The sequence below is a fragment of the Lygodium microphyllum genome, chromosome 5 (genome assembly GCF_053477565.2).
Source record: "Lygodium microphyllum isolate KBCC chromosome 5, Lygodium_microphyllum_v1.1.10, whole genome shotgun sequence".
NCBI lineage: Eukaryota > Viridiplantae > Streptophyta > Polypodiopsida > Schizaeales > Lygodiaceae > Lygodium > Lygodium microphyllum.
Window position 1 is genome coordinate 166,671,822 of NC_141139.1, and position 72,089 is coordinate 166,743,910.

At 39.0% G+C, this 72,089-nt stretch overlaps 2 protein-coding genes across 2 annotated transcripts; one reads left to right on the top strand and one right to left on the bottom strand.

Annotated features, from left to right (window-relative positions):
• Positions 1–17,939: 17,939 nt before the first annotated feature.
• On the bottom strand, positions 17,940–22,157 carry LOC148036656 (glucan endo-1,3-beta-D-glucosidase-like). The gene is made up of 2 exons (XM_087678696.1): positions 21,917–22,157; positions 17,940–20,103 (listed from the first exon to the last, which is right to left on the bottom strand). Exons 1-2 carry the CDS (start codon positions 21,961–21,963, stop codon positions 18,057–18,059), a joined length of 2,094 nt encoding a protein of 697 aa, XP_087534822.1. The 5' UTR covers positions 21,964–22,157; the 3' UTR covers positions 17,940–18,056.
• Positions 22,158–67,840: 45,683 nt separating this feature from the next.
• On the top strand, positions 67,841–68,932 carry LOC148036657 (uncharacterized). Its single transcript, XM_087679182.1, has one exon. The coding sequence runs from the start codon at positions 67,924–67,926 to the stop codon at positions 68,539–68,541; it is 618 nt and encodes a 205-aa protein (XP_087535308.1). The 5' UTR covers positions 67,841–67,923; the 3' UTR covers positions 68,542–68,932.
• Positions 68,933–72,089: the final 3,157 nt, after the last annotated feature.

Below are 72,089 nucleotides of genomic sequence, written 5' to 3' on the forward strand. Positions count from 1 at the left end.
TCCAAAATCTAATATAATATCATTTGCAATCACAGTGGTCAACAAACACTACTCAAATAGTTTTAATCCCAAGCCAATCATATATCTACACTTTGATAATAACTTATTTTATCAAATGATAAAATTAAACTTTAATAATTCATAAAAGTTTTGCTAACCTTCCAACTTGACTTTCTATTGAACAATACAGCCCTCTGACTTATGAAACGTGACCTGGGACTTCTAGGTAAGGGAGACATATGCTTTTTTGCATTTTATATGTCACCTTTTTTTGGTGAAAATTTTGGTCAAATTCGAAACAATTTGAAAAATAAGTCTGTAAGCAAGTAGAATATGATTTTGCTATTGGACTTGTCAAGATCTTTTAAATTTGTTGTTTCTTGAACACATAAGCATAGTATTCAATACATTTAGTTACTCAAACCAATCTTAGCATAAGATTAAGCTATTTTAATCAGTTGTAGAGCCCTTCCCGATGTATGAAACGCGAGATGGTAAGTCTGTATGGGGAGAGCTATGCCTTATCACATTTTAGTCGTCAAGTTTTTTTGAAGAAATTTTTTTGACAGGTTCAAAGAAGATTTCGAAGATAATTTTGATCAAATGAACATTTCTATTGAGCTTACCAATAATTTTTAAGAAAATTACATTTTTGGGACTTTAGCACATTTTGTGCAAGGTGATGAAATCTTACCTTGTCCTAGAGGGTGCTGAAGAGTTTTTGGCTATGACAAAGTCGCATCGTGCTGGTGTTTTGGAGGAGGGAAAGGGCTTGGTCTCTTCGAAAAAACACTTTTGTGGTTCGAAAATTGGTTTTAGAAGGACCTTTGTTCACACGTGTAGCTGCTATAATACGCAATAAACTTGGCACATGCGCCACATAGACCGTTGTTGCCTCGAAACTTGTGCTACATGTCACTGTCATTTTTGGACATGATGATGCTTTTATGGCACCGCTTTTCGGTGTAAAAGAGAACTTTTAGTCTTTTCATTTTAATTATAAATACAACTCTTCTGAATGAGTGCACGGTTTTTTTCTGAACAAATGCATGGTAACCGTTATACAAGAACTCATGCTCGTGTTTATGCAAATTTTTCTTCCAAGCAATTTGATTTCTCTTTTACATCCTCAACAAAGCACTGCAAACCCAAAGTACATATATTCTCAACAAGGCCCATTTATATTGAGGAAGCAATTTAATTTTCGTGTAACAAACTTATATTATCACTATTTTTTTGCAATCTTTGAAAAATAGTTCAATGAGTATTTGGAGGAATCAAAGATCATTAAAATTGTTATTTTTCATATGAAACGATTGATTGCCATATGAAACATGAAAATGTCAACCTGTAGAGGGTTTCGAAAATCTGTTATCACGTTTCATAAATCCTCTAATGATTCTTTAAAAATGACTCCAAGCATTGTTTCTTTGCCTTTTTAAATTTATTCTTCTCCAAAATATCTTTTGAAACTACTGAAGGAAGGAGATGATAATAAAATTGAGATACTTTAGAATCTCTTTCACTTGCATTCGGTTGAAGAAGAGACCTAAACAAAATCAACATCACAAATCAATACAATTAATTATAAACAAAGCCATATTTAATATTTTTAAAGTGATAAAAATATATCTTACTACTTAGATTCTTTTACTGCAACCACCTCCTCCTCGTTTGAGACTCTCAATATTTTTAAGAGCCTTTTGTCAATTTCGAAGGCCTAAAATAGTTTTCTTTCGTTGATAAGATTTGATGTGTTTCTCCAATGAATGAATCCTCTGTTGACAACCCTCTAGCTTCTGCAACGACACGTTGTTATGTTTTGATAAAAGATGGTACTTCAATTTGAGAACATCTTTTTCTACAACCAAGTTAAGTGTATAACCCAGAAACCATCACCACAATGAACCTCAACAATGAAGAGCTATTATAGAAAGGCGGAGTGCTATTTTTGCTAGGATCTTTGGGATATAGCCTACCATCCAACCAAAGATCAAGATTCTTCTTTCCTTCAAACCTGAGTATATGTTTCATAGACTCTATAATAGTAACGGGTTTTGTTCTCTTCCTTATTAGTTCATACTCACTATCCAACTCAATATGAAGATGATAGAGAGGTCTTTTACTAGAGCTATAGAGATCATTGGATGACCCATCCATAGCTAAGGATGTGATTAGAAGATTGGATTGAAAAACTATGCAAATTAGAAATAAGAAGGAAAATAAAGAAGAAACTAGTAAGGATGGGAAAGAAAGAAGGGAGTGAGAATGGAGGGAAGTAATCAAACGGCGAACAAAATTCAAATTGAATATTAGTTTTCACTTTAATGAGGATGAGTAAGATCTTCATTATGACAATCTTTGCTACCTTTATGGTGGCCTAGATTTCTAGGTTTGATGGGACCACGAGAATATCACGACAATGACTTATTAACAAAATTTTATATATTTACTTATCAAAATATAAATGTTTTAAACAATCTAAAAAATAATTTTATTTTCTAAAATATTTTCTCTCTCTAGAATCTCTTAGAGGGCATTTTCGAGACCTCAATGAGTAGCCAATGATTATGCTTTGGGCCATGCTCAAATGCGATGTGTGCTTTCTGCAAGGGTGATTTTCTCTTCCAACAAGCGAGGTTTCCGTCATGGCTCTTTATTCTCGGTATTTCTATTGCTTTCTCCATAATGGCTCTTTGTGGGGTTGGTGGTCTTGTGGTGACTTGGACATTGAACACTTTCGTACAGAGACCTCTATCATCCTGCATTCACTTGGCAACTCGTGAGAGTACATACAAGTCATATGCTTCAACCATAATGAACATGTGCAGCTCAAAAATGCATTATTGATCTAAATCCCATAGCATTGACTTCAATGCATATCACCTGCACTTGATTATCATTGCTTGTGTGTGTGCTGGGTTTGCTTCTTTTGGTATTATTTATACATAGTCACAAAACACATTGTTTATTTATGTACACGTTTATGAATCCCTATCACTTCGTGAGGATAAAAACCAATTCTAGAACTTAGGATTGTACTGGAGTGGGGCATACATATCTAGTAATCCTGGCTGCCCACTCAGCAACAATAGATATTTTGCAACATCGAGTAGGATGGTGCCTTTGTCCGAGTCAACTAGCAACACACAGCTTCTCCTTAGTGAGAATTTTATCAATCAGAGAGTTTCCTTGGCTAGTTCTAGCTAAGTCCATACCTTGAACGGTAGTCAGTACTCAAAAGGAAGTTAGTGCCACATAGGTTGGGTCTCTTTGAGACCACCATTGGGCCAGTCGCTCCTCTAAGACTGCCGGCTCCAAGTTCGACCGTTGTAGCATGGTTTTCAAACCAAAGTTTTTCAAATTGACTTCGACCCTATGATTGTTGCTTTAGTTGCTCTATCTCAAAGAAATTTGGTTGGCAAAGCGCTTTGTTGAATGTCATAGTTAAGCATAGTTCATCGACTTCCTCGTTAGAGATGACTTGTATGCCTTCATGTGGGAGCTTGTCATAGTGCTCGTTAAGATATTCTTGCTCTTCCCAGGATAGCAGATATGACAAATATTCCTCAAGCTACTCCCTAGGGAATGTGCCCATGTCCACAAGGACGTAGGCATGTGCAAATAATTTGAGTTTTGCATCCAACTCGGTCAAGCACTTTGTGACCCTTCTATGTTCGATGAGTCCTTGCTCGGTTGCTATCTCATGCAAGGTTGTGGGAGTTTCCCTAGGATTTAGCATAGCTGGGGGACTCAAGCCTAGATGATCAAGATTGGTCAATGCTAGGATTGCTCATGTCCTCGTGGTTTTCATGTTTCTCCTGAGGCTTTGTTGCTATTGTGTCATGGTTCTCCTCGGATGTGACTGGTATAGTTTCGTCAACCTATTGTGACAGTGTTGTATCCACACTTGATTGGTCAATGTAAGTTCTGTTGTTGGTGGATTGAGCTTTGCAAAGAAATCATTGATGGTAATGGTTGCTTTGATTTTTTAGAATACATGGATGTGTTAGAGGTTTCATCGTCATTAGGAGAGATGGCAATGGGTTCATTCATGGGTGGACTCGATGCTTTATTCCTCATCTCTTCAATACTCTTGGTCTCAATCTTCTTGGCATCTAAAACCACTTGCAACACTCGGTCTCAATCTTCTTGGCATCTCTTCAACACTCTTGGTCTCAATCTTCTTGGCATCTCTTCAACACTCTTGGTCTCAATCTTCTTGGCATCTAAAACCACTTGCAAGTGCAATTGTTTTTGTTGTTTTCTCCTCTTTTTCTTGAGCAATTGAGGTGTATCCTTTAAAGACTCAGGACCTTGAACTAGGTCAACCATTGATGTGCTTGGTTGGCCTCAGCCTTCTCTTTCTTTGGCGTCCTTATGGGACATAGCCGTAGCCTGTTGAACAACCTCGCGAGGTTATGAGGGTACAACTGCCTCTCTTCTTGGAGAGTCTAGCTCTTCAACTAATTCCTCTCCGTTTAGCCCCTCATCCAATTCCATTGGTAGTTGCTCCTGGTCGGGTGTTTGCTCTAGACTCTTGTCCTTATCCATTGGAACATGTCTCCATTGCTTCTTATCAAAGTGGGTGTTGTGTTTAGAGTTGTTTTTCTCTTGCTCTAGAGGTTTGGGTGACTCTAGTGCAGAGCCAAGACATAGTTTAGGGTTCCTATCATGTAGGCTTGGACAAAACTAGTTGAAAAAGTTAGGATTGTAGGGTCTTGAGTGAGGCAGAAGACATATGCACTAACATCAAGCTCCATGCTCCCTACTCCTAGCGCTAGCCACGTGTACATCTTTTTCTAGAAGTAGTTTATCGTACAAGAGATATTTTTGGACAATGGCAAAAATTTGAACCTCATGGACCATTGCCAACACTCTTAATGAGGTTAGGGCAACGTACATGGGATCATTTCTTGATGTCCAAAGGGCTTTCCTTTGCTTAGCGAGTGTCATTAGTCGATGGCCAATTTTGGCTGCCAAACTTTGGTTGGAGTACCATTTCTGCACAAAGTTACCTTGTCCTTTCCCTTTTTGTTTAATTACTTCGAGCTTTTCCTTGTTTGTCTCACGTTGAGTAGTATAGAGTGAGAGTATCAACAAGCACAATTCTCTTGCAGTGGCTTTTGGGATGTCCTTTATGACTTCATCCGCGATAGCTACATAGCGGGAGCAAACATGTTGTTGCTAGTCCCAAGTCAAGGGTTCGACTATGAGCTTTGAGTGCTCTGGTGTCAGTCTTCCAATGCCCGCATGGATGTATGCAAGTGTGACGGTTGTCAGCTTGTGATCAAGCTTCATCATGCACTTCATCTCTGGTTCATTGGTTAGATGCACCATCTCCTTGGCCAAATCTTTGAGAGATTTCTCCTCAAGCCTAGGCTTTAGGTGCTTTGAAAGTGCTGGAGGTGTAAAGGATGTTGGTTGCAACACCTCTTCCACAGGTGAATTTCTAAGGACATGTTCCGTAAGGGGCGTCATCTCGGCCAAAGGCTATGACAACTGTGAATCCTGATTGGAAGTAGTAGCAGCTAGATCAGTGGACTGGCTACTGTTGGTAGACTATGGTGTCAAGCCCTCAAGCAGATCAGAAGTGGTCATGTATTTTGTTGCCCTTTGTGCATTCACTTGTGCAGATTGATTGAGCTAGTCGCAGTTGATTGCACATGCATATCCTTAGGCTGAGAGCTAAGGGTGGTGTCATATCCTGCATCTTGGATGTTTGGAAGCTCAGATGGAGATAGAGATTGGGATTGAGCAGTTGCACTTAATGACTGCTATTGTGCTTCTTGTGTCAGTTTAGAGAAAGAAGGTGTGGGAGATTTGGGACTCCTAGGTGGACTTGGCACTGACTGGAAGATCTGCTCGTGGCTATTAGATGATTCTACCATTTGCTTTGTTGAGAAATCAACCTTATCATGAGTAACATTGTGCTTGTGGTGCGCATTATCCTCTTGTGAAGTCAAAGGCTCCTTGGGCACTAGTGGTCTTTGTGCACACTCGACAGTTACATATGATATCCTCTTGTTAAGCACTTTAGGCTAAGGATCTACCTTTCGAATAGTCATGCTTGGTTTCTTGGTTTCAATCGTGAGGGACTCAGTGACTCCAATGTTTTTGACTCGAGACTTGAAATTTCGTTTAGATTTCCTCCTACACTTCTTCACTTTTGATAGGATCTTGCCTTCAACTAACCGAGATGGTTTAGCAAAGGGTTTTGGTACCCAAATCCATCGGTTACCTATGTAATATACCCTTGAGTATGTAGCAACACTTTGGATATCCATTGTGGCGTTTTGTTGGCTCTCCATCGATATCTTCGTTTATAAGGCTTGGGATTCTTTTGTGGTCTTCTACGATATTTGTAAGTCCAAAGCCTATCCTTGGCATTGTCTCCTAACCTTCTTATTTCAAGCATGGCCTCGCTCATTGGTTCTCTCTGTTCAACATGCGCTTGTATCAACTCTTTCAACAAGTCCTTGCTCTCATTATTACTAGGTGTGCATGGTATGTCAGAATGTTCCTTGTCTTTCTCTCGAGGTTTGATGAGGTCACCCTTACTAAAGGTTGTGATTATCCTCACAATCGATAGTGTCAAGTGTATCCTCTGTGCTACATAATCAGCCTCACACTTCGTCACCCGTTTGAAGGGTCTTCCTAGGAGGGTTTCCTTTCCACAATTAGCACTATTTGGAGGAGCATGAAATAGGATATGCAAGATTTTAGTTTGAATAGTTACAAGGATTTTGCACTTCCCTATAAGTGCTTGTGGGTGTCCCCTATAAGGATTAAGAGTTGCATTAGTTGGTGTGAGCTCTGGCTGTCCAGCAAGTCCATGGTTCATAGGTCAAGATATTAAAAGCTGCTCCTTCATCGATGAGAGCATCAACACTATGCTCTGTTTTTGCGATGAGTTTAACCCTAAGATAAGCAGGCGGTACTATGTCTTCATCTTCTAGATCTTGGCTTATAAATTCAAGCATTCTAATACATAACTTTGAGTCCCCAACTGCACAACCAGATGTGGATTCTCCATTGATGTCTTGGGTCATCTATGTAGTGCCGTTCAAGGTGCATCTATCGTTAAGATTGTCATGTTTAGTCATCCTCCTAGTTGTAGTTTGATGTTATTGCATTCCGCTTTGACTATGTGCAGTCCGAATGCAAGATATACATGTTTTTGTGGTGTGGCCTTTTTGATCTTGTTAGCTAGATTGGTCCTTTGAGGTTCTAGGGTCTCTACTAAACACCATGTGCAATTTGAAGGACTGTTCGTAGCCAAGTTTTGAACTACTTGCTCTAGATTTCAGCCTAGTGATAGATCTATGAAGTGCTTTCGGCTCTATATGGTCTCTAGGTCGGTTTTAGGGCTTCGATGTGTCAAATCTGTATTCTGTTCACCTGTTCGATTTTGACAATTTTCTGTCCCATTCTTAGAGGTCCGATTCTCTGGAGTTTGATTATCAAAATCAGACGTCCGATTTTGAGTGGTCCTCGATTTTGGTTGGTTCGATTAGGGTGGTCTGATTTTTATGCGTTCGGTTTTGGGAATTGAACGTCCAATTTGACAAGTGTCCAATTTTGGAGTGTTCGATTCAGGAAGGGTTCGATTTTTTGGTGTTTGATTTTTATGCAGCTGATTCCCAGGTAGTCTGATTTTGAGTGCTCGATTTTGTCCGAGCATCCAAATCGGACGAGTCTCGTGTGTCTGATCGGACGGGTTTTTAGGGTAAGTCTGAAAATCGGACTGTCCGATTCTGGGAGTCTAATTTTGGAAATCAAACGGTCCAAGTCCGATTCTGGGAATCAGACTTTGGTAACAATGTTTGATTCATGCAGACTAGTTTCCAACAACGCGATGACAAAAATCAACTCGATTCTAATGATTTTGATTATGAGGGGCCACACAAACTTCCAAAATGTAAGAATATACTCTAATAAAGGATTGTATATACCTGGAATAGAAAATAAACTCCAAAATACAAATCGGCAAACAAATCAAACCCTCTTGCCCTGTTATGATAGTAGAAACCCTAATGCCTGCTTTTCTTTGTTTTTTTTTTCTTTTTTTCTTTCATGGCCTAATGTATCCAAATCACAAAGCAAAATACCTACACTACCCTAACCTACTTTTCCAAATCCAAAAAACCAGAAACTTACTTGCTAAGGAGATCGAATATCTCTTCAAACTCCCTCGCTTCTTACCTATCTACCTCAAGCAGCGGTTCAGGGAAAACCCTACTTCAATGCTTGATTCGGAGCGCACAAGCACTCAAGACTCAAATCTGTTGGTCTTGGAAAATCAAACCAAAATGTAGAGGAAAGCTTAAGCTCAACTACCAAGACCCACGGACCGCTTATTCTTTCAAGCGTTTCAAGCCGAGCACTAATGGCTGCCTCTCACATAGTTGACACGCAATCTCTCTTTATGAGTGTAGTGAGCTTGCCTCCATACCTGATTGAGTTGCTTCCTCTCTTGAGCACTCTGGTAGCTCCATGGTCCAAGTGCAATCTTCAAGCGAGCACACTCACCCTCACACACTCAATCCCTCACACTCTCACACTTCCTCTCTCAAGCACAAGCTTAAGCAAGCAAGCAAGCAAGCAAGAAGAAAAAGAAGAAGAAGAAGAAGAAGAGAGCTAATTTTGGCCACATACAAGAATGAGCTTCTCATTCACTTTTCAACTTTATATACAAAACCCTAAATCCCTTTTGGGTGGTCATCCCCTTATCCCCTTTTTTACATGGCCCATAGGCCCTTTTTCCCATTTTCCTCCTATCTTCTTAGCTTCCTTCCTACCGCCCGTCTACCTTTACAATTTGCACGAGTGAGAGCCCAACACTCTTAAAATAAATCATGGTGCGCCTTGCGCTCTTTTACAAAAGTATTGACTTGCACTTTTTCTTGTGTGCCTCTCTCCTTGATTTAGGACTTTTTTGCACTTCTTGTGTTTCCAGATTTTTCTTGGCGTGCCTTCGTCTTCCGTTTCACTTTTGCCTTGGCCTTGTCTTTTGCTTTAGATTTTTTGGATTTTCCACCTTGTTCGTTTGAGGGTTAACATCTCTAGATCAGGAATTAAGATTACAATTACATCATCATATAATCTAGAGGGGAATGGGAAGAGTGAAAGAGAGCACCCTCCAATTGTCATAGCTTTAGTAAATGCATATAGGGGAAATTTTGAAGAGGGGAACATGAAGAGTGAAAGAGGGCATTCTCCAATTGTCATGGCCTTAGCAAAGGCATGCAGGGAAGATTTTCAAGAATGGCCATGATTGCTCCCATATACATTATGGGTTGGATCATACTACTCACAATGCTACGATAAGGTATATGCCAATAGAATTGGTGCATCGGCAGAAACTGATCATGCCAACAAAAGATGCAGCCACCACATGAAATGTCTTGCCATGGGAAGAAGGGATGAGTAAGGAAGAGTTGCTAGCTCCTAGGATTTGTCAATGGGATGAAGGTCAAAAGACAAAGAGCTTATAGTGAAAAGATTGAAAGAAGCCAGATTGCAGAACAAGGATAGGTTTGAAAAAGGCACAAACTTAGACCAAGAGCTATAGAAGAAGAAGATTGCATACTTGTGTATAACAAAATTTTGGATAATCAACACAATACTATTAGGAAAGTCTCCAAGAGATGGTTTCATCTGCATATTGTGATACATGCATATGATAATTCCACATACTCTCTTTCTAAGTTGGATGGAATATAGCTAAATATACCCATTACAAGAAAACAAATTAAACTATTTAAGATAAGAGAGTTTGAAATTTATAAAGAGGAAGAGCATGAGATTGGAACTACACATGACATCATTGAAGAATATGAAGAGGATGATATTGTGGATGAAGAATAAGACCAACCTACTCAAGAGCAAGAATAGACCTTATGAAGAGGATGTGTAGGTTTGGAGGGGGTCGATGTTATGTGGTTCTATGTCTACAAGTATAAACTTTTGGGATGTCTATTAGTGTTAGGATTTCATTTGCGATTATTTAAAATGAATTGACATTGTTTGTGGTTTATTTGTCCATGAAGCTTGAAGCCAATTCACACCGTAATTGAATGTCAAGTAACAAAGACCCTTTCATATATAGTAAGTGGCCAAATTTAATAACCCTAGACAAGTAGATGAAGAGTTTGAGCAATGTGAAGCGCCCAAGTATTGTCATGCAAATTTTGGTGCAAATTTTGACTTGTTTTCTAGTGACTATAAATCAAGGTTGGATAACAAGTAAAGCAAGCTTTTTGGCTGATACGGACTCAAGGGAAAAGCTATGGTAATACAATGTAAAAACTGAAGAAAATTTGTTAGCGTGTGTGGATACATGAAAAGAGGTAGAACCGTGTACGTTTGGACTGCTATGGAGATTGAACTAACTAGAGTAAACAAGCTATTCATAGCTATCATAGCTTGCTCATGGAGTTCTACCTTGAATTGAGTGTAATCTATTGCTCTTAGTTGTCCCAATTAGATGATTATCGTGGACAAATTTGAGATTTACCTATTGTGCTGATATAATGAATCAAAACATGGATTTTAGGTTGAGAAAATGGACTTTGAAGCTCTAGAACATGTTATTTTGATGTATGTGAGCTATTTTTATAGGGCTATTCTATGCATGTTCGGCTTGAATTTTGACCGCAAACAAATTGTTTTGTGCTTGAATTCTTATATAGCAGTCACTAAAACTTTTGGGTTGAATTAAATCTAGATTTCTCTTAGCCATGGCCTCAAAACTATTGTCTATAAGTAGATATATATGTTGTATTAGATCTGAGCCAAAGCTCTTACTCGACAAATACAATCTATAGTTGGTTTTCCTCTATTTCTTATGTTCCTATTGATTCTTGCCCTTGTCTTTTGTAGAATTTATTGTCTCTCTACTATAATCTCTTCTTGCTAGAATCGGCTTCCTCTATTTCTTATGTTCTTATTTATTCTTGCCTTTGTCTTTTGTTGAATTTATTGCCTCTCTACTATAATCTATTCTTGCCGGAACCCTAGCGGTTTTAGGGTAGATACAGTAGACCTTTGATAGTGGAAACATAATAGAAATTATTCAGCACTACAACTATCACAATACGATACTACATGTGCCATTTCCCAAACAAATTCTCTAAGCTTTAGATGGGAAATGGACCAAGGAGATTAACAAAGAAATGAGAAAGATAGTGATTGTTGGTGTGAAGCACTACAACTATTGCTACTACTTGGAATGACAACCAACATGGATGTAAAGGGACCAAGAGAGGTGCACAATGTTGCACACTAATGAGAAGGTGGCCTCCATGGATTGCAATGAGCGAGAAGCGCCTTGTTGTGGTTGGGGACACATTGCTTCTCCACATGGTTTGGCTACTAGTGCTCTTTGATTTGGCATTGTTGGCAAGGAGGCAATTGATACTTCTTAACCTCCTATAATTAGGGAATTAATACTTGTGCACAACATAAAAGTTGTGGGGTCTCTCATAGTTGCTTTCTCTATGACTTAACTACCCACGAACACTCTTGCCACATGAAATGTGCATTAAGATGTGAATTTTCCTAGTTGTTATTGATATTGATGCTTTGAAAATCATGCAAAGCACTAAAAGAATCTAGGCACAAAGAACCTAATAGTGTTTATCTAATAGGGTTCTCATATCTAATGATACATGTGGGTGAAAATTAATAAATTAATGTCCACTCTATTCTTCCATTTGTGACCCTTTTTCTTGCAATATGCTCTCCATCACTCTTGCATGCAATGCACATGTATGCACACATACACACACTCTCCCTCCCTCTCTTGTCCCTCTATATGTTAGCTTAGTGTTGCAAAACTTGGTTGATTCTCATAAATTTTAAGTTAATGTATCTCAAAGCAATGCACCTTAAATGAATACAATGAACTCCTAAGTTTGTTGAGCATATAAATGTAGGTCTAAACTCAACTTGATTTCATATTAATATTCCTAACACTTGCTATTGGGTCTCAGAGGGCTTCTTAGCATATATCAATCAACCTCTCACATGGCTTTATTTCATCCCATGGATTGATTATAAATATCTACCATTCTATTTGAATCCTAGCCCCGAGCTCCCTTCTTGGCAAATTTATTTTGTATCACCACACAATGACACTTGTTGATAGCTTTTAGAGCCTAGACTAGTTTGATGTTGAAGGACATACACTTAATACATGCAATTTAACATGCATAAGGGCCAATAGGTCTTAGCAATTTGTAAGTGAGATTTTCTCTTGGTGGGAAATTTTTACCTCTTCTTAATTATCTAAAGTGGATTGAGTGAGTAGTGGTGGTCCTGATCAATAACTTCTTGATTACTCATCATCTCAACCATTCCTTGACTCATGACTTTATTGACATGTTACCTTGCACTATTGATTGACTATGCATGTGTGTGTGTGTGTGTGGAGACATGCAGCTCATGCAAGATTCAATGTATTTTAAAATGTGATTGTGCTTTTGTGCTAATGATGTTGTTTTTGTGTGTGTGAGTGCTATAATTAGTGTTTCGTGGGTGGTTGATATTTGTTTACATTAGTGTTTCATGGCCTGATTAAGGGTCTTCACATAGGTTATAGGTGGCCCATTACTCAGGAATATTGAAATTAGGTTCCCATTTTGTAACTTTTTCTTTGAAGAAAAAGTTCAATAAATAAGAGCATAGTTTACCTATGCATATGTGCAAAAGAAAGGGCATTAAATAATTTGCACATGGAGGTCTCAAACTAATACTTGAGCTGAGAGAGAGAGAGAGAGAGAGAGAGAGAGAGAGAGAGAGAGAGAGAGAGAGAGAGAGAGAGAGAGAGAGAGAGAGAGAGAGAGAGAGAGAGAGAGAGAGAGAATGCACCGCCGCACTTCCTTTGGAAAGGAGCATGCAAAATATGTATAATATTTTTAAAAATATTTTTAGAAAATTTGTGTGGTTGCCATGTAGGCAATGTCATGTTTAGGTATTCATATGCAAAATCTCAAAATAACTAGCATAGATGTCTGAGTGGATATGGACTTTTAGTAGACAATGTAGGTAAAGAGAATGAATTATGAACCCCATGCTCTTATTAAAGCTTTGGCTAGTGATATGCATTGCATCTTTGGCTAATGACATGCATCACATCAATAGCAATAGCCATAAAGTCGTGGAGGCTTTCAACTTGCATAAAGTTTCTACAAAAGATTTACAAGAATAAATATAGTCCCTACTTTGTGGTCCCTATGTAAAACTTCTACGCATGATCCAACTATGTGTTGCCCCCTACTTCCCTAAGAGTGCTCGCAAATTGTCTAGGCTATCTTGCTAGACCTACCAAAAATATCATGTGTGACAAACTCCTTTCAGAGGAAGAGTTATATATTGCTAGTAGATTGTGATAGGAAAACACGGTATTCCTATAGAGATGCAAAAAAGTGCCCTAACAGTCCTAAGGATATTCACACATTTCAAAATATGTCAACAATGGTTATGCTTAGATAACTTCACAATATACTTAAATCATAGCTAAATATAATAATTATGGTATGATATTTTTCTATCATGTTAATTAAGTTAAGTTTTCTTACTTATTAACCCTTAACTTGTGCAATTGATTCAAACAAAATTATGACATAATAAAAGAGAAATTAATTGAGCCCTAGGGAACCATTATTTCTACAAGGTAAGTGATTCAAACAAAATTATCACAAAAAGAAAGAGAAATTAACAAAATTTCCCGAAGTGGTGATATATAATTGAGCTCATAGAGTAGTCATTCACCAAACCTTTAGTTTTCTTTTTTGTGTGCTTTTTCATGAATACTTAAAAATCTAAAGTTGTGTGTTATTTAATCCCATATGAGACAAACCACCATTCGTATCAATGGGGTGAATGTTCCTATGGAACAATTTAAAGCCATAATAACCTAACTTGGCATAGATAATAGTGATTCCACCCCTTGATTTCTCCCACCTAATTTAAAGCCATAATAACCTAACTTGGCATAGATAATAGTGATTCCACCCCTTGACTTCTCCCACCTAATTTGATACAAAACCCATCTCAATCCAATCACTCTCAAGAAATAGAATTAGACTACTTCTCATTAGCTAATTTTGTGAATTGACCTAAATTTGCCATGGTCAAAGTGAAATATGTAGATGGTGCAAAGATTCGGTGGAAGAATCTTTGTAGAGCTAAATAAATCAATGAAGCTACAATTTCATGTGATACTATAAAAGAGAAGATTTCTAGTCAATAATGTCCCATTTGATACAAGGTAACAAAGATGAATGAATTCTTCAGCTTAGCCAATAGGGGATCAATGTTACAAGAGGCCATAATAAGTTTCTTAGTCTTGTATGTGCCTGTGAAGCAACATGATCAAGTGGCTAGCTGCTTCGTGCAAGGATTAGACTATCCCATTAATTGCCAAATTTGCACAAGGGAGCCTAAGACAGTTCAAGAAGCTTATCTTGTAGCCAACATATTTGAAGACATAGGTAAAGCAAACATGTGGAATTATAAGTTAAGTATCCATTCTAACATACCAATGCTTCTAGGCCAAAAATGGGAAATGACTTGTATCAAAAAACAAGGGCTAAAGGCTTTTGTCTTAAATGCTTTTAGAAAGCAGATAAGGCATTCAATTGTCCTCATGGTACAAAGATTCCACAAATCCCTCTCCCTGAAGCTAAACTTGCTACTACCTTAATTAATCAGTCTCTAGTTTGACCTAAAGAAGTTGCATCTACAAATGCCATCATATTGCAAGATAAAGTAGAAAACTACTGTATAATATATGCTATAGTAGAACATTCTGATGAGAACCCATATGCTTTAATGATACAAGTACTAATAGAATCCTTAGGTACACATATTCTTAGGAAGTACAAATAGATACTCAAACTTCCATATTAGGGTAAGATGGGCTAATAAATTTACCTATATGCCTCCAAGTCAGATGAACTTTGTCAAAAGGGGCTAACGCTAACACTCTCATAGATGAAGGGCCTAACTTCAACACAGTACCATGCTACCTTTGTATAACGTTAGCCAACCACCACTAGTGTCCAACACAAAGCTCAAACCTCATGAAGATGGCATTTCATATACTCTGCTAGGAAAATGGAAGTTGATTGTAATCATGAAATTCAAGAGCATTCGCTTACTCTTCTATGTCTACTTGAATTGAGAAGATGTACGAAAAGAGACCTTCTTGGGTCACTCACTTGAGTATTAAGTAAAGTGCAATGCAACTACACCAAAAAGCACATTCACTTGACGACTTCATGCACCAAAGCGATCTCTACCTTTAGTTCAAGGGAATTGACTAAATGAAAAAAATGAATATAATGACCTTACCCCACCATCTCTTATTTTGAGTAGCACAAGAGTAGAAACTTCCTTAAATAGTCACTTGATATGCTAATGAAACAAGCACAATCAATTAGTGAGTCAAAACCCACCAAGCAAAACAAATAGACTATCAATTACTAATGGAGACCAAAAGGCAAATCCAAGGTGGAATTACTCGATTCTCAAACTCAAAGGCTACTAAATAAAAGTACAAAAGTGAGACCCAATAAAGAAGGATCCATAGGTGGTTGCATACTTTGCCTAGATGTGTGTCAAAAGCCCTAGTCAAGGTGTAGGGGTACTATCAAGTAAATCATCATTTGCGGCTTTCCAAATGCATCCATCATGTCAATCCACAAAGGGCTTCACAACCAAAGACAAAGCATTTTGTGAAGGAATAGTCACTTGAGTTGATGGCGAAGACTATACTCCTCAAAGTCACTATAGTTCCTCAAAAATCAATGATTGTGAAGCCTATAATGGTATATAAGCAAAAGAATTTGTCAAATGTGCCTTTTAAATAACAATATCCACAACCTATTTCTCAAGAAATCCAACCTCGAGCAAATGACCAACCCAATGCTTTTGCCAAAACCAAGCATGACCAAAAGAAGTAATGCACAAAAAGACTATGGACCTAGAACCAAAGTAGCAAGAATTTTCCACCACACCTATAGCCCAAGCTATACTACATTCACAAGAAGAAAAACTAGCTAAGGTCAATTGCAAACTTGATTAAGTAATTGAAGAAAAAGGACAAGAGCCATTAAGTCAACACAATCAAGCCATAACCACCAACAACTAGCTTTAAATTGAGAAATAACAATAAATCCAAGTTTCTATCCTACTCTCTTATTTAGCGTATGATCCAATTAACTTTATCAAAAAAACCAAAAAAGCTTTCTAAAAATGAACAACATAAAAAAAAAGCAAAGCATTCCATAAAGAAAGCTTATTTTAATAAAAGTATATTTTAAATGTGTTGTTCTAATGTTTATGTATTAAAAATATTAGATCAAATAATTTAATAATACAAACCAATGATTCATTTAAAATTTATCATTAAAAAATGTAACTCACAAATAAATAATGCTTTTCATAATACATAATATCATGTGAATACATATTATTATACATTGTACTTATCATATAAATTCACCTAAAAATTATTTATATTATAATATACTCACCACATCACAAAGCACATTAATATCCTTACATCTACCATGCATAATGCAACCTCTGTCATTATGGATTGTTTATCATTACCAACAAATGCTTAAGTAATGGTAATTGAGCATTTAGAAATTTCAACAACTATTGCAACAATATATTGATTAGCTTGTTTCAATTAATATTATGCAACACATATAAGGAAAGGTGGTGTAATTAGAAAGTGGTTGAGGGGTATCTTGCCATTTTTCAATGTAAGGCTTAATATCATGCAATAGATATTAGCAGAGATATAAGAGTTGAGAAATATCTAAGCATTTTTCAATGTAAGAGTTGATACTAAAACACACCATGTAAAAATCTAAATGAAAGGCTAAAATATTCTGGCCATGCCATTCTGCAAGCTGATACTCCAAATAGAGGAGCAAAAGAACCCCAAAGCATTCCATAAGAAATTTTGTTGTCTGTGATGCCTTTTGCTATGTTATGCTTTATACTGATTCATTTTGTCTTTGTGAACAACTTTTCTATGATAACTGAAACCCCAGTTGGAAGTTGCTTAGACTTTTCTTTTGCTATTCCTGGTATTTTGGGCATTCTAGAAATGCCAGCTGTTTCTTCATCTTTCGCTTTGGTTGATGACAACAGGGATATGGATTTTGGTTCTCTGGGCAAAACTTGCATTTGCCCACATATAGTCTAAGGTTAGCAGATGTGCCTGTAAGATTAGTTTGTCTTTTCTTCTACCCATGATGGCATGTATGGTTGGTTCTTGACTTTCAGTATCATTTTATCTCCTGTATAGGGTTTAACCAAAATTCCATATTGCCTTCTCAATGCCAGCTTTCTCATCTCAACTCTTGCATGGATGAAAGAACCACCTATCATCCATTTGCGGGACCTCTATGCAATTTACTATCACATAGAGGATGCCATGAAATTTTGCATGGATGAGAGAACCATCTACCATCCATTTATGGGATCTCTACACATTTTGCTTTCACACAGAAAATGACACGAAGAAGGATTAAACCATCAGCCTTGGAAGACTTCGCCTGGGTGATAAAGTCATTGACTGTTGGTATTGCATGCACCATAAGCTAAACAGGTGAGCACAGCTTGCATTCACAGCTCACTGAACCCATTTTTTCATGTATATACAACACATCACATGCTTTGAAGTTTCCCCAGGAATAGTGAATTTGAGATGCTAGTGGAACTCAGGTCAAATGTGAATAAAGGCAGGTATGAATCGATGTACAATTACAAGACGATCAGTACAGAAGTTCCAACTGGCAAGCTTGATTACTATTCATAGAAAGCAAAAAACCTTCAATACATCTGATGATTATCTCTACTCTGCCATAGGTATCCTTACGAAGAATGAGGACCAGGATCTGAGTCACAGCCTTGCACTCCTAGAAACTCAAAGTTTATTCCAACTATACACTCAATTAATACCAAGTATCCAGTAGAAATGGGTCGTGAATTTTTTCAATAAACCAACATGTGGCTTACACTACTAGCCTTTAAGATCTCGACCACCTTGAAAAGATCCACCATAGCAAATTTGACAAAGAATTGCCATCATCATGTTCAGACAGAGCCAGAACATTCTGCAAAGCCTCTTCCGGTGCATACATTGCTTGCAATGCATAAACAAAGCCTTTCCACCCATCTGTTACACCGGGCCTTGCTAAAGCAGGAAGTGTCCACTCCACCAGCTCCTGGGCATACTCGACATCTTGAAACAGCACTTCTGTAATAGGAAGAATGGGAAGAAGCTGGATCCCAAGGCAACATTCTCTCCATGCTGCCGGTGCAAACCAAAGATTTGTATCCCTTTTATTGGCCCACAGAACCCCTACTACTCGGTTTCCAGACACAAATTCAGGCTCGTATATTGTAGAGTTGGAAGGAATGTGCCATAACACACCAGCTGCTCTTATTTCTAAAGCCGCAAGTGTAAGGCCTGCATTGATAAGGTGGCTGTCACCAAATGACAGTCCTAGAAGAGCAGCAGAATAATAGGCATTCACAGCTTCACTAGTGCTTTCCTGATTTCTTCCATCTGCAAACTCTGTTATCCCGCCTGCCCATGAGTGTAAAACCCAGAGATCGAAATTCCGTAACCTAGGAAACAGCGACTCACAACGGCTCACAACAGTATGATGATGATGAACATGGTGGCGATGAGAATGAAAGCTAGCTTGTCTAGGATGTTCTACGTGATGATGATGAAAAGTCATGTAATCTTCCACCATTGTGTAAAGATGAGGCTTATAGGTATTTCCCCAGATTGGATCTAATTTTGCAAGAACTGCCCCAGCATAGCAAAAGTAACCCAAATGATAATGGTGGTCATTATATACTCCAAACCCAAAATCTGCTCCGGAATTTGTTGATCCGTTGCGACTTGTCAATCCTCCCCATCTTTGATCAAAAAGAAAAGCATTTCCAGCGAAAGTTCCATCCATCCAAGGTGTCAATGACTGCACCAAGAAATCCCTAATTGGATTCAGCAGATCGAGACGCCCAGCCTCCTCTGCTATCAGTGCCAGCCTGGCAGCACGGGCCAAAGCTTTTCCATAGAAATATGAAGAATCAGTAGTGATTGGTTTAAGCTCACTCACATCACGGTCCAATGCCTCAGCAATCAATCTTTGAGACCCAGGATCTATGATGCCCTTTGAAGAATACCAACCCACAGAAATGGGAACTTCATTTAGAATCCAGCAATCACCCACCACTCCTATCATCTCACCATCCATGCCATTATAAAACAGAGCAGGACATACACGCTGTAGTTGAGCAGAGGACATCATATCTCTGTGCATTGGGAGACTCAGCATCAGCAGTTCCCCCCAACCATATTTCTTCCAGTCATACTTTACTTGGAAAGGAACAGACAGATCAGCATGCCCTTGCATAGGATAGGCTGTACTGAACCTATCCAAAATGTCTTCAGCACTATCATCCCCTGTAAGCAATGCAACTCTTAAAACTCCCTTAAAATTTTGACTTGCAGTGAGGTTTGCAGACAAGTACAGACCATCAGAGCTGTATATTAGCCAGGTTTGGCCATTGTTCATTGTAACCTTGTGCTTGGTGCAACTTTCATCTGATGTAACCTTCAAAACCGCATGAATGGAGGAAATTTTCAACATGGAATACTCATCAAAGATCAATGTGACATAAGGAGACCCTCTCACAAGAGGCACTGTGAGTCGACCTGGAAGCTCAAGAGATACACTCAGATCATCATAGTATGACACAACATGCTTGCCAAGAGCTGAAGCACTACTGGCAATGGTGAGGTTAGGGACAAAAGCTTGATAGACAAAGCCAGGCTGCACAACACGAGAAGGATAACAAATAGAAATGCCGCCATCCTTGGATTGGATTAGGTATGGATGAATATATTCAGGAACAGATCCATTGTTGAGAACAAAGTTGAGCCAGGCCGTGTTTGTGGGTAGGGGAGGATTTCGCAATGCAGGTGCCCATAGATTGGATGGATCAGAGGCAACTGGATTATTGGTGATTGGAAAGGGCTGTGGAAGCTTCATAATTGTTCTGCAACAGAAATTGACAGAACAATTCAGAGGTAAAGCTTCTTGCTCTATCATAACTTATACAGATGCAAGAAACAACATATAAAAAGTAGCAGTTCACAGTACATGTCAAAGATATTTGATGCAAACAATAAATTCAATGAATAAATCTTAAAATGGATAAGCTTTGTGGAACACTTCAAATCAGGATTGAACTAGTTTAGTTTCAACTATCAATCCTGATTTAAGAAAGCTACTTCACATATATAAGCCAGTGCCAGCATTGCTACAGCAGATTAGCAGACACCCTCCCTAAAGCTACTTCGCTAATCCGAGGCAGTACTCCAATAGCTGCTCCTTCCCTCCACACATGCAGGTCCATAGGTAGATATGTATGTCAGTGTGAGCACAAGTGTGCTGCTGTAACCAATTACAGCACACCTGCATGCATGGCGTGCGCTAGTTCTCAACACACACATAGGATAAACCCCCTTTTTAGTTATTTCTGCAACCCTTGGATGTTGGATCTTATTCAGCCACTATATAACAAAGATAACAAAAAACACCTCATTAACCTTGTGAATTTATGTGAAACTTATGAAATCACAAAAGAAGACTCAGAAAACCATTACTAATGCACAGCCCAGTTTGGCTAAGGATAAATTAGAGTAAGGTCTACTTCTTGCACATAGCTTAAGAGCGCACTGAGGCTGCTTCACACATGCCCACTGGTGGGATGTCTCCATCCCGGCAGCTTTGGTCATTTGTTGGACAGTAAATTCATGCTCGCTTGAAATACTCTCATGCTGCGAACAAACTGTAGTGTTTGTTACACATGCCCCAAAGCTTAACAAAACACATTGAACACATTTCAAGATTGGTCTAATTAGCCATGCTTCTTGTTGAAGTGTTTTCTCTTTGTTAATAGAATTGACTGTAATAAGGGAAAATGCCAAGATGAATATGCCATTGATATAGCTTGATCTTTCTCACACTACCAAAAAGGCCTTCTTTGTATCCCAAAGTCATGGTGCAACATCTGCAAAGTCTCCATTATGCTTTTCAGCGAGGTTACAGATTCCAACATTAGAAGCTAGGCTTTTGTGTCATAACAATAATCTATATGTCTCCAAAGTATGGATCAAGTACAATCACATGGTTCACAGTAATGATAAATGGCAACCAAAAAACCCATTTATGATGCTGGATAGCAAGACGGATTCCATATAGCATCCGCCCATCTATCCAAGCATCCATTCACAGACAGCCATACAAATCAACTGTCCAAGTAAGTACGGATCTGTTTAGAACACAGTCACATACATTCACCTGTCCTTGTGAACATCCATCCCACTACATTTGTATAGTCACAGACAGCCATGCACGTCCAACTGTCCATGTAAGCATCTATCCATTTACTGCACACAGCCACACACATTCACCTGTCCAATTTGAACATCTATCCCACTACTATTCCTATGGATACACATTTGAGAGAAGGCATGAGTGAGGGAGGGACCGCATACCCAGCTAGGGTCGGTTGGGAGCGTGGGGCTGCCAGCTAAGGGTGAGGCCAGCAGTTCCCCTTGTCCCCAACCGCACCTCCGCACCTAGGTAGGTATACAGTCCCTCCCTAGAAGCCCATGATACAATATAGGGTAAAGAAGGTAAAACAGCCCCTGTTCCCACATGGGAAAATGTCCAAAACTTCCTGTGAGAGCAATCCATTCAATCATCCCTAAGACAATTTTGTTCATTCAAGAGTTACCCGATCCATCACCAGACCAACTGTAAGAATGAAAATAGATGGACAGAAGATACAGACGAAGCTATACCTGGAGGGACGCTGTTGTTTCCTTTCACTGAGAATTTGTGGGTGCATTCATTCACAATAGCATTATATATATATATAGAGAGAGAGAGAGAGAGAGAGAGAGATGAGACGCCAAGCAGGAAATGGAGAGATCTCCACCAAAGGGGGAGAGGACACGCCCAGTTATTGAGCTTCTTCCAGTTCACGGCACGCTTCCCGAATCACGTTCTTTTCTCTCAGCCAATTTCACTTGGGCAGCAATCTCTTTAGTTTCAAGGGATTAAACCATGTGATTACCATGATTAAGTAGAATAAGGTGACATATCACAATGGCTTGTCATTCACAATAAGTTTTAGACAAATTTTCCATGTAATTCTCGTAGTGTAAATTACGATAACTTCAAGAGCTTCTATGAGGGAGGGACCTTATACTTAGCTAGGTGTGATTGGGAATGAGGCACTACTAGCTCGAGGGAGGGATCGCATACCTTGCTAGGTGCAAATTGGGGGCAAGGGCTACCAATGTCCAACAATGTCTAGCTAGGTAAGAGCAGTGGCTCCCAAGCAAAAGCTCCTAATGTTGAACATTATAGGGGAAAAACAAGGGGGGACCCACATAAGGAGATGTCAAAAACTTATTGTGTTAATCGTAGATATTACCCCATAATCTCACTTTAGTGCAACAACTTCTTTTGTTTCTCAAAATTAAGTCATGTGATTAACATCACAATGGCCTCCCTTAATCACAAACATTATGTGCCTCACATAAAGTAGCAAAGTGATTTGACTATGGGCAATCTTGGAAACCTAATGTACAATAAGTGTGTGGCTTTATCATATTAGGCATATGTGCAATGTTTAGAGTGGACAGTTGTTCCCCCCTACATTGAAATCCACCTTCTATGTGCATGCAGAGGGAGCTCTATGCCCTCAACAATTTTTCTTTCATACACCCCAATCAAGACTTGTGCTATGGACGCAAGTATGAGCACCTTTCCTATTTGTGCACCTAACCTTAGAAATTATGGAATTGTCGTTGGTCAAGATGTATTTTTGTAGCACAATATCATAAATTTCTCTTTGTTGGTTTTTGAAAATAGTATTCATTTTTTTGTTTCTTATCTTGTTTTTACTCTACTCTTGATCATACAATTCAATATGAGATTCATTTTATTTAGTGGTTGTGCCACTCACGAGGATGATATTCATTGCCAATGTATCTTATTGTTACTTTGTAAGTTCTTACTAACTAGCATTGTTACAAATTTTCAAGAAGTAAAAAAACTTCTAGTCAAGTAGGTGTTATACATAGCTATGTTGGTATACATGATAGATTTTGTTAGTAGAACAAACTCTTGAGAAGATGGGAAAAACTCCAAAAGCACCATATAAGTAGTAGCTAGTGTTTAATGTGTTGCAAGCTATCTTTAGTTGTTTTAAAAAGGATGCGGAAGAAGATAGAGCTAATTGACATTGGTAGTTCATCAATTGCAGAGGTATTCAACACAATAATCCTAAATGATAACATGTGCATATGTTAGGGTAAGGAGTCTCATAGCATTTTCACCAACAATTGTTCACACAAACAATGTAGGTGGGGATTCTCCCTAGATCCAAAACACTTCCATGTTAAGGGATGGTTGACAAACATACACACCGTAGTTGATATGCACCCAAGGTGAGGACCATTAGGCTATAATCATTAAATGGACAAGTAGGAATGTTGAGGGAACTTCTTTCAAAATGCACATACTAATCACAATCACAAGAGATAATTAGAATTCGTGGAAGGTGGAGTTTCTATGTTTGAATCACAGAAAAATACAAAGTCAGATGGTCAAACAAAAGTGCCATATCTTTCTAGCGAGAGATGGGGAGATAAGATTTCAAATCATCTATATCTTTTCTATGTAGTAGTCTACTTTATTTTCAAAGCATATTTCTTCGATGCATTTCCATCAAAGCATGATAATTAGGAAAATGGTTAATCGTAAAGCATATCTTTAAATAGGCAAGCATATTTGCATAACAAATATACAAACACTAGTCTCATCAATGAAGGCAATGTGATTACTTAAAACCTTGAGGGGGACTTAGGAAGTGGTAGAAGTATTGACATCTAATTATGGTGGTTCTTAGGCTCATCCAAGTCCAAGGATCACGTATCTAGAAGATTTCAGTAGACTACAATCTATACCTATAGCAAGCATTGCAAGTACCATGTCATACATCAATCTAGGGGCTATGGTTGTGTGGGTTTTCATAGATTCATTTCTTGGGTCAAGCTATGGTTCTTGTAGAATTTTAGGGGAAGGTATTGTACATGCCTTCTTTGATAAATGGATTGCTACATACAAAGAAGAAATCATTTATTCAATGCGATTAGAGAAATGAAACTCTAGAGTTTCATGAGGTGTTTGATCCTCATGGTATTAAGATGGTGCTAAAAGCTAAGTTCTCACCCTTTCTCGATTCTTTTTGTATTTTTTTATCAAATTGGTCATTTTGCTAGGGATTGTCCAAGTAAACCAATACAAGGAGGGAAACCTTTTAAAGAAACATCCATGCAAGCCAAGGAAGAAAGAACCCCGAAGAAAGACTTAGAGGAACCAATCGTGGATAAAGCACTTAAAGCCATCACCAAAGAAAGGAGAGGACGCTATTACTAGGGCCTAACAAACTCAAGGTGCCTCCAAATCTATACTATATTATTATTTGAGCTACAGGTTCCAGGGAGCTCCCGAACCTAGCTCCCAAACCAAACCAAAGTTTACATCTATACTACATTATTATTTGAGCTATAGATTCGGGAGATGTCAAAGCACCAAGGAGCTCCCGAACCTAGCTCCTAAACCAAACCAAAGTTTACATGTGCCATTAATTGCTCATATGATTGGGGGCAGAGAGAAACGTGGTCTCTTTCCACCACCTCCTCCTCTCACACTCATTCTCACTCGCACTCATGGGCAGTAGGTAGGAGCAGAATAGGAGCATTATCAGTGTACAAAGGGTCAAGAGCATGCAGCAAGCAATAGGCACGAGTAGGCAGGTTAGTCCCCCCTCTCTCTCTCTCATGACTCTCTCCAATCCGGTAGTCCGACTGCCACAGTCTCCAGTTTGGCACGTAGTCCAGTTTGACAACCATGCAGTCTCTCTTTCTCTCTCTCTCTCTCTCTCTCCAATCCGGCATTCTCAATCCGTGGGGGGAAACACGAAGTCAACGACACACACACGCACCTCTCTCTCTCTCTCTCTCTCTCTCTCTCTCTCTCTCTCTCTCTCTCTCTCTCTCTCTCTCTCTCTCTCTCTCTCTCTCTCTCGGCACCATTGGATTGGGCTAGAAGAATCCGCGGGGGGGGGGGGGGGGGGGGGGGGACAGTGTGTGAGCTGCCCAGGGATTTGGGGGGGGGGGGGGACAATGACAGCTGCCTAGCGACTCTCTCTCTCGGTGCCATTGGACTGGGCTAGAAGAATGGGGGGGGGGGCGTGTCAGTTGCCCAAGGACTTGGGGGGGGAGGGGGGGGCAACAACGTGTTGGGGGGAGCTACCTACTCTCTCTCTCTCTCTCTCTCTCTCTCTCTCTCTCTCTCTCTCTCTCTCTCTCTCTCTCTCTTTGGAGGACTGGAAGGGCATGGGCCATTGGTTGGAGATGGCGGGAGGACGGGGGGCCGCCATTGGCCGGAGAGGACGGGGAGGTGTCGGAGGGAGCGAGCCAGCGTGAGCTGCCGCCTACCAGTGCTGAAGAGGAGAAGAAGGCCAGCGCCATGGGGAGGTGCCGCCCCACGCCACCCTATGACTAACTTAGGTAGGATATTAACTAAGTTAGTTAGGATACTAAGTAACAAACATATAACTAACTAAGTTAATATAATAGATATTATATAGTTAGTTAACTATATACAGTTAGTGTAGATATTAACTTAGTTAGTTAGTTAGTATAATATATAGTTAATAGTTTATATAATTAAGTTAGTATACTAACTAACTACTATATATATATATATATATATATAGTTAGATTAGATTAGTTAGTTTAATTTAGTTAGTTAGTTAACTAATCTATTTTTTATTAGAGTAGTAAGTTTTTTTGTTATTTTAAATATTTGTTTAATTTTATTTGCTGTTGGTTTAATTTTGTTGTTTTGGTATAAGTTAGTAGGTTTTAATTATTTTTTATTTATAGATATAGTTACTTAGTTAGTATAATATATAGTTAATAGTTTATATAACTAAGTTAGTATACTAACTAACTACTATATGTATATAGTTAGTTATATATATTGTTAGATTAGATTAGTTAGTTTAGTTTAGTTAGTTAGATTAGATTAGTTAGTTTAATTTAGTTAGTTAGTTAACTAATCTAATTTTTTAATTAGAGTAGTAAGTTTTTTTTTGGTTTTTTTGTTTAATTTTATTTGTGGTTGGTTTAATTTTGTTGTTTTGGTATAAGTTAGTAGGTTTAAATTATTTTTTATTTATAAATATAGTGGTTGGGTAAGTTAGTTATTAGAGGGGGATGGTGAGAGATTAATAATAATTGTAAGTTAGTTATTAGTTACTTAGCTGGTAGGTTAGTTGTTAGTAGCTTAGTTAGTTTTAATGGTTAGGTAGGTTAGTTATAGAGTGCATTGTTGTAACTTAGTTACGGGTTAGTTATGTGAGAGAGAGAGAGAGAGAGAGAGAGAGAGAGAGAGAGAGAGAGAGAGAGAGAGAGAGAGAGAGAGAGAGAGAGAGAGAGAGAGAGAGAGAGAGAGAGAGAGAGAGGTTGGTTTGCTTGGTGCAATTTAATTTATTGGTCTTTGGGTTTGCTTGGTATAGTTTTGTTTGTCGGATTGGTCGTTGGGGCAGTTTTTGAAGACTATTATTTAGGTTGGTGATCTCTTTCTCTCTTCCAGGTTGTAATTTTGTTTTGCTGTGGTTGTTTGTTTATCAGTTGTTTTTATTGGTTTGGTCGGTTGGTTTGTTGTTATGTTTCTCTTTCTTAGTTGGTTAGTTAGTTAGTAGGTTGGATAGTTTAGTTAGTATGTTAGTTGGTTAGGTAGTTACAGAGAGAAATTTGTATGATATTATTTAGTTGGTTAGCTATTAGCAGGTCCCGTTTTCTTCTCTCATCTCTGTCTCTCCTTCTTCTCTCACCTCTCTCTCTCTCCTCCTTCTTCTCTTTCTATCTCTCTGTCTTATTATTATTATTATTATTATTCTCTCTCGTTCTCTCTTCTTCTTCTCTCTCTCTCTCTCATCTCCCTCTTCTCTCACCTCCCTCCTTCTTTTCTTCTTCTTTGTCTTCTTCTTCTTCATCCCCATGCTCTCCCTCTCTCACTTTCTCTTGGTTGGTTAGTTAGTTAGTAGGTTGGTTAGTTTAGTTAGTATTATGTTAGTTGGTCAAGTAGTTATAGAGAGAAATCTATATGATATTAGTTAGTTGGTTAGCTATTAATAGGTTCTCTCTTCTTCTTCTTCTTCTCTCTCTCTCTCTCTCTCTCTCTCTCTCTCGCACATATACACACTCTCTTCTCTCATTCTTCTTCTTCCTCTCTCTCTCTCTCTCTCACACACACACACACATACACACTCTTCTCTCATTCTTCTTTGATTCTTCTTCTTCTTTTTCTCTCTCTCTCCTCTCATTTTTTTCTTTTTCTTCTTCTCTCATCTCTCTCTCCCCTCCTCCATCTTCTCTCTCTATCTCTCTATCTTCTTCTTCTTCATCCCCTTGCGCTCCCTCTCTCTCTCTTTGATTATTCTTCTCTCTCTCATTCTTTTTCTCTCTCTCACGCACATACACACACTCTCTTCTCTCATTCTTCTTAGTTAGTTAGTTATTGGTTAGTTAATGAGAGAGAGAGAGAGAGAGAGAGGGAGAGAGAGAGAGGGAGGGAGGGAGGGAGAAGCAAAGAGAGAGGGTTAGTTGAACTTTGCTGGTTAGGTATTAGTAGGTTTTCTTTTATTCTCTCTCTCTCTCCCCCCCGTTATCTCTCTCTGTGTGTCTTTGATTCTTCTTCTCTCTCACCTCTCTCTCTCTCTCTCTCTCTCTCTCTCTCTCTCTCTCTCCCCTTTTCCTTCTACTTCTTCTTCTCTTTCTATCTCTCTATCTTCTTCTTCATATTCTCTCTGAGTGGTTGGTGCTCGGTGAGTCCCATGTGCGCACAAAGGCACTCATGCTTATCATACATATATTCTTTTGTACATTTAGGGTTTGTGGTTGTGAATGTGTCTATCACTTATGCCTTGAATAGCTTTGAGATTTATTTGTTGTGTGACTCTTATGTTCTCTTCTTTAAAGTTTGGTGTAGCCATGGAACAAAGTGAAGCCATGGGAGATATTCCTGACATAGTGCGTTCAACTCCATTGAATGTAGTGGATTTAGTTGAATTAAACAAAATGGCAACGACATCATCGCTTCGACGCTTGCCAGCTTGGAGCCATTCTCATGGGTATGGAAGATAGTTTCTTTAATTGTGCTTGCATCAAAGTGCTATATATATTTTTGGAGATGATCGTTTATATATTTCATTGTAGCCAATGTATAGGCTCTATTAGAATGAATGTGTGAAAAATGAAAGAGGTGGCAAGGGGACAAGAGATGCATGTTGCTAAATGTACAAGAGCTACAAAGATTTGGAGAAACACAAGGGCTACTTCAAGTGCTTTAGACTTTAAAAATCTTGAGGCCAAGATGAATGAGTTGATGGAAATGCATATGGGTTTCTATGCACGTGTTGATCGTGCACTTTCCATGTACTCAATGGAGTTACATGAACATGCTAAAGGTTTGTATGGTGTTGTGTGTGAGACAAAGCACGTGTAGGGTGTTCTCTAGCAAGTGTCGACTGATTTGGGTGGTGAAGTAAGGGCACTTTTAGCAATTATTTCTGAGACAAGTAGATTAATGAATCTACTAGTGAATGATATGTGGGTTTCGTTGTGGGGGCTTGGAGATGACCGTGAACCTGTGATTAGTGAGAGGGATTGTCGGTTGCCATTCTTGCAATTTCAAATGAATGTTAGTAGGTTTAATGCATTGCTGCAACAATTGAGCCGTCAGATGAACGGTCGCATCTAAGGAGAAAGAATTGCTTAGGGTGGAACTTATAGGTTCAGATTGTCTTGTATATTTTAAAGTGCTTGGGCTAGCACTTTTTGTGATAATATATGCTTCTTTTTTGTAAAGCCTACGTGGAATTTGCTAAGGTGTGCAACACTTTTTGATATAAAAAAGCGTATTTGAGTAAAATGTATTGAGTGTGTATAACATGATGTCTCTTTCTTGAGGTTTACATTAAGCAGTTTTGATAATCCAGTGATGGTTAGTATATTTACATTTGATGTATTGCGTACATTGAATGTACGCAATACATTTAGTTTTGAAATCAAACCATGCATTTGATCATAAAGTGTGTTGATAATCATTTTTGTGGTTGCATGTTTACTTTGTTTTGTTAGTTAATTGAAATGGATCAATTATGCATGTGTTTATATCTAAATTCTCTATCTCAGCAAAAACTCTCTCTCTCTCTCTCTCTCTCTCTCTCTCTCTCTCTCTCTCTCTCTCTCTCTCTCTCTCTCTCTCTCTCTCTCTCTCTCTCTCTCTCTCATGGGCAGGCCCAATGTCTTTGTAGAGAGATACATTGACATGGCTACAAGCATTAACTCAAATACATTGACTTGGTATTATGTGTCTTGATATTTAATCTTTAATATTTAAATATTAAATGTGTTTGTACATATATGTTGAGCCATGCCTTTGATGGAATTAGTTGATAACAGATTTTGTGGCCATTCAATCAATATGGGGTGTTCTCATCGAGCAACTGGCAGAGACTATGTGTTGCGTGTTTGTAGGGATGTGCTTACATCCACAAGATATGAGCGACTGTAGGTTGCTAGGCTCAAGGCTCGGAAAGGGATTTTAGATCATGATATACCCATTCATAGGAATATTGAAAACTTGCCTCTTCATCAGGAGATTCTAAGTGGTCATCATGAACTTCGTATAGACTTGGCCAATGTTTTGCCATCAGCGGATAGAACCATTAGGGGATTTCAAGTCCGATGACAGTCTGGTGTGGATTTGACAAATGCTTTGCCATTTGTGGGTGGTTGCAATGGTCTTAATAATGTGATTATCGAGTCACACAACCATAATGTTTCAATGTCTAAGTGCCAAAATGGAAAAAATCATAATGGAGTGGTTTGTGAGAGTGTGTCTCGCCACGTTGAAATTGTAAATGGGGATAATGAGCCAGTTGAACAGCATGTTGGTATAGATTTGGCTATGGTGCATGTCGATCGTGTTGTGCTTGATATTTTTACATCAAGAGACGCTTGTGATATTGGGAATCACCACAACATGAAAAATTCCATGATTAATGAGTCAGGTGTTCATAATATTGCTATTTTTGATCCCCAAAATGGTGGATTGTGCTGCATTTTATATGCTTTGCCTACAACAGATGTTCACCCAGCAACATCGATACTGCTATTTCAAGAGCTAGATGTGCATTCCATGGGAAGTATTTTTGAAATGTGTGAGAGGTGTTTAGCTAAGTTATGGAGATGCAAGTCTCATGTGCGAGGGTCCATTTTGTTTGGAAGGCACTGCTGTCGAAATGGAAAAGTAATGTTGCCACTATTGCAATGTCCACCACAACCATTGCATGATTTGTTGCATGGTATGTACCCTCAGAGTAGGATATTTAAAAATAACATACAAGCATACAACAATGCTCTTGCATTTGTATCACTCAGAGCTAATGTTGACAAGCTACATGTTATCGGGAATGGTTACACCTTTAGAGTGCATGGCTCTATTTATCACCGTATAGGTACTTTGCTTCTTGATGTGCAATGTCAAGAAAGGCCAATATTTGCACATCTCTATGTTTATGATACCGAGCATGAGTTGCTTAATAGGTTGGAGGTTATGCATGATTTATTAACAAATTTGCTAGGGGAGCTTCAATGTATGATGCATCGACATAATGTATATGCACATGCTTTTAAATCTGTGGATTTGCAACTGCAAAATAATTCCGTGCAAGAACTAAGAATGAGTATTTTTGGTGTTCAAAGAACCAGTAAACAGTACTCTACTCTTCTAGCAACTGAGGTTGTAGCTATCATGCCGGGGTAGGGTGATGAGGATACTCTTGATCGCCGGGATATTCATTTTTACACTCGGGGTGGTCGATGTGTTGCTATTTCAAACTTGCATAGAGCATATATTCCAATGCTATATGTCCTTCTTTTTCCTATGGGAGATGATGGTTGGCATGCAAAGGTTCCCTACAGTAATGTCAATGTTCCTGTTAACATATATGAATTTTCCAATAAAAATTGTGTTACCCAAATGCAAATTTATACATTCCATCTTCAGGTGCACGAAGATACTGAGGTGTGCATATTGTGCGGTGGTCGGCAATTGCAGCAATTTATTGTTGATGCTTATTGTAGTATAGAGCAGTGTTGCGATTGGAGGCCTACAAAGGCCTGGCAGACATGGTGGGGGCAAACGATAATGGGCCAATTTAAATTGTTGGTGCCTTAGTTGGCAAGAGGATAATTTTGCCATCGTCATTCAAGGGTGGGCCAAGGCACATGTATCAATTATATCAGGATGCCATGGCTATAGTGCGATGCAAGGGAAAACCTTACCTTTTTATAACAATGACATGGAATCCAAAGTGGTTGGAGATAACTAATACTTTGTTGTCTGGGAAAAGTGCTTATGACCATCCGGATTTGATTACTCACGTGTTTCATAAAAAACATGATGATTTAATGTACATGTTGTTGCGGAAGGATCTCTTTGGAAAGGTTGTAGGCTATGTTACTGTGATTGAATTCCAAAAGAGGGGGCTACGAGATTCTCATAATTTGCTAATTTTAGAGCTGTCTTTCAAACCTTTTAAAGCATGTGAATTGCCAGATAGAGTTAAGTTTCCAGCCTTATTTGAGACAATTTCAAAGTGCAACATTCATGGCCCTTGTGGAGGATTGAACCCCAAAAGTCCGTGTATGGATAAGGGTAGATGTACTAAAGACTACTCGCAAAAATTTAGTGGCCATGACAACAACGGTTGATAGTTTTGGCTATCCCATTTATCAAAGACAAGATGATGGAAACTTTGTGATCATAAATGGTAATGTTATTGATAATCAATGGATTGTTCCATATAATCCTTTCTTGAGTAAGAAATACAATGCACACATAAATGTGGAGGTGTGCTTGACAGTTGTAGCTGCTAAGTATTTGTATAAGTATGTGTACGAGGGGCATGGTCATGCAACCGTTAAATTTTCTGCTGGGGTTGATTCAGCACGAAATGCTAGTGATGTTCACGAGGTGGACGAGATTCAATGTTATTTGGATGCACGATATGTTTCTACCTCTGAGGCATGTTGGCGGATCTATGATTATGCATTAAACGATGAAAAGCCTGATATACATCGTTTGCAGGTTCACTTACCTGGTGAGAACTATGTGGTGTTTCGAGACACAGATAGTATACTAGATGTTGTGCAAAATGAAGACCTTCAGAAAACTACTCTTACTGAATGGTTTGTGTGCAATCGCATTCATCCAGAGGCTAGAACTATTTGGTGTTTCGAGATACAGATAGTATACTAGATGTTGTGCAAAATGAAGACCTTCAGAAAACTACTCTTACTGAATGGTTTGTGTGCAATCGCATTCATCCAGAGGCTAGAACTATTTGGTGTTTCGAGATACAGATAGTATACTAGATGTTGTGCAAAATGAAGACCTTCAGAAAACTACTCTTACTGAATGGTTTGTGTGCAATCGCATTCATCCAGAGGCTAGGACTATTTGCTATTAAGACTTTCTAGTGTATTGGGCATGGAATGCACAACATAAGATGTGGACTAGGAGGAAGTGTGGGAATACATGTGGTCGGATGTATTTTGTGGTGCCTACCTGTGGTGAGCTCTACTATTTGCAGATGCTTTTAACAGAGTGTTAGGGATGTACTTCTTTTGAAGATTTGCATACTGTTGATAATGTGATTTATGATACTTTTAGGGATGTTTGCATTACAAGGGGCATGTTGGAGAGTGATGATGAATATGTTGTGTGCTTAGAAGAAGCTACCTCTGTGCAAACCAGTGCTCAACTTTGTACTTTGTTTGTTGCAATTTTGGTCTTTTGTGAGCTAGCTCAACCTCGCCATCTATGGGAAAGATATTTGGTGCCAATGGTAGAGGATATCATATATAGAATGCAGCTACAACACGTGCATGCCTCTCTTGGTGTTCTATAGCATGAGGCATCTAACATGGCTCTGTTACATCTGTAAGACCTTTTGCACCATGTAGGGCAAAGACTCTCTGATTTTGATGGGTTGACTGAACCTCATCAACCAAACTCACAACTACATGCTAACACTCTTTTGCAAGATGAATATGCATACAACACATTGGAACAACGTAGGGTTTTTGAATCCATGGAGGGAATGTTATATGAGGGACAAATAATTGCCTTTAGTACAGTTATGGATGTTGTTGACACAGATACTGGGGATATATTCTTTTTGGATGGTCCTGGTGGGTCTAGGAAGACTTTCTTGTATAAATGTTTACTTGCGAGGTGTGCAATGGTGGCCATATAGCACTGGCAACAACATCATGTGGCATTGCTGCCTTGCTTTTACCAAGTGGTTGCATAGCTCACTCATGGTTTAAAATCCCAATAGAATTAAATAATCGATCCACCTACAACATTCTTGTTCAAAGTGACCTTGCTCAGTTATTGAGATAGTCAAGCCTTATTTTGTGGGGTGAGGCTCCTATGACCCATCGATATCCCTTTGAAGCAATTGATAGAACTTTAAGAGATGTTATGAGTTGTGATAAGCCATTTGGTGAAAAAGTTGTTTTGTTTGGAGGGGATTTTAGGCAAGTCTTGCAGATTGTGGTAAAGGGAATACATGAGGATATTGTTAATGCTGCATTGTGTTACTATGATTTGTGGCATTACATAAGGGTACTAAGGCTATCTAGGAATATGCAAGTGTCAACAACTGGTAGTGTAGTGGACAATGGGTTCATCTGTTGGATTCAAGGAATAGGGGATGGAGTGGGTATTATCGAAAGTTGTGATAAGTTGTGTGTTTTACCTAGCATGGTGTTGAAAGGGCAATCTATCCAAACCTTGATTGGTAGTGTCTATAGTGATGTGTACAATGTGGGTCACTACACATCGTATTTTAGTGAGTGGGCTATACTTTCCTTGCGGAATACAAAGGTGGATGCTTTGAATGATCATGCATTGCAACTGATACTAAGGGAGGTCAGACAGTATTATAGTGTAGATTCAGTTGCAGAGATTGACGACTCATTTTTGTACTCTGTTGAGTATTTAAATACGTTGGACCTTGGAGGTGTATTTCCTCCTCATTTATTGTTGTTGAAGATAAATGCACCTATCATTCTTCTTAGAAACCTAAAACCTAGCAAGGGGTATGTGTAATGGTACACAGTTGATATGTAGAGCTTTCAATAGGAAAGTAATAGATGCTGAGAAAATAACAAGGGCAAATGTGGATGAACAAGATTTTATTCCCCGGATTACTTTTATTTCCAATGCTACACAATTTCCATTTACTATGAAACGGAGACAGTTCCCCATCCGGTTGGCATTCACTATGACAATCAACAAGTCACAGGGACAACAAACTTTGTCCATTGTTGGGCTTTATCTAAAGGCAACGATATTTACACATGGTCAGCTGTATGTTGCATTTTCAAGAGTAAAATCTTCGCATGGTGTGAAAGTCCTATTGGGTGAAAATGATGGGGATATGACCATGAACATTGTATACAAGGATGTACTTCGAAAGGTGTAGTAATGTGCATTGCTTTCTTTGTGGAGATGTAGTTATTGACGACCATGTAGGGACACTAGTTTTGCATATATGTGAATTGCTCTCTGTGCCCTGTTTGGTTTGCATATGCTCTCTTGAAAGTAAATTATTTTTCATATTTCGCTATTTATTTAACTTTTGTAGATGCCTATCCTAGAGTGGCATTATTACCTAGCTTTTGACTATCAAAAGGAGTTACAGTGCACGTTGCGCGCAGTAACGAGTCATGATATCATAAGAAGGACACTTGCAAGGGTCATCGAGCGTTTATATGATGATGTTAATATTGACATCAAGCTTCCAGTTTTTATTGAAGTTGTAAATTATGGATACACACAATGTTTTCAAGTGCATATATATGAGGTTGACCATAAGAAGAGATTTCAACGCTCTCATACTGATAAGATACTGAGGCATTGGTTTAAGTATGGGTTCAAGGATTTGGGTTGTTTTGTGACACTGCATCAACATTTGTCAATACTTACTGAATGGTTCACAAATGTTCGACCAGGTATTACTATTGTTGGGATGAAATGGTCTTTGTTAGTTGTTCCACGTACTTATATTTTGATTTTTGTTCCAATGCAGATGGTAAAGAGAGAGATAGGACTATTGCATCGCCCATGTGATTACCAGTGGAAAGTGTGGGATCATTCCCTGCTTCACCTTCACATGTTTTGCTCAAGGAGGAAGATTTTGTTAATGATTCCTCAACGAAGAGGAAGCTTTCTTTCTATTAGGCATCTTGGAGACATTGTCTTTTTTTGTTGGCATCAGCCATTTGCCTGTGGTGCTTGGAAATGCTCGGGTGCCTTATACTTGGCCTTCATGGCTTGCTAATGGAAGGTCTCTTATACTTGGCATTCATGGCTTCATTTTGACTAGGTCTCTTAAATAAATTCTTTTTCTGGTGCTAAGTTTTTGTCTCGATTATGACCGGTTTTAGTATAACACTATTGTTTCTAAGTATCGCGCAAAGCAAGCATGTGATTCCTTACATTGATGTTGAGAGGAAAGTTGGTATGTATGGTGCATGGAAGAGATTGTTTTTGTGTTTGGCATTCCGTGTTACAAATTTAATAAACTACTTTTAGTTTTAAGTTTGGAGAGAGAGAGAGAGAGAGAGAGAGAGAGAGAGAGAGAGAGAGAGAGAGAGAGAGAGAGAGAGAGAGAGAGAGAGAGAGAGAGAGAGAGAGAGAGAGAGAGAGAAAGAAACACAATGTTTTCGGGTGCATATGTACGAGGTTGACCATAAGAAGAGATTTCAACGCTCTCATACTGATAAGATACCAAGGCATTGGTTTAAGTATGGGTTCAAGGATTTGGGTTGTTTTGCGACCTTGCATCAACGTTTGTTAGTACCTATTGAATGGTTCACAAATGTTCAACCAGGTATGGTCTTTGTTAGTTGTTCCACATACTTATATTGTGTTTTTTGTTCCAATGCAAATGGTAAAGAGAGAGGTAGGACTATTGCATTGCCCATGTGATTACTAATGGAAGTTGTGGGATCATTCTCTACTTCACCTTCGCATGTTGTGCTCAAGGAGGAAGATTTTGTTAATGATTCCTCAAAGAAGAGGACGCTTTCTTTCTATTATGCATCTTGGAGACTGTCTTTTTTTGTTGGCATCGGCCATTTGCCTGTGGTGATTGGAAACACTCAGGTGCCTTATCCTTAGCCTTCGTAGCACGCTAATGGAAGGTCTCTTATACTTGGCCTTCATGGCTTCATTTTGACTAGGCCTCTTATAGAAATTATTTTTGTGGTGCTTGGTCTCTGTCTCAATCATGACCCGTTTTAGTATAACGTAAGGAAAGTTTGTAAGTATGGTGCATGGAAGAGATTGTTTCTATGTTTGGCATTCTGTGTTACAAGTTTTATAAACTACTTTTAGTTTTAAGTTTAGAGAGAGAGAGAGAGAGAGAGAGAGAGAGAGAGAGAGAGAGAGAGAGAGAGAGAGAGAGAGAGAGAGAGAGAGATTAAACATCTTGGAAATGGAGAGGGGAAACAGGAGGGAGAAAGAGGAGAAATGGATTATTAAGCGAAGTTGCTTTGCGATAGCATGGCAACTTCGCATGCCATGAAGCAACCTAGCATTCTGCGCATGCGAAGTGCACACGAAACACTAGTAAAGAACTATAGAAAGAAAGGCCTAAAGCTAGTGCCAATTCCAATAAGGAAAGCACTCATTATCAAAGGGAAGAATATAAGGTTAAAATCAACCAAGGCAAAGCTAATATATCACTCAAAAGGCTTGCCAAACTTCATCTAGTCAACCATAATAAATTCAACCTTCAAGTAGAGGAGGACAACAAATTTATCGATCTTGATTCAGTTTATGGATAAAGTTCAAGAAAAATTCTCAAAGAGTTCTCTCTGTTGTTCCTTCCTCTAGGAATATGCTTGAATGTGAGTTGTGTTTATGTTTTTTTAAAAATGAATCATAAAAAAATATGTACTAGAACAAAAATTAGTGAAAATATACAAGTTCTAAACAAATTGTGGAAGTAACTTGATATTACTAGTACTTGAATTGTTCTTATTTAGATTGCCAAAATTCAAAGACATGCTTGAAATTTTGTTTTGTTTCTTAATCTATTATAGGCGTCACAATTGTGTAAAGCTCCAATTGAATACATTTTTTGGTCACGAAAGCATTTAAGGATACATTATTTATAAGTTTCTTCCATTGTTGGAGAATTCTTGCATCGACTTGTCTTTGATATTTTTCATCTTTTGGAAGAACGTGAGCTACAAAATACATATGAATAGATATATGAATGTGTATTTGTTACTATGACTAGATTATGTTATGTTTATTGCCATTTATATTTTAGTTTTTTAGTTCTACTACAATTTATGCAAGGCCAAAGCATGATCAATTTCTAAGAATTCGTAACCATTTTGATTGTGTATCTAGTTGTTTGCCATTTGCCATTAGATCCACCATTAACTATATTCCTTCATCCTTTCACCTAATTGAGTAAAAAGCTGTCGAATGGTTTGACTTGTAAAGAACTTGATTTCAATCTAGGAATAATTGTACAAAATTTTTAAGAAAAAATTTAAGGACATTGTTTGTATTTACTTTTTCAAAAAACATGTTATTTTTCTCATTGAAGTTCTTTATAGTAAGTGTAAAGCCTTCTATGTGAATTTATTTTCCTAGGGTAAAGAATGGTTCATATTTTAGCACTAGATGATTATATGCTTGCACTATGATAGTCTTCACCAAACTAACATCATATGTGAGCTTTGATCTTAGCACTCGGTACCCTCTTTGTGCTAATGTAATGTATCTGCCATATCAATATAATACTAGTCCATTGAATGCTATAGCTTTCCATTTGGGATTGAAGATTTAAAAACTTTCATTTGATTTACTACAAAAAAATGATTGTTTTATTCATACGATATGGTTTGGGTGAATGAATTTAAATTGGATTGGCAATGTTTCAAAACGATATTTGTTTCAAGGAGCAACATGTGGCTTTGTTTTCTACTAAAGCATTAACTTTTCAAGAAGCATTATTTGGCTTTGTTTTCTAGTTAAAGTAACAATTCAATAAACTTAAAATAGATTGTAGTAAAATACCAATCAAAGTTGTTATACAATATTTTTGTCTTAAGATAGCTATTGTGATACTAGAAAGCATTATGAATGTTTGTATAATCAAGCTCAAGGACTTGTAATAGCCCAAGTTTTGGAATTTCTATTCTTGACCATTCTAAAAAAGTGATGTACAACTTCAAAAAAACAAATACTTTAAACTCACATGGAATTAACACAAGCAAACAACAATTCATAGAATAAGATCAATAACATGGATTCATAAGGTACAATTCATGGCATGGGACACAAAACTTGATAGTGTATATTTGAATAAAATGGGTACTAGAAAATTATTGCTTTGTACACAACAAATTTATTTATTTCTTGTGCAAGGGTACACATTTTCACTTTGTTCTACTGATTTTAATCTAGAAGCTCTTCATAAAAATTTGCTCAATCCAACCATGTTAAACTTTTGGCCATAAACAAGGATGTGCTCCATATTGTGGAAACTAGATTGCATCTCAATGAAGTTGTGAAACAATACATCCATGATTAATGTCTTGATCCATAAGATTCCTTGAGAGCTTGTCCTCAATAGCTAATTGAGGGACATGGTTTTCCAATGTCAATATATGCTGCAAAGTTCCTGCATTCCACAAATTTGTAACTAGCCAAAATGGTTACATAAGTACAACTCCAATATGCCAAACAAATACATGGTATGAACTTAAAAAGGATACCCGGGGATGCCCTCTCAAAAACCTCTAGATTTTTTTTCCACTGTAGGGCCATGTATGGAATGCTAAGGTCAATATGTGGTAGGTTATGGACATATCCTATAAGATTTTGTGCTTTGATCATATCAAGGAATGCATGATTACTAATCATCTTAATGCATTTTGTTGACAAGTACTACATACTTGAAATTTTGTCTTTGATTGTTGAATTTTATTGTGATATCTTGCAAAATCAACATAATTATAAGGTATCTTCAATTTCTTGACTTCATGTGTTGTATCTTGAAATCTCCTCTTCATAATGGCACAGTTGGTTGCTTTTTCATGCTATTTGAGTACATTGATCATGTCTTGACCAAATCTTTAGTTGTTCCACTTTTTGTTTGGTTAAATATTATGGACTAGCATGAAGCAACTTTATGAGGGCCTTCTCTCATTTCTTCTCCTTACATACACATTGAAGTTGATGAAATGTTAATCTCCCCTTTTCTAGGCATAGTGTCAAGTTTAGGGAGGAGACAAGTTAGAGTTGCATTTTTGAGGCAAAATGGTTAGGACCTACAATTAGGGTTTTTAGAGCAAGGTGTTAAGAAGAAAAGTTCTTGGGTTTGTGAAGAAGGGGGTTATACGACCCCCCCAAACCCCCCCCCCCCCCCCCCCCCCCCCCCCCTTTCACTCTCATAGGGGAAGGGCATGTATTAGGAGTCAATATGTCAATATGGGGGGAGAGCATTAGGACTCAAAGGTTGGGCTTCATTAACTCTAAATTGGAATCTTGGCATATTTTGCTTCCACAACAGTATGTGTGCATTATACACTTACATTCACCTAATACTCAAGGGCATGGGATTAGTGTTTTTGTTAGGGGGAAGACTAGGGATTGGGGGAGAAAAAATGTTTTGGTAGGGTGTTAAGTTAAGATGGGGCTCTAGAACTAGAGAGAGTTTAAGGTGTCATGCTAGTTGGACAAGATGGCTTGGTCTAGGGAGAAGATGAATCAAGGATGCCATTTTAGGGGCTATAGGGTTAAGGCTTAATGCTAAGTTAGGTGTTTGTTTACGTGCGAATGCATATGCATGTGTGTATGTCTATCTTCCTTATGAGTTATAGGATACGATTCACTTTTTTTCACACGAGGCTCAAGCTTTGGAAGGGGGCAAGTATTTGGGATAATATAGTAATTGGGATTTTGTTTGGATGCGGGGGTTAGATTTTTAAGGCAAGGTACTAGATCAAGGTTCTCTTTGCAAGGTAGATTTTCAAGGCAAGGTTGGTGGACTAAGGTTCTTTGCAAGGCATGGCTTCAATTTTAAAATATAAGGATAGGTTTGTGTGTGAATGTGGGTGTACATACATATAAGCATACAACTATGTGGTTTGGCCTGCAAGTACATGCGATTGTGTTTTATTTAGCATGTAGGAATATATGGGTGTGTGAGTGCGGAGTACACATAGCTTGTGTTTGGGCAATTGTTGTGCATGTGCATGTATGAAAGAGACTTAAAAGAGTTAGATCCACATGCTCTCTCTCTCTCTCTCTCTCTCTCTCTCTCTCTCTCTCTCTCTCTCTCTCTCTCTCTCATATACAAAATCCTACATTTGCATGCAATCTCTTATGTGGGTTTGCAATTACATTACAATCAATTTCACATAAATGATCTTTGGTATAATTTCTCACAATGAAAAGGAATTTAAGGAAGGATAGAAAAAGTATGTTGCATTCTTTTGTTTGCATCTTTGAGCATGTAAATATCCACAATATGTTATATTTGCATCTCTCTCTCTCTCTCTCTCTCTCTCTCTCTCTCTCTCTCTCTCTCTCTCTCTCTCTCTCTCTCTCTCTCTCTCTCTCTCTCTCTCTCTCTCTCTCTCTCTCTCTCTCCCCCCAAAAAAAGGATCTAGTCTAATCTCCCAAAATGCTAACCCTTTCCCTAAAAACACCCAACCCTCAAAACTTTAACCTTAACCACCCCCAAACATGTCAAAATTTTTAATCAAAATAACCAGAAATCCATAGATTCTCACCCTTGCCACATGTCATGGGAAACATTAAGGCCCTAAAGGAAGAAAAACTCTATATGCCTCATGCAAAGACTTGGTCCACATATATATTAACAAGGGTTTTACACATGTTATAACATTTGCAAAACCTCTTACATCACAACTTATGCAAAATTGTCAACCTTGCCCCTCTTTTGCTTTATCAACATCTAAAGATGAAAGTGATATCTCCAACTCTCTCAAAGTGTGCAATTTTGTGTCCCAATATTAATCTTCCCTCTCTCTCCATATACACACTTGGTATGCACACAAATTGGCACAATATTCTTCTAAAATATTTATCACAAATCAAAGCACAATATTATGCTTCTGTGTGTGTGTGGGGGTGCATGTGTGTGCCCATGCGTGTGTGTTTGTGTGTCACACACACTCCCAAAACCAAGTTCTAGGCTACCCTCCCAAAATAAAAAACCCTAACACCCCAAAACTCTAACCTTAAGCACACCCGAAAGCATGCCAAAATTTTTTTACTCAAATGCCCCCAAAATAATAGACTTTCTACCTTGCCACCACAAAAATCCTTATTCCACTTTCCTAAAACCTTGCTAAGGTGTATATGGGTGAAGGCATTGAAGGATGGGGTAGGTTTTTTCTTCTTAAAGGTCCTTAGTATATCCCATGACATGTGGCATTAAAGCTTATGGGTGCAAGAGATCAAGGCTCTAGGGGTGCACGCTTTGAGTTTAACAAAAATGATTCAATGTTTGACAACCTCATGAGCTTATCCTGTGACATTATGGACTTAGGGCTTGGGGGTTCCTTGTGTTTTTAGAGTGAGGGGTAGGTTTTTGAGGGGGTGTTGTGGGGTGGGAACTAAGGCTTAAGGCACATGGGATAAGGGTTTATAGATGTGGGCTTACACTTTATGGGCATGACATTAAGGCTTGCCAAGGGGCATATGCTTGCACTTTAAAAATAGTGAGGATAGGGTATTTGGGAAGTAAGGAGGTTACTTTCTCTCCCACTTGCTCTTTTAGTCTCTCTTTCTCACCCTCTCTTTTTTGACAGGGGTTACTGTCAAGATTATGGGAGAGAAGGAAGGAGTCTCACCTGTAGCTTTCTTGCTTGCACAATGGGGGAATACACACACAGGTGGAGGCTGAAAACAGTTTTCATCTTCTTAGTTGTGTAAGCCAAAAAGCCTCTCATACATAGAAATAGAAGAACCCTATATATGGGTCTCAAACCAAACTCAACTAACCAAGGTGTCATACTACCTGAGCCACGAACTAGAGTAGATAAGGATAGCTGTCATCTAGCTATTATTCATGGGCGGTGTACCAACCGCATCTGCAGCTAATAAGTCGGTGACATAAATGCACAACGGTCACCCTGGCATATCACAAGTGGAGCTCGATATCTCAACACTCCCCCTCGAGCTCAATCCCAATTCCTGCACACCAAGCAGGTCTCTGAACTTGCGCAGCTTCTTTGCGCCCAATGCCTTCGTAAATATGTCAGCTACCTGATCCTCTGTGCTGACATAAACTAGATCAATAAGACCTAGTAAAACCCTATCCCGCACATAGTGATAATGCACCTCAATGTGCTTTGTTCTAGCATGATAGACTGGGTTATTTGCCAAGTGTATACTACTCATGTTGTCACAATAAATGACAACTAGCCCATCTGTAGGCTGATGCATATCATAAAGTAGCTTATGCAACCAAGCTACCTCACATGCAGCCATTGCTGCACCCCTGTACTCAGCCTCTGTGCTCGACAAGGCAACTGTAGGCTATTTCTTGCTGCTCCAAGTGACTGCAGCACTCCCAAAAGAGAACACATATCCACTGGTAGATCGTATATTCGAAATACTACCAGCCCAATCAGCATCAGTGTATCCATGCAACTGTATCTGAACCCCAGTCTCATAAAATAGTCCATACTGCAATGTGGACTTCACATACCTGAGTATGCGTCTAGCCGCATCCAAATGCAGTTTCCTTGGAGCCTGCATAAATTGACTTACCAATCCAACAGCATAGCTCAAATCTGGCCTGGTAATAGTCATATAAATCAAACTTCCTACTATGCGTCTGTACATAGTAGGGTCTTCCAGAAGCTCACCTGCATCTGCGCTCAACTTCACATTCTGCTCCAAAGGAACTGAAATAGGCTTACAGCGTGTCATCCCATATTTGGACAACATGTCCAATCCATACTGCCTCTGCAAGAGCCATATCCTACTTGGTGATCTAATCACCTCAATGCCCAAGAAATAACGCAGCTCTCCCAAATCCTTCATCTCAAACTTCTGCTTCAATAGCATTTTCACATGAAGGATATCTTCATCACTATCACCTGTCATAATCAAATCATCAACATAAATGACAAGTAGCATAATACCTTTCTCTGTTTTTCTCACATAAAGTGAGAAATCTGCCTTGGAAATCTGAAAGCTAATAGTGACAAGATACTGTTCTATCTTGTCAGACCATGCTCTAGGTGCTTGCTTCAAGCCATACAAGGCTTTCTTCAACCTGCAAACAAACTCAGGATGAATAGCATGCACATAACCTGGTAGCTGCTCCATATATACCTCTTCTTGCAAGTCACCATGCAAGAAGGCATTCTTTACATCCATCTGATGTAAAGACCATTCCTTTGATGCAGCCATACCAATGACTGCTCTTACGGTTGCCATCCTTGCAACCGGACTGAATGTTTCTTCATAATCAATGCCATATGTTTGTGCATACCGCTTGACTACTAATCTTGCCTTGTATCTATTCACAGAACCATCTGCATTGTGTTTCACCTTATAAACCCACTTACAACCAATTGCATTCTTATCTTTAGGCAAAGGTACCAATTCCCATGTAGCATTTGCTTCCAAGGCATCCATTTCTTCATCCATGGCTTTCTCCCATTTTTCTTTTCCCATGGCTTGCTCAAAAGAAGTGGGTTCTGGTTCCTGTATCACTCATAGTGAATGGCTGTAAATCCATCATATTTCAGCCTATCCACAGGATACCTAGCTCTGGTAGACCTACGCAAAGTAGGTTCACTCCCAGGTGCTCTCAAAACATCCCTGGTCTTCCTTACTCCAAGTGTAACAATAGAAAGAATACCCAACTCATCATCAATGCTCTGTTCTGAGCCACTGAATTCACCATCCACATAAGAGTGACCTGCATTCACATCAACCATGGGCTGATCTACCTTCTCTTTTCCTTTTCGTGAAACCTACATACCACTATCTGCATTGCTTTGAGAGGATTCTCCTGATCTCAATCTACCTGTCCATGGCGAAGAATGTGAACCATTGCTAGAGGACACTCCAGGTCTACTAATATCTTGTGACTGCTGCTGTGAATTCTATGCAGTATTACCATTTTGTGCATCTACATTATCAATCACATTTACTGGTTTATACCAGCTACTCATCTCATAAAAAACAACATCTCTGCTCATTGTAAACTTACAAGTAGAAGGGTTATAACATCTATACCCTTTTTGCTGCAGAGAGTAACCAATAAAGATACACTTCTCAGCTTTTGGATCCAGCTTGGATCTCAACTCATCTAGCACATGAACATAGGCAATGCAACCAAAAAACTTCAAATGAGAAATATCTGGTTTCCTACCAGTATACCTCTCCTCTGGATTCATCCCATGTATTGCTGCAGTGGGAGTCCTGTTCATTATGTAGACTGCTGTAGCAACTGCTTCAGCCCAGTAAAAATCTGGCAAGTCTTTTTCGTTTAGCATGGCACGAGATACCTCTCCAATATGCCTGTTTTTCCTTTCTGCAATTTCATTTTATTATGGGGTATGACTGCATGAATATTGCTGCTTTATGCCATGCTCCTGCAGGAACCTTGCAAACTCATTTGAGAGGTACTCTCCCCCTCCATATGACCTTAGGCATTTTATTTGTAGGCATGTTTCTTTTTCAACCATAGCTTTAAGAGTTTTGAAATGCCCAAAAACTTCACTTTTCTTTTTCATAAAATACACCCAAACTTTTCTGCTATAGTCATCAACAAAAGTGACAAAATAATGACAGCCTCCAAGAGATGCAGCTTTAGTAGTCCACACATCAGAGTGGATTAATTCCAATGGCTTCTTACTCTCTTGAATATGTCTAGGAAATGGTTTCCTTGCCTGTTTTCCAAACTGACAGGCTTCACATACCTTATGCATTTCTGCAACCTTGAATTTAGGCAATTCTGCAACAATATTTTGGGCTTGCATTGATTTAAGTTGCTGTACATTAACATGACCAATGCATTTATGCCAGATATCAATATCTGCAACCACACCGGTCCCATGTGCAAACATTGCTGCACTCAATTCAGGCATGTCTGCATCCAATGTAAACATTCTGCCCTTCTTCTTTCCTTTTGCTATCAAGCGACCTTTATTTTTCATATCCTCAACAAAGCATCCATGAGGATTAAATGTGACCTGCAAGCCCTGCTCAACCATTTGACCAACAGAAACCAGGTTCTTGGTGATATTCGGGACATGAAATACATTTGACAGGTATTTCTTTTTCCCATCCTGCATAGACAAATGAATTTTGCCAATCTGCACAATAGGATGTGCAGTATCATCACCAGTCTCCACAAATCCTGGTTTTTCCATTTTCCTTGCATCCTGCATCCATTCTGCATGACCTGTCATGTGGTTTGATGCACCTGAGTCAACATACCACACATCGTTGCTTTCTTTTGCACTTGTCACAGAATTGGTCATGTGCTGCACCATAAACAAATGCTCATTTCTGTCATCACCCTGTCTACTAGAAGATGCATAATTCCCTTGTTGCAATTTTCCATTCATGATGGCATTCTGCTTTTTATAGCAGTCTTTAGCCATATGACCCATTTTACCACAGTAGTAGCATTCAACATTGTTGTTTACATTTTTCCCTCTTTGCCATCCACCACGACCTCTTTGGCTCCCCCTGCCTCTAGAGTTACCACGTCCTCCTCCATAGGACTGGTTTTCTTGAGTTTGTTGCATATTCTGATTTCTACCACGACCTCCAGATCGGCCTCCTCTACCTCTGCCTCTACCTCTTCCAGCATTTGAGTAGAAGACAGCTTCTTTTGAAGTTCCTCCTGAAGAAGATGCACCACCATTTCTCTGCTCGTCAGAAATTAGAAGAGCAATCAACTCCTCAAAATCAGGAAATCTTTAACGGATGGAAATCGATGTTCGAAACTGTGCATAATTCTTTCCTAGACCATTCAAGGTCACAGAAACTAAATCATCATCTTCCACTGGCGACCCAATGGAAGCAAGTGCATCTGCAATCTTCTTCATCTTCATGTGGTAGTCATTGATGCTCATACTTTCTCTTTGCACATTGTGCAACTCTTGCTTGAGCTGCATTTTCCTGGCTTGCGTATTTGTGCTATACATTTTTGACAAAGTATCCCATGCCTCCTTTGGCATACTTGCATCTTGAATATGCACAATCATAGAGTCTGAAATGCTGATAGACAGGCAGTACATAACTTTCCTGGCTCTCTCATGCCATGCTTTAAATGCCTGCATTTGTTGTTGATTGGGAACATCAGGAAGAACTGGTTCTTCTTCGTTTCCTGCAACAAATTTCCAATATCCTTTTCCCATAAGGAAATTCGTCATTCTAAACTTCCATGCTTGGAAGTTGTTCTTGTCAAGCTTTTCAGTGACAATCTGTGAAAGAGAATCAGACGCCATTACAGAATACTGCAAAAAATTCTGTCACTGCAAAAAGCACAGCTTCAGCCTCACAAGGGCAAATATGCAAAACTGACGAAAGTGGTATTTGACCACACAGTCACTTCCTAGTGACGATTTTGCATCAACAAGCAACAAGGATGATTTTGTAACTCCCAATGTCTCTATGCACAGGCATACGATGCAATTTCTACAGTAACTTTTCACCGATCTGTAGAACAGTGGTTGCACAGCATAAAACAGGGCCTTTTCCTGAGTGCGTGCAGAAAACTTCTGCCTCCAAAACAGGCCCCAAAATGGCCTCAAATAAAAAAAACAGAGCAACCAAGGGCTAAAGCCCTATCCCACAGCATATACTGCCCTCTTGCTAAACTGCGAAGGGCGTCTCAATCTGAGACAATGCACTCTTGCACTTTCTGGCTGTGCTACGTGCAGAGACTTGCTCCCAAAACAGAAAAATGAAAGCAACACTGGTCCTCTTACCAGAACACCGCGAACTTGGTTTGCTTTCTTAAGCTCCTTACCACGAACAAGGCTCTGATACCATGTCAAGATTGTGGGAGAGAAGGAAGGAGTCTCACTTGTAGCTTTCTTGCTTGTACAATGGGGGAATACACACACAGGTGGAGGCTAAAAACATTTTTTCTCTTCTTAGTTGTGTAAGCCAAAAAAACTCTCGTACATAGAAATAGAAGAACCCTATATATGGGTCTCAAACCAAACTCAACTAACCAAGGTGGCATACTAACTGAGCCACGAACTAGAGTAGATAAGGATAGCTGTCATCTAGCTATTATTCATGGGTGGTGTACCAACCGTATCTGCAGCTAACAAGTCGGTGATATAAATGCACAACGGTCACCCTGGCATATCACGAGTGGAGCTCGATATCTCAACAGTTAGGACTTCTTGTTTTTTTGGACGCAAGGGGTAGGGTGCTAAGAATCTTAGGTCAAATGTTAAGGTTTTCAAGGGCAAGGGGGGTTGATTATAACTTTTTTTAAGGGAGATAAGGGGCACGACTTACAAATTTGGGTTGGATCCCTATGGATTTTAAGGTAGGAGGTTAGAGTTTTGTGTTAGGCCCTAAATTTTCAAGGGGTCGCAAGGGACTAAATGTGCACATATGTATGTGCTCACACGTGCGCATATGCGCGCACGCAAGCATGCACACGTGCGTGCGTACGCACGCTTGCGTGCGCACACGCACACACACACACACACACTCACTCACTCATCACACACTCTCTCTCTCTCTCTCAAAATTAGAACAACAATACTCATGTAAAAATGAAAATTGAAAATAATAATAATAAAATAATTAATTATTGAAAATAAAATCAACAAAATTGAAACCATTAGAATATTTGAAATTGAAATTAACATTCTTTGTGGAGATCAAGGACGACAATAGATAATGACATGTGAGGTGCAAGGAGAGCAAGTAGCCTCACTCCCAAGATTGAACCCAAGCTTGTAGGTCACCGAGAATTAACACCAACCCCATCTACCACTATGGACCTTGCATCACCTTGATCCACTAGTGGTCTTGGGGTCCTAGTAGAGAAGTTGTAGTAACCTAGTATGGGTAGCTAAAACACCAGAGCATGGTGCCAGTAAGGTCCACACTAACATACCAACCCCTATCTCCATAAGGGTCACATGAGAGAGAGAGAGAGAGAGAGAGAGAGAGAGAGAGAGAGAGAGAGAGAGAGAGAGAGAGAGAGAGAGAGAGAGAGAGAGAGAGAGAGAGAGCTCTATGCTTCATGTGTTCATTTAGAGAGAAGATGGATGACAGGAGTGGGGGGAGAGAGAGTTTTGTCCTAACTAGAGAGGAAAGATAGCACTTTTTTTGGGTTACTAGGTTTCGTAGATACTATAGGCTTGGGAGGTCCTCTAGAGGTTATAGACTGCCACCTTTGGCTATAGCTAATATAAGAATAAAATATAGATATAGATAATATAGACACTTACTCTTCAAGCATGAATGGATTATATTGATGATCTCAAAGTTCATGGATAAGTACTTTAATTGCATAGTTACGACCCTTTGTTATGGTATCCATGAGTGCAACCTAGTATTGTAAAAAATGATTGAAAGATATTAGTCTTGGGAAGATCCTCATGTACATTGGTTGTCCTATGGGCATAGGAATCACAAGCAAACAAAGCTTCAAGAAACTTTTTGAAAATGTTGAAGAAAAAATAGCTCATTGAAACTATATTTCCCTACCTTTGTTAGGTAAAGTAATAGTTTTACAACATGTACTTTAGCCAATGACTTTCTTTTGGCTTCCATTTTTCCATTCTATAAATATGCATGGTGCAAAATTGATTTATTTTTGCGGGAATTCCTTTGATCTAATGGTGAAAAGAAAGCATGGTAATGTATCAATGGGCACCAATTGACTTCACAACATGAAGCTAGTGGCTTGGGTATTGTAAGATTTGTTGTGCATGTTATCTCATTCACTTGTAAATGGTTGAGGAACCTGTGAAATACGTGGGATTTAGAGCATGGCAGATGCAGAAGCTATGGAGGTTGAAATAGGAAAAAGAAACTCATGAAGACATTGACCCTGACTAGGACAAATTGTTACACAAGTGAATTAGGTTTCAAGATTGAGACTTGGACTCATAAACACAATCTTGTGTATTGACAATGACATGACACTTTACTAGAAAGAAAAGAGTACTATCACTGCATTAGAAAAAGAGTGCAAGTACAATGCTTTATAGGAATTGAGTGGTGGTACTTTCTCCTACTGTGCATATGGGATTCTGGTCCTGAACCCTCACTGCTTCTCACAAAGGGACTAAAGTAGGTGTGATTGCAAATATCTCAACACCCCTCCTCAATCACAACCAAAAGTACAAAGTGTGTAGAGGCTTTAGTGAAAGCAACACCTGCAAAGTGTGGGAACACCATAAACATGGCAAAAACACCAGAGGCTGTCACAAAAAAGGCTAAGTGTGGGTACCACAAACATGATGGACATCCAGAGGCTGTAGCAAGGACCTCAGAAAGTGTACAGAGGCTGTAGTACAAGGATAACTGAGGAGTTTACAAGTTTATGTTTGAGGCATTAGGGCTAGGAAATACAAAACTAAAAAAGTCTATCTGAATAGAAGGACTGATGAGGTTTGTCCTTCTCCTAGTGGTCTTCTTCTTCTTCTTACTTTGCTCCATTTTCTTCTTCTTCTTTGACTGCAACTAGATAGGCCTTTTGGGACCTTTTTCTGGCATGGCAGAACTTCTCAGTGTGTCCGGTCCTTTTGCAGAAGTCACAGAAAAGCTGATCCTTCTTGCCTTTGTACCTGTTGCCAACATATAATGCATGCTTATATCTAGAGGTACTTGGTTCTTCCTTAGTTTTTAGCTTCTTTTCCTCCTCTAACAATGATGCCTGGATATCAACAAGTTTAGGATTTGGCATGTTGATTAAAGTTGTTGATACATTATTATATTCAGGAGGCAAACTCTTAAGTAGAACACCGATGCAAACATCTTCTTCCATTTTAATGTTGATTCCTGCAAGTTGGGTTAGAAGTCATTCCATGTAATTTAGATGTGTGGCAAGTGATGTGCTGGACTTCATTTCAAGCCTGAAAAACTCAATTAGGAGACCATACTTTGATGATTTAGACTATGCACCGAACAAGGTGTCAAGTCTCTTCCATGTATCCTGTGAGGTCTCACAGTTATCCACATGGTGGATGTAGCTGTCGTCTAGCTCCAGTTTGATAATGGCCTGAGCCTTATCATCGTTCTTTTGCCAAGTGATAGCAAGATCCACATCATGAGGCTTCTTTTCTTTTCCAGTGGTAATGGCCCAGAGGCCCTTCTTCATCAGGATCAATTTGATGCAAGTCTGCCAGGTATGAAACCCGACTCCTTTGAAACGGGCAGTTGGATAATCTTTGCCCATGTTCGACTTGAGAGACTAGCAGTAAATTAGCTTCAAATGATTGAGAATAACTAGGAATGAGTTGATCTTTGTATGTGTCAAAAGACACAAGCAATGGCAGTGAAGTACCAAAAGATACTAGTTTGAAATTTGATGTTTGTTGCTTGAGTTTGACTTGATGATCTTCAAAAAATCTTCATAGCTTTTCCTCCTTGCTGATTTTATGGTTGAATACTTGCTGAAAACTTCAGATTAGAGTGGCCTTGGCTTGGTTTAAGTGGCAGAAGAGAGAAAATGAAGGAAAAATGAGCTTAAAGGTAAGTGGCTATGGCTGTCTTGTCAAAACAGGGACCAGCACAACTGGTAAATGAGCTCCCACATGCTCCACAGGTTGAATCTGCTCAAACCCTTTGAGATGGAGGGCCCTCACTAATGGCTCTAACTCCCCCTAAGAGGGTTTGTACTCATTATGCTCCAGTTGAGAGATCTAAGCCTTCAAAGTGGTCGCTGTCAAAATTGCGCCCAGATTTGGAAAAATGTAAATGCCGGGCATGGTGTGCATCAATCTCCTTGATTTTTGTGCCAACAAGTTGTGTCTTGACCTGAAGAACAACTCTCGAGGAGAAAGCTCGAAGAGCACGACCCAAAGCATAGTCATTGGCTACTCTCTTTTTCTTGGCCAAACTCTACATTTGGCTCACTACAGTAGCTACCTCAATTGTATCGAGGTCTCACATGTTACAAAGAAGTTTGCAAAATCTCAAGTGTATCTCTCCATCTCAACAACTGTTCCTCTAGCATCGAGGCTAGTAACACAATCATCCTTGTAATATCCATTTTTCACAGCCTTTAGATATCGACTTTTCTCAGTCCAAATGAAAGGTTGATCGCCTCAATGTATTGCATTGGTTGTATTCATTTTATCCAAAAAAAAAGAAAGAGAAAACAAAAAGAAAAGAAAAGAAAAGAAAAAAGCACTCACGATCACAGCACAACACCTAGGGGTCCTCAAATTAGGTACGTTCAGTGACCTTGCTCAGCTAGCTCCGTCCCTAATCCCCTAGCCCTTTTACACATCCCCCACAAGTGTTCATGGCACATCAAGGGCAGGACATACCTAGGGAGCTCGTCTCACCTATGGTTAGACCTGTCACCTCTTAAACCCTTTGCACAATTTTTTTCGCACTCCACCTCAGTGCCATTGCAATCAATAGTGGTAAGCAAGGCATGGAAGACCATGGAAAGTACATTGTATTCTTTAACCACTACAAGTAGCCACTAGCTATACCAAAGCTAAGGCATCAATGAGCTCAATTATGCTACATCATGTTGTCAAAATCACAAATGATGTCTCAAGAAGCCTTCAAGTGTACTTCTCCTTAACATCAACAATTTTTCCCACCCCATCGAACCCTTGCTTCATCCACCCATTGCTACGATGAACTAGACCAGTAGTCTTCTAACTATGTAATATCTAAGTATGGACTCACATACTATTTGAAACACAATTATACACTGTTTGGGTCCTCAAGTGTAGGACATTACTCTCAGCTTGCTCAAAGTTCAACATGTCTCCCAAACTAATCAAACTACGTCCTGTGCACACAATAAGAAGACTAGCACCAACCCTTAGGAAGAGACCATATGAGAGGTTTTCAATTGCAGGCATTGACGACTCCAATGAAAGTACCGTCATCTCTTCATCAACAATCAACTTTGAACTCTTGTCCTTTCTCATCATACAAGCCCACCAAAGAATTGTCATGTGCAGAATCCCCACAAACCCACACCTGTGCCAAAATTAGTACAATTCCCAACAACAAACATCCCTATCCCCAACTCCAACAACCCGGCCACTAGCCAACCAATACAATTCCCAACAATGAACAACCCTATCCCCAACTCCAACAACCCGGCCACCAGCCAACCAGGCCAACAACATGCCCAAAATCAGTACAATTCCCAACAATGAATAGCCCTATCCCCAACTCCAACAACCCGGCCACCAGCCAACCAGTACAATTCCCAACAACGAACAGCCCTATCCCCAACTCCAACAACCCGGCCACCAGCCAACCAGGCCAACAACATGCCCACAACAACCTTCATCCGCACCGCCACCAAAACTCCTCCAAGGCAACCACAGATGTCCCTTCCACCCACATCTTCAGTGCATGCCAAAGCTTGCTACCTACGACGGAGAGTGCCATGGGACTAGCACTCGTCTAGGACGGGGGTAATGTTAACCCTCAGATGAATAAGGTGAAAAATCTAGAAAATCTAAAGCAGAATGCAAGGCTAAGGAAAAAGTGAAATGGAAGACGAAGGCACGCCAATAAAAATATGGAAACACAAGAAGTGCAGAAAAGTCCTAAACCAAGGAGAAAGGCACACAAGAAAAAGCACAAGGCAATACTTTTGCGAAAGAGCGCAAGGCGCACCATGATTTATTTTAAGAGCATCAGCATGTGCACTTTGTAAAGGTAGATGGGAGGTAGGAAGGAAGCTAGGAAGATAGGAGGACAATGGAAAAAAGAGCCTAGCCGGCCATGTAAAAAAGGGGATAAGGGGATGACTGCCCAAAAGGGATTTAGGGTTTTGTATATAAAGTTGAAAGGTGAATGAGAAGCTCATTCTTGTGTGTGGCCAAAAGTGGCTCTCCTCCTTTTCTTCTTCTTCTTCTTCTTGCTTGCTTGAGCTTGTGCTTGAGAGAGGGAGTGTGAGAGTGTGAGGGTGAGGGACCGTGGGGAAGAAGCTCTCCATCTTCTCCTCTCTTATTCTCTTCTCTTGTCTTGCTTGCGGCAATGGAGCTTGGAGTGTGGAGCTTGAGGATGGAGCTTGCACTCGGATCATGGAGCTACCGGAGTGCTCGGAAGAGGAGGCAACTCGATCGAGCATGGAGGTAAGCTCACTACACTCATAGAGATGGATAGCATGTTGGCTATGTGAGAGGTAGCCGTTAGTGCTCGGCTTGGAATGCTTGAAACAATAAGCGGTCCATGGGTCTTGGCGGTTGATTGTCCCTACAACACACACACACACACACACACACACACACACACACACACACACACACACACACACACACACACACACACACACACACACATGTATAAACACAATCTATTCACAACTTATGTATGTACATATAAATAGATTATAGTAAACACATGTATTTAGATTGAATGTATCAAGCTTAGAAAAAAGTCTTACCTTTGGTGTTAATTCCCTCTTCAGGCTTATTGGACATCCATTTGGGCATTTATGCCTATCAAATCACCAACGCCACCAAAAAGGTATGCTCTTATATCAAGCATGTTGCTCTCCAAGAGATGGCAACATGCTTGTTTCTCCAAGTAAACTGCTGCAAATGCTCTTCTTTTTAAATATTAGCTAAATCCACACACTCATACATTCTTTGAAAAGTCTTATATGCTTCTAAACTTAGATCCATGCAAGGTCTCTCCCTTATGAGGTTGTTCATCCTCCTTTAAGACCATTCTCTAGTCCCCTATGAAAAGGGTTTGATCAATATCTAAGGAATCAACCAATTTAGCATATTGTAGAAAGAGTATATCTATCTTATTCCATTGTCATAAAGCCTTAACACTTTCCCTTCCATTAGAAGAACAAATCCCTTGCGCATTTCAAGATCAAATATTAATTCTATGCATGAGAAAAAAATTAAGTAGTACCCCGCTAGAGTTTTCGATAGAGCATACACATTAGTGAAGTTGTGTGCATCTCTAGCAAGATTTTTAACTAATATTTCACCTCCCTTCATCTTCCCTTTACTTCTATTTCATGCCTTCTTCTTCTTGGTAGTCCATTCCTTCCCTAGAGGGGAGGTTCTCTTTGTCAATTTCTTTTATTTGTGGCATCATTGAGTGGCTGGTTTGCCTTCTTTGAGCTTAGACCAACACGAATACTATTAACTAATATTTCACCTCCCTTCATCTTCCCTTTACTTCTATTTCATGCCTTCTTCTTCTTGGTAGTCCATTCCTTCCCTAGAGGGGAGGTTCTCTTTGTCAATTTCTTTTATTTGTGGCATCATTGAGTGGCTGGTTTGCCTTCTTTGAGCTTAGACCAACACGAATACTAGAGCACTTGAATGCAATGGTTCCTTGTTCATGTCTAGAGTAGGCACTTTCTTCCCTCCTTAGTTTGTCTAAGAAGTTCTAGCATCCCAGGTAAAGTGGTGGTTGCCACTTCATTGTTTCTTTCTAGTTTATCCTATGAAGGAATTTCAAGGGATTCCCTTGCGAAAAGAGAAACTTTGTGACACAAGTAATATGCATATGGAAAGTTGCTCTGCTCTACAATCTGAGAGAATACAGATCCTATGATCCCCTTTCATATTAATTGGCAAGGGGGGAACATATAACACTCTTTCCCACATGCACTTGCAATATCCTTGATATTGGTATCAAAGATGGCATGTAGCCCTAGAAATGAAAACTAAATTGGGAGTTTTGAGAGGAGAACCTTTGTGGGGGAGAATTTGGCCTATCATAGAATGGTGTGTACCAAAATTTCCTTGAAACTAATGGAACATTATGAAATCTAGCATCATGCCATTAGGGAGCCTAGTACCACTAGGTAGAAGCCTCTCCCAATAAACTTCAAATGCACAAAGATCACAAATGGACTAAAATATGGAGATAAACCAACAATAGCAGTCATCCTTTCATGGAATATGACCCATAAAGAAAACAAACATATCTACTATCGTAAAGTTGAAGTAGTGACCACATAATGCATCCATTGATAGAGTGAATGTTTCTTTATGGATCCTCTATTGGGAAGAAATAGAGAGTTCTTTTTGGACTTACTAAGCTTTTGCATGTTTGAAGCCAATAGTTTGAGGACTACTTGTAAGTCGGCATGAGCATTCTTTAATTGCATTGTGTAAGTATCCACATCCATTATTGTACCACTAAGTCTAAAAAATTTCTACATCCCTTCTATAGCATCCTCTTACTTAGAGGCTCCCTTTCCTTGCATCCATGACTATCACACTTTAATCCTTCCCAATTCATGTGCAGGTTTTAAATTAATTTTTGCCAATGCTGCCTGCAACTTTAGATGTTGACTCATGTTGTGAATATTGACCTAGTAGCTATAACCAAGAAAAGTATAAGTTCCTAGTTAACTAGAAAGATTTTGGTTTCAAGATAGTAATTTACTAGTTAGAAAAAGGTTAGAGACATGCATATGACACCATACATCACAAAATTCAAGATCAGAAGAGTAAATAGAAATCATGGAATCAAAAGATTGATTTGCTATTGAAGACACATGATTTAAGTAAAATGTTTTTATTTTGTCAAAACCAAGGGTATGATTAGTAGAAATATGATCATGAGGACGACGACTAAGAGCATCTTGGGAAAAATACTCTTTTTGCATGGTCTGCATACAAGCGATTAGGTTTTAGTCAATTGAAAACTACTTTTAGATGTTCTTTATGTTCACTTTTCGATTTGCTATAAAACAAAATATCATAAAACATGGATAATCAATAAAAACTTTGTTCATAAGCCTAGTAAAAGTTCCAAAAGTATCTAAATTGTGTGCGAAAAGCAGCTTTAACAATGTCAATAATGTCCATTCTAATTTGATGGTATGTAGATTTTAAATTAATTTTGCTAAAGATTAAGGTTTTCTTTAATTGATCTAACAAATCATCAACATGGGGTACAGGATACCAATTTTTAATTGTGAATATGTTAAGTGCCCTATAGTCAATGCACATGATGTATGTTTTATTCTCCTTTTCTACAAGAAATACATGTGATCCAAAGGTTGATGAGCTAGGATGGATGATGCCATTATCTAGAATTTCAATGACTTGCTATTGAATTTCTTTCTTGTGGAGTGGGTTATGTCTATAAGGTGCCTTATGTCGAGGTGAAACTCCAAGAAATAATTCTATATTGTGGTCTAAGTTACCTTGAGATGGTGGCAACTAAGGTGGATAGTCATTGGCAAAACAATCCTTATATAGGTAGCCAAAAAATGCTTTTGTGAGGGTGTAAGAAGTGCATCTCAAGTTCCTCAACCTCAGTGACATAAATCATGTAGGCTTTGCTTTGTTTCCTAAGGAGGTCACACTTGGCTTGAGTGTGTGAAATAAGTGGAAATAACTCTAAGTTACTGTTGCCATGCAAAGTGATACACTCTCTATGAAATTTATAGGTTATTGAATGAATGTGATAGTCAATATTTGGATTATGGTGGCGAAAAGGCATATCTAATATGATGTTAGAAGACTGTGAAGGGCCACAAGAAAATTGTGTTTTTCTTTAAGAACCCATGGTTATTTTGACACCTTTAACGTCACCAGTTCCATAATGTCTTATTCCTTGAAAAGTGTATTTTACCTTATAAAATGATGAGGTTTTTTCCAAATGTAGTCTTCTAATTAGTTTCTCAAAAATAAAATCATGTGAACTACCATCGTTGTGTTATATAACCACATTGAAATCTTGAACAATACCTTTCATCTTTAAAAAAGCATGAGGAGAAACGTGTGCACCTTGCTTACCTTCAATTGTTGCCTCTTGTTGAAGAGAGCTAGTGGTCCAATCAATAGCATAATCTAGCACTTCTTCTATGTTGTGTAATTGGATAGTGATATTGTTGTTGGTACTCATGTCGTTGGTATTGTGGTTGCTATTATTGCTAGGTAGTTTAACTCGGCAATTTACACAACGATGGCTAGGATGACCACAACCGTAATATGTCAGTTTAAACTTCTTACATTGCATACTAATATTTGCATTTTGAAAATTTACCTTGGGTGCTTCAGCTTGATGGTGCATGATGCCTGTAGGTGCAGAATTTGGAGAACGAAAAGGTGAAAGTAGCATTTGAACATAAACGATTGATGAAAGCCTTTCATGGATTGCAGTTGTTATTATGAAAATGGTTTTGAATAGTTTTTTATGTGCGAAGGAGGTATGAAATAGCTTGGAATTATTTTTTAGCATTATGCACATGGGATATAGCAGCTTGCAACAAAGAATGCTTAAGAGAATGAAGTTTAGCTTGTATGCCTTATCTTCATATTTTCATTGGAGCATATTTTCTAGAACTTTTTCTAGCATCGACAACAACAAAAGTCATTGCCAAAATTGTCACTGTAGGTAACTACACTGCCACCTTCTTGTCATGAGAAATTCTCCCAATTTCTCTAAGCATTAAGATGGAATTGAGGGCATACGAAAGAATCCTTGAATTTCTTTTGGAATGCATCACATGTAAGAGGATGATCAACACTTGAATATAGTATATGCCACCATAGGGACACCTTATTGGATACATTTTTTGTAGCACACTTTAGCTTATCCTTCTTGGGAAAGGATTCTCGATCAAACTAATCATTGAATTGTCTTAACCATGATAAGGCAATCTTGCCATCTTTCTTACCATCGAATTTTGTAAATTGGAAAGACTTACAATGAAGACTAATGCACTTCTCCTTCTAGGATTCTTATGCATTAAGGATGCCTCAAAGGATATCCACAATACAGTCATCTTTGTCTTGAATACTCAAGTTTTATTGCACTTCCTGCTCGTGAAGAGCATGTGTAACTTCGGCCAAGTTGTGCTACATGAGATCGATTTGTTGTTGTGAAGGGTAATCTCCAAAAGGGGAGATTCCACATTCATGTCTTCAATTTGTGAAGGATCTATTATATCTTCAAAGAATAATATGTTTGGAAGAATATATGGGTGAATAAATCTGCAAAGGAGTGGAGCTTATAAATAAGCTTCAAGAAAAATAACAATATTTGAAATATCCTTCGAACAATTAGTAGCACAAGAGACATAAGATTTTGACAATTTGCTACTCAAGTTTTTAGTAAAGAACTCTTTGTGTATAAATCAGATTGAAGAAGAACAAACACATACACAATAACATTCATTAAATTATCCTAAGTCATGGAATCCCTTGCATATGGGCAAAGTTTGTTGACTAGTTTTCTATCCATCCTTTGCTGCATAGGAATAGAGATTAAGGTAATCTTACTGTGTTATGAATACAATACTCCCATACCCCTTGCACAAGAACAAGTCAATTGATATAAGAGGATTCTTAATGAGAGAGGGGTGTTATGTGATGGCTCTCCCCAACTCCACAAAGTTTCATGGGTGTTGTTTGGCCCTTCAATAATGAAGGTAATAGGCTTATTAAAGCTTAAATACTTTAAGCTTTTAAAGCTTATGAAAACGTAAATCAACTCATTGCTAGTGATTAATGGCACCATTTGCTAGCAGTTTTTGGTAGCGCAATTATTGAGATGCTAACGCCAGACTTGTTGGGTCAGAGAGATGACATCAACAACTTGCATAACAATCAGGGACTAATGATGGAATAAATGGTGGTTTTAAAGATGATAAACCAATAGCACAAGATGTCCAACTCTCTCTCTCTCTCTCTCTCTCTCTCTCTCTCTCTCTCTCTCTCTCTCTCTCTCTCTCTCTCTCTTTATATTTTTGCCAAAACCACCATGGATTTGAGTGAAACCAGTGTTGAAGAGCTTCTCTCTAAGTCATGGATTTTTTAGTGATTCGTATGAAGTAAAGTAAAAAAGAAGAAATCATCTTTTGAATACTCTCTTTCACCATGTCCTCTTAAAAATTAAAGTACGACCTTGAAAACACCAAACTTAAAGCCATAGACCAATGTGTAGAAATTGGGACCAATAGATATTTGACTGATGCTTAATGATGAAGATATTGAAGCTCTTGATGATGGATGTGTATGTTGAACTTGATGTAGACTTGAAAGCAACATACAGACCAATCATTGTGCTCTGATACCAATGTTGGAAGAAATCACCATAGCTTTGCCAAAAGTTGAAGAAAATTCCATGAACAACAAATTGCCAAAAAGTAGAGTTGAGAGAGGAGAATATATGAGATACCAATTGGGTACAATCACCCCCCCATGCATGGGTGAGCATATTCCCCATGCATGCATTTATTTAATTCTATTCTCTTGGTGCTCAAAATACAAAAGACATCCTATAAATAGGCCATACATTTCTCTTCCTTGCACGGCTCATCTTTCCCAATTCTTTTCTCCAAAGTGACTTGTTTTTCCCAAAGGTGAGATCTAAAATAGCAATCCTGGTCTATTCAAAGTGTACATCCAAAAAATAATAGTTCTATGTTTTTATGAAATAGTATGTAAAAAGTCATAAGTGCTTATCCACATACAATCATCACACTGTCTTATTCTTAATAATTTGCTACACCAAACAAAAATCACATTAGTCCCTGCCAATTAACTGCCAAGCATGAGCAACCACTGTCGTAGTAGGCCTACACATTACAAGCTACAATTATGTAGCAATTAAATAAAATTAAAAAATCTATAAAAATAAATGTAATGATCATCTTATTTTTCCATAATTATTCCTATAATTTTGATAACATCTATTCCCACACACTCCAAAAATATGTCTCTACCCCCCTATTTCCCACTTGTCCTAGCATTCTTGCATTGGTCCTTGAGTTCCTAAACCCCTTGCTTAAGAAGCATCCTCCTTTTGTTGAGGGCATGAGCCTTTTGCCTTCAGGAGGGCACAAGGTAAGCCATTAGGAATAGACCCTAGGCTCTTTCATCTTAAGTGATCCACCACCTACAACCACAATATTAATTCTAAACCCTTGCACTAAGTACATGTTGCACCCCCCCTTGCACCTTCATTCCTTAGGACTCACCTTGGAATTAGTTGAGCTTTAGTTCCAACTATGAGTGTCTAGCACTCTTTCTGAGGGTGATGTTAGCACCCACGTATTAATAGTAAACTTTCACTCTTAGAGCTTCCAATCCATACACAACTTCACTTTAGCCCTAGTTTAGCCTTCAAATTCCCTCTTAGTCACTATATTTGGCACATGAGTGTATAATTGCACTTTGTCAAAGGACACCACAACCAATGCACCAACTTAGGGCCCATCCATGTGCCATCTTAAATAGGGTCTCATGTGTACTTGAAGTAACACCCACTCACACATCCTCACCCTTAGTTAGGCATCCTTTACATAGGGTCACCCAAAGCCTACTTGTGTCACATCCTAGGCACACCATTTCTAGGTTTGGATAATTATGAATTGAATCCCATATCACCTAGTACATTGGATCGACAGCACCTATGACAAATTGGACTCACTAGAATGGTAGTGCACAAGTACAATATCCACTTAGGCAGCATTAAGCATAGGATACACTACACTTTAGGGGGGAACATCATTCCAAGGGGTTAATGAGGGCATAGTTGTTGACTAAATGACTAAGATTACTAAGCCATATTCAAAACATCTTGCCAAGAAATATTCTAGAGTGTACCAAGACTAAGAGAACAAGAGGAGAATCCAACTACTACCAAGCTAACAATTTCAACATCAACAAAGCTTAGGACCAAAGTGTTGTATTTGAACTCCAAGCCAAATCCAATTGAAATTACCTTGTTTTCTTAAGCCAAAGTGAAGCGAGTTATACTCATTTCATTGAACAAGACTTGCAAAGTAGCTTGCCATAGGCATTGATACTTGACCCTAAGAGAATAAGAAAGTAACACCTTACGTTTCTCATTGACCCTTTTTGTCCAAAGAGCCATGTACTAGTCGTTGCAAGATCAAGAGGAAACTTGACCAAAGAGAAGGCCATTGAATCAACAATTTATAGAGATCCATTATTTTCTATGTGATTCCAAATCGAGAGGATATAGGGAAGGAAGTCTTACTTGGAAGACCTTTCAAGCACACAACCCAATTCAAAGTGGACTATATAGCATATCACATATACTTGATCAAGTGTCAAGTTGATCATTGCTTTAAGTAAAGGCAACCTTACCTCTTCTCAAGGCAAGGGTAAGATGCCTCTCTTTGAGTCAAACCAAAACACAAGTGAGGATGGTGAGAGAGATTTGAAAGAACTACTCAAGATACATGAGAACAGGAGAGAAACACTCAATTTAAGTCTCTTAGATTAAGAGAGAATACCAAGTTTGCTAGGAATAATATACATGATATTGAGAAAAGGATTGCATCTAGAAGGAAGAGGAGATCCAAGGCATATAGTTGGAAGTGCCAATGGAGAGTTAGTGCACCAAGCTATGATGGGTTTCCAAAGCATTATTCCATGATCAAGGATATTATGCAGGAAATTGTTACATCTTGTTCCCAAAACCACCTATACAACTACCTCCATTGATCATAGTCCAAGTTCCATCAAAATCAAAGAGAAAGAGAAAGAGACCAAAATGTAAATCTAGGTCAATGACTAGGATAATTGAGAAGTTGAAGACAAATGAGTTAGCAACTGAAAAGCTAGTTCTTACGACACTTAAGCCCACAACTCTGGAAGAGCAATCACTTGAGATACTTGCTAATCCACACAAGGAACCAATAGTGTCTAATAGGCCATCAACTAAAGAGGAGAACACCAAGCAGCCACTCCCTAGTGAAAATATGGGTTGTGCATATGGATTTGTAATTGCAATAGCATAGGCTAGGTCTAATTAGAAGCATGCTTCATGGAAAGATTAGCCTCGATCTCACAAAGTAGATAGGATGCCCAAGGGATGGTAAAAACCCTAGTTGAAAATTTGGAAATCCTAAACGAAAAGCAGGGTGTAAACCCTAAAACGTAAATGGGATGCAAATCTTAAGATGAAAATGAGGCACCACCCTAGAGAGGTGACGTAGCCCTAACCCTAAACTTGGTCTTTATAAGGGTGGGAGGCCTCAATTGTATTTACCCTTTTGGTGCATATTGAAGCTTCTGTTAGTGTGAATATTGAAGCTTTCCATTCTATCATCTTGCTTCCATTTTTGAGAGTGAGGGAGAGAGAGAGTGAGAGATGTGTTGAGTAAGGGACTGAGAAAAGGTGAAGCTTTATCAATTCTTCTTGCTTTTGTTCTTCTCCATCTTCTTCTCTCATCGTTGGTGTGCTTGGTTGTCGATGTAAAGGAGTGATGACATTAGATTGTGTTGCTTGGATTATGCAACCATCTTCATGCCTTTAAGCTTTCAGACTACAATATTGGAAGGAAATTTGGTGAGTTCACTACACCTTGAAGCTAGCCTTGTGTTCTTGCCTTGTTGGGATAAAGGGGAGGATGTTTGGCTAGCTAGAGTGGAGTGTTGAGAAGAGAAGGTAAGAGATTGTCACCAAAGTGAGTTGTAGCTTTTGAAATGATAGGAGTCCATCCAATGTCCTGACTTTTTTTGCATAGTCCAATACTATTTTAGCAGATACATGTGGGTGACTTATTGGAGAGGACTTCAACAAAGGTAATATTCTAAGCATTTCCCTTCCCAACTCTAATAAGGATATGATACTCAATCTGTGTATGTTTGACATCAAGTTCTCTCTTAGAAATGATAACTCTATGTATGTATTCAGTTTGTATATGACTAACATTAAGTTCCCCATTAGAAATGATGAAGTATATTGCTACCTTTCTTGGTTTTCTTCTATCTTTTGTTGGGCCTCAAATTCTAACCATAATAAAATAGGAACTAGAATTATCTTAAAGGACCCTCCTAATCGGTTGATTTAGAATGGCTACCAATATATTGAAGAATGTGTTTTAGGCTTCTAAGTATTCTCTTGCACAGAGGTGGCAATAAGTCATGGATAGAATGCAAAACAAAATGGATATGTGAATGACCTTGAACTAGGGATTGTTGCCTCTCCAGATTAGTACTACTTAACCACATAGTCATCCCATACTATATCTACTTCTTAGCATCCTGCAAGCCTCCTAGTTTGATTTTGCATCGATTGGAATCCCTTTCTAACAACTTTTTATATGATGATAAGACTCCAATAAATATAAGCACCCAAAGGTGGCTTGTGGCAGACCTACACTCTTAAGAAAGATCAAGAAGACTTGGATTTTCTAGGTATCTTGACAACAGTGGACCAGATGGAAGTAGAATGGATCCTATGATGCATAAAATAACCCTAACCAAAATGCTAAGTTATAGCTTCAATGAACTCTTAGTTGTGAATAGCCCCAATTGGTCCCACTTTCCCTTGCACACCATAGTTTTAGTTTCAGGCCTAGTTCAAGGCCTCTAGGAAGCTTGGTAGTAGTACAAACACCTTCAAATCAATAAGTAGGTTCCTAATAAAGCCATGCACTAGGTTGTTGCACATTTGGCTTCAATTAGTTGCTCATTTCATCCTATTGACTTGGAGCATTATATGAATGGAGCTCATTAGCTCAATAGGGATTTGGTTGTTGAAAGGCTTGTGGGATTGTGAGACACCATTGGGAGGAGGAAGTAACCTTGAAGTGAGATTTGAGACTCAATAAAGAGAAAATTGCATCCATCAAGCTTTTAAAGATATGAGCTAACTCTAGCACCCTTTTCTTGCAATTGAATTACCAAGTTAATACTCAAGTGCTTCTTTGGGCTCACAAAAAATCTCTACTCCCTCTCCTACATGTCGTAAGGGATACTCAAAAACTCATCCAAGCTCAACAATAGACAAAATCTTCATTGGAATTGATTCCCATGGTAATATAGGTTTCTCTAGATTTGGTATGTTTCTATCCTGCTCAAAATTTATTGTCTTCTTTGGCTTATCTTGTACAAGAGTGTGTAAACTAAGTATAAACCTCACCAAAAAGGAATAAGGGATGGGTTATGCCCATGATATAATAAATGGCAAAAGAATATTGCTCACCTACTTCACTACCCTTATAATAGAAATATGCTCAGTATAGTGCATAGATTGGTCTTCCTCTTCCACCCCTTTTTTCTAAGCTTAACAGAAGTTTTCTTAGGAGAGACTAAAAATACCCCACTTGCTTTGGAACTACATTAGTGGCTGAGTTGAGATTAGGATTTTAATGTAGGCATTTAGATAAGAAGAGTTGATTGTTGGAAATGAGGGAAGCCGACTGGGTCATCTAACAAACCAAGGTCAAAGATAGAAGAGGCTGTAGGAGTTCTTAAAAGTTGAAAGAAAGGATATGACAATAGCTCTTGTAATGCCTCTTTCTCCCTTTTAATAAACTCTCAAACCTGTACGCTACAATCCTTAGTGGCGTTTTGAATTCCAAGTCGTATGGCAAAAACACCACCATTAAAAAAAGTAAAGATTTATAGCATTGTTTGTCAGCGTGTTAGGGGAGAGGTCTACAAGCTATTGAATGTCCTTGGTGGTTTATTTGGAAATGTAGGAACAATGTTGCTTTTGGCACTAGGTTAAGTGGATCCTATTTGGATAGGATTAGAGATATTAGGGAACATCTTTTAGCCTTGTTTGAGAAGCCTAAGGACACTTAGTGGATTTTTTGTTAAACGCTTGACAAGCTTAAATAGTAATTTTGTTAAGGGTAGCGGGCCAGCTTAGGCTATAATCTTTCTTTTGTTTCATATAATCTTTAAACTTTTTTGGGAAATAAAACATTTTTCTATGATTGCATTATTACTTTTTCTTTTGGAAATGCACATCTTACTACTATATTATTTTAGCTATAAGTTCGAAAAGCCCTGAACCTCCAGAGGGCTTTTCGAACCTACCCCCTTTTCCAAACCTCCCTCCCCTTCCCCTCCCCTCTTTCTCATGTGTAGTATCTCATTTTCTCTTCCCCTTCCTTTTTTCTTTAAAGCCTGCCCCCTCCCCCCCTCCCCCCCTCCCCCCCCCCCCTTCACCTTCCTTTTTTAAATTAAAATCCCCTCCCCTCTCTCTCACTTATAATCTCTCTCTTTCTTTTCCCCCTCCCCTTTTAATTAAATTCCTCCCCCCTCCCCCCTCTCTCTCTCTCATGTGTAGGGCCTAGGTTTTTTCTCTCTCTCTCTCTCTCTCTCTCTATTTTAATTAAACAAAAAAGGTTACATTTAAAAGTTTAATCTAAGAGAGAAAGAGAGAGAGAGAAATATACAAAGAGCAAAAAAGAAAGAAGAGAAGAGGGAGGGAGAGAGAGAGGGGAACTGAGAGAAAGAGAATTATAGAGAGAGAAAATATAAAATTTAAGAGAGAGAGAGGAAAAGAAAATAAAAAAAGAGAGGAAAGAGTGGGAGAGAGACAAAGAGGAGAGAGAGAGAGAGAGATAGAGATAGAGATAGAGATAGAGAGAGAGAGAGAGAGAGAGAGAGAGAGAGAGAGAGAAGAAGAAGAAGAAGAAGAAAAAGAGAAAGAATTTGAACACAATGAGAGAATTATAGAGAGAGGAAATATAAAATTTAAAAGAAAAAAAGAGAATTATAGAGAGATAAAATATAAATTTTAAAAGAGAGAGAGAGAGGAAAAGCAAAAAGGAAAAGAGAGGAGAGAAGGTGGGAGAGAGAGAGAAGAAAATGAGAGAGAAAACAAGAAGAAGAGAAAGAATTTGAACACAAAGAGAGAATTACAGAGAGAGGAAATATAAAATTTAAAAGAAACAGAAAAAGAAAAAATTTAAAGAAATATAAAATTTAAAAGAAAGAGAAAAGTAAAAAAATTTAAAGAGAGAGAGAGAGAGAGAGAGAGAGAGAGAGAGAGAGAGAGAAGAATAAGAATAAGAAAGAGGAAGAGAGATGGAGAAAAAAGAAAAGAGAAAAGTCTTTTTAAAATTTAAATATTTTTTGAGAAAGAGAGGAAGGGAGAAAGAAGGAGAGAGGGGGGAAGAGAGAGAGAGAGAGAAGATATAATTTAAAAGAGAGAGAAGGAGAGAAGAAAAATATAAAATTTAAAAGAGAGAGAGAGAGAAGAAAAAACAAAAGAGAGAGAGAGAGAGAGAGCATGTAGAGAGAATTATAGAGAGAGAAAAGATAAAATAGAGGAGAAAAAGAGGAGAGAGAGAGAAAATAAAAAAATTAAAAAGAGAATGAAGAGAGAGAGAGAAGAAGAAAAAAAAGGAAAAAAGAGGAGAGGGAGAGAGAAAGAAAAGAGAGGGGAGAGAATAAAAAGAGAGGGAGAGAGAAGAAAAGTGGGGAGAGAAAAAAGGAAGAGAGAGAGAACCAGGAGATGAGAAAAAATAAACTAAAATAGAAGGTAGAGAGAGAGAGAGAGAGAGAGAGAGAGAGAGAGAGAGAGAGAGAGAGAGAATTAGACAGGGAATTTGGAGGGGGGAGAGAGAGAGAGAGAGGAAAAAGAGGAAAGAGAAAGATGAGAAATGGATTGTTGAGTGAAGTTGTCGTGTGATAGCACAGCTACTTCGCTTGTCGATTCGAGTGGCCTAGCGTTCCATGCATGCGAAGTGCGCGCGGAATGTTAGAATTGTATTAATGATTGTAAATATAGCCTTACATGAAGAAGATCAAGCTTTGGAGCTTGTTAATGACAATCTTCCACCTAGGTTCTTTGATTTTGATTGAGGCAATAATCCTCATACAAAATTTCTCGAAGTGAGCTGTTGGATCAGAGCAGATCCAGTTGATTGTGTTTTTACTTGAAACTCTGCAATCTGCCCTCCTGATTAGGCTAGGTATGTATCAGGCAAACGAGTACTGTAGGGCGTTAATGTTTGTAGGAGAAAACGTTGGGCTACTAGAAGTTAGAACAAGCTCGAGGCCATTGTCCCCACAGAGAAAAAAGGAGTTCTAGAAGATGTGTAGGAGAAAACTTTGGGCTAGAGCTTCTAAGGTAAAGGAGAAAAATTATAGTGGAAGATTGTTAGGTGACAATCTATTGGCCCCTTTACACTATAGAACAAATGTGTCTCGATTCGCTGAGAGAGGGAGAAGGAGAGAGCCGCCACTCGAGACTCGAGAGTCTCGAGAAAAGGAACTGACTGGCGATCTTTTTGGTCGGCGGGGGGGGTGGCATTTCCGGGGCTTTGGGGGCCGGGGCCCATAAGGTGGTGCTTTTTAGCTCTTTTTATGTTTCCAGTTGGCGCGCAGCCTACCCGTAACCCATCATCCATCCATGTACACACTTACAAGCTTATCTTCTGCCTTTTCTTTCTTCTGTCCTGTGTGCTTTCTCATCATCACCTTCCTTTTGCTTTCCTCCTTTTTTAGGGCAACGTGTGCCCCCGCCTCTCTCCGCGTCAACGTCCTCCCCATCGGGGCCCCTTTCCTCTCCCTCTTTCCTTCCCCTTCCCTTCCCTTCCCTTCTTCTTGCCTAGCCTTCTCTCCTTCTTCCCTACCGTAAGATTTCAGAGGACCCCCCCCTCCCCCCCACATCCCCTCCCCCACCTTCTGTGTGTGTCTACCTCTCCCCCGTTCCTGCAGCCATGGTTCTCCTCGCCAGTACCTTCTTAGATTCCAGCCTCGCCGTCTTCCCTCCTCCTTCTCCTCCTCCTCCTCCTCCTCCTGCTCAGCCTCAGCCCCCCTCGTCCTGCCTCCCCCAGCAGCACAGACACTTCCCTCTTCGCCCCCCCGTCGCTCAGCTCTCCTCTTCTTCCTCCTCCTCCCCCCATGGGCTCTCCAAGCAGCATGGTTTCGACCAGCCCCCGGAGGCCTCTCTCCAGACCAAGGCACATTCATGGATCCCCTTCTTCTTCTTCGGCTCCGGCAAGAAGACAGGCGAGCCGCTGGTGGGGCAAAAATCGGGCCCGTCATCGTCAGAATCGGAATCACTTCCATCTTTAGGATCGGCATCAGCACCATCTCAGTCCCCCCCAGATCAAGGCCCTTACCGCATCATCTCCCCCCCTGACTCCTCGATCATGGCTTTGCCCTCCCCTGTCAGGAAATCCACCACCAGAGGAGGCCACAGGAAGGTCGTCGTCTTCACCCCTCAGAAAGCTCAGGAGCTCAGAAAGAAGCTCAAAGGGACCGACTCCTTCCACGACTTCATGTACCACTCCGCGATTGCGTCACGGCTTGCTAGCCACGACAACGACCATTAGCCTGTGATGGAAGCACTGTCTTTTGTACAGGAAGCTTGTGCTTGGGATCTGAATGATTGAGCAGTCGAAGAAGATCAAGCAGTATATGTAAGCCTAATCGTCTCACTAGACCCCTTTCATGGGTAGTTGCCAAAAGATCTTGTACAGCATTCTTTCTTTAACCACGCCCTTATGCACGCAGTATAGGTACTATGATGAACTGTTGCTGTTTGTGCTGGATATATACCATGCAAAGCCACTGACTTTACTGTGGCATGCTGTAGGGGCTAATCCCATTGTTGTTGGGTACCTTACAATCATGGATGTGCCAAAAGCCCTATGTCCATTCTTTACCACTAAGTATGAGAAGCCCAAGCTTTGATGCAATGCAATTGAGGAGATTACTTATGCATTTCATTTTGTATGAGACTGTGCAAGAGATGGAACATGGACTGTGTAGCTTAAAATGGAAGTCTTTCCTATGTCAGGCATGTGATTGGGACTTGAAGCTAAAGGGTGACCTGCCTTGAACCCATAAATCCTGTGTGTTTTTTGGTCACAAAATGTGAATTCGTTTATACGTCTGTAGTCCCTGGCCATGGGCATCAGAGTCCATCGGCATCAGATTCAGATTCATATAACGCTATTCCGTGTTGGTTTTTTCTCCTGGTTTGTCACTATTATGCAAGTTGAGCGAGTAGCGGATACATTACAAAGACGTTTAACCTTTGTTTTTGTTCACGTTCCACACTTAGCTTGTCTGTAGTCGCTGTCCGTTGGCATCAGATTCGTATGATACTCTTTTTTGCTTCTGAGTAGTCGGAGTATTGTACACGTTGGGAGAACTAAAATTATTTTAAGGGGGTTTAACCTTTGAACTGATCTCGATTTTCGTGGTTCTAATTGTTGACGTGTCTCGTGCTAAGTTAATCTTGGAGACTAGGGACCCATCCAACCCATAGAGAAGCCACAACCATCGAAGCAGAAGCAAATACGCTTTGGTACTTTCCAAGCTCTCTTTAATTAGAGCTAGCTTGGCCTAAGTAACATAAGTGTGGAGAGTCATGCAAATCAACTACAAGTTGTGTGTGTGTGTGTGTGTTCATTAAGAATGACCGGGCCTCTTGAGGTACCATCCTCCAAGCCTTTGTTAAGCAGAAGTGTTTGATGAAAAGGGTATTCCATCAAGTCTACTCTCTAGTAAAAAATGCATGGATGGATCTCTAAAGAATTGGTGAACCATTTCCTTTCCTTTTAAGTGGGGCCATAGAATGAAGACATGCAATGAACTAACACACCAAGCTCATCATAGCATTAACGCATAATTTCAAAGTATTGATGCTTGAGAGGGTGGTAGGTGCAAGGGAGTAAGCAAAGAACTCGATGGCAATAGTTGAGAGGATGCATGTGCACACATATATGCACACGGGAATATGCTTTGTTGATGTTTCCTTTTTGCGTGTCCATTGCATGCTCAAGATTCCAATGATGCCTAATCAAATAGATGTGTCTCATATTGACATGTGTTTAGTGAACTAACAATCAAGAATGCCTCATTGCGTCTATTGGAATGATGTATCATGTAGAGTGTAGTGTGATAAGGCACACTTCATTGTCGATCCGTTGCAACATTTGGTGCATGTCTTCATTAAAAAAAAAAAGCATTCAGTCCATAAATGCCAATTTGTGTGGGCATCATTGCTTATGGCCGAATTAAGATGGAAGGAATTGCATGAATTGGGCACCAATTTGTATGACCCTTAGGAACAATAGTCCATGACTCTACAAGGTATTGTGGATGCCTCCTATATACTCACATATGCTACACCTTAGATTACAAAAGCACAAACCATTTAACATTGGTTTGCTTGTGCTAGGTGAAAGAATGAACTTTTTTACTTTGTCCATTGTGAACTTGGAAAGCTTGCATGTATCCAAGATATGCATGCTTGGATCACGAGCTTTATCAACTTTTAAGGTCATACAAACATTTTCATGTGACTTTGCACGCAGGGATTGATTTGATATTATCCTCCTCTTAAAGATGAACAAATTATGGAGGATATGAGAAAGCCATTCATAATAAAAATGTATGCAATGAACACAATTGATTTAGGGTTGAGTACGTACATGAATTTATATCTTTTCTGCTTGGACATTCTCCATTCTCTTTGTCTATGGGATACATTTTATACATTGTAGGTAGCTTTTTTTTGGTGCCAACTCATCCATCCTTGTCCATCCATATGTCTATTCATTCTCTTAGACCTAGTTCCTAGGATAATCTAGAATAGGTATCCATTGGATGGAGATACATCATGAGATTCATTTGATTTAGATACATCAAGATTTTGAAGCGACTTGTTTGCATAGTTTGCTTGGTTGAAACAAAATGACCAAGGTGTCTATAATTGTGAATTGATGTTTGTATTTTTTAAATGCAATTGTTTTCTTAATGATCAGTTAATCCACAATGATTACATTTGAGCCTTGAGTTTCTTTAGTAATAAGGATATTGTTATGTCTTTGCTTGGAGTTATGATGAGCTGAGAGGTATTTCTCCTAGCGTGGCTGTCCATACCATTCCTCTAAAGGAATGTAGTTGTAGTGCTTCCAATGGGTTATGTATATATATATATATGTATATGTATACATGTATGTATACATGTATATATATATGTATATGTATACATGTATATATATATGTATATGTATACATGTATATGTATACATGTATATATATATATCTCTATATTAAGGATGCCTCAATGTCATGCATGTTTAAATAATCCATATTAGATAATATTTTGACCAAATTTTGATAGCTATCAACATTACAACTTGCCAATAAAATAGCTTTGGCCTCATATTCATCAAGTGTTCTTTTTAGAACAATTGATTGTTTTTTAATACCCTTGCACTTGTTCTAGTGGCTTGTGAGTTTTTTTGGGTTGAACTTCAAATTATAAAGTTGCATTAGAAGTTTCACCTTGGGGTGCTTGGATTCAGTGTTGCCGAAAACTTTGTTAAGCTCCTCCCATGCTAACTTTGCACTTGGAATACCATCAATATGATGTATGCATTCATCACCTAAGCTTGCTGCTATGTACCCCAATGCTTTCTCGTTGCTTGCTTCATATTCTTCTCCCAAGTTTGCTATTGTGTATCTCCCAATGATGATGTCCCATAAGCTCTTTCACATAAGAAGATACATCATTTTGGATTGCGAAGTTTGGATTCCGAACCCCATAAATTTATTAGTTACATCTTGAGTTGACATTCTTATTGCCTAATGGAGAGGTCTTATAGGGTTATTTTCCATGGTAGTGTCTAACTTCAATTTACAAGGAAAAGGATGCTTTTGTAGATTTACACATATTTGATCGATGCATGAGAAGATCCCGCACACAACCTTATATCTTCTTTACAATGACAATCTCTCTGATTATTCAAGAGCATGAACTACCTTTAAATAAAACTAGTTTGAGCAATCAACTATATGAAAGCCGTTCGTAAACCCCACTTTAAGCCCATAATGTGAACAAGGTCTTAAGGAAACCGGTTCTAAA

Excerpts from the sequence above, each read along its gene's own strand:
- LOC148036656 (XM_087678696.1), bottom strand. The coding sequence starts at position 21,963 with ATGCACCCACAAATTCTCAGTGAAAGGAAACAACAGCGTCCCTCCAG. Across the intron at positions 20,104-21,916 it reads AAACAACAGCGTCCCTCCAG|AACAATTATGAAGCTTCCAC; the intron begins GTATAGCTTCGT and ends TTTCTGTTGCAG.
- LOC148036657 (XM_087679182.1), top strand. The coding sequence starts at position 67,924 with ATGGTTCTCCTCGCCAGTACCTTCTTAGATTCCAGCCTCGCCGTCTTC.